This window comes from Brassica napus, chromosome C8 (genome assembly GCF_020379485.1).
Source record: "Brassica napus cultivar Da-Ae chromosome C8, Da-Ae, whole genome shotgun sequence".
Taxonomy (NCBI): domain Eukaryota; kingdom Viridiplantae; phylum Streptophyta; class Magnoliopsida; order Brassicales; family Brassicaceae; genus Brassica; species Brassica napus.
The window spans coordinates 37,010,744-37,072,504 of record NC_063451.1 but is presented as its reverse complement, the minus strand read 5'-3'; the positions used below and the strand labels follow the sequence as shown (position 1 = coordinate 37,072,504).

The 61,761-nt window shown below is 37.9% G+C and overlaps 6 protein-coding genes and 1 pseudogene across 8 annotated transcripts; 4 read left to right on the top strand and 3 right to left on the bottom strand.

Annotated features, from left to right (window-relative positions):
• The first annotated feature begins 4,051 nt into the window (after positions 1 to 4,051).
• Positions 4,052 to 5,236, top strand: LOC125591999. The gene is made up of 3 exons (XM_048766964.1): positions 4,052 to 4,116; positions 4,197 to 4,460; positions 4,621 to 5,236. The coding sequence occupies exons 1-3, from the start codon at positions 4,052 to 4,054 to the stop codon at positions 5,234 to 5,236; spliced, it is 945 nt and encodes a 314-aa protein (XP_048622921.1).
• A 2,239-nt stretch (positions 5,237 to 7,475) lies between these two features.
• Positions 7,476 to 9,512, top strand: LOC125591127 (extensin-2-like). Its single transcript, XM_048764636.1, has one exon. The coding sequence runs from the start codon at positions 7,543 to 7,545 to the stop codon at positions 9,376 to 9,378; it is 1,836 nt and encodes a 611-aa protein (XP_048620593.1). The 5' UTR covers positions 7,476 to 7,542; the 3' UTR covers positions 9,379 to 9,512.
• Positions 9,513 to 10,303: 791 nt separating this feature from the next.
• LOC111198630 lies at positions 10,304 to 11,845 on the top strand. Its single transcript, XM_022687419.2, has one exon. The coding sequence runs from the start codon at positions 10,385 to 10,387 to the stop codon at positions 11,843 to 11,845; it is 1,461 nt and encodes a 486-aa protein (XP_022543140.2). The 5' UTR covers positions 10,304 to 10,384.
• A 30,301-nt stretch (positions 11,846 to 42,146) lies between these two features.
• On the bottom strand, positions 42,147 to 44,593 carry LOC125591998. The gene is made up of 9 exons (XM_048766963.1): positions 44,263 to 44,593; positions 43,903 to 44,169; positions 43,595 to 43,709; positions 43,398 to 43,522; positions 43,169 to 43,250; positions 42,959 to 43,070; positions 42,706 to 42,869; positions 42,517 to 42,637; positions 42,147 to 42,437 (listed from the first exon to the last, which is right to left on the bottom strand). Exons 1-9 carry the CDS (start codon positions 44,591 to 44,593, stop codon positions 42,147 to 42,149), a joined length of 1,608 nt encoding a protein of 535 aa, XP_048622920.1.
• A 3,406-nt stretch (positions 44,594 to 47,999) lies between these two features.
• Positions 48,000 to 49,046, bottom strand: LOC106415078 (histone H2A variant 1). Of its 2 annotated transcripts, XM_013855693.3 has the most exons (3): positions 48,919 to 49,046; positions 48,656 to 48,803; positions 48,000 to 48,487 (listed from the first exon to the last, which is right to left on the bottom strand). In XM_013855693.3, the coding sequence occupies exons 2-3, from the start codon at positions 48,767 to 48,769 to the stop codon at positions 48,191 to 48,193; spliced, it is 411 nt and encodes a 136-aa protein (XP_013711147.1). In that variant the 5' UTR covers positions 48,770 to 48,803; positions 48,919 to 49,046; the 3' UTR covers positions 48,000 to 48,190. The 2 variants fall into 2 exon arrangements, with proteins under 2 accessions (XP_013711147.1, XP_022564141.1); XM_022708420.2 differs by lacking the exon at positions 48,919 to 49,046 and having other exon boundaries at positions 48,656 to 48,912.
• A 792-nt stretch (positions 49,047 to 49,838) lies between these two features.
• LOC106415077 (ABC transporter F family member 4) lies at positions 49,839 to 58,339 on the bottom strand. Of its 2 annotated transcripts, XM_048764634.1 has the most exons (3): positions 58,323 to 58,339; positions 52,615 to 52,695; positions 49,839 to 52,278 (listed from the first exon to the last, which is right to left on the bottom strand). In XM_048764634.1, exon 3 carries the CDS (start codon positions 52,267 to 52,269, stop codon positions 50,113 to 50,115), a length of 2,157 nt encoding a protein of 718 aa, XP_048620591.1. In that variant the 5' UTR covers positions 52,270 to 52,278; positions 52,615 to 52,695; positions 58,323 to 58,339; the 3' UTR covers positions 49,839 to 50,112. The 2 variants fall into 2 exon arrangements, with proteins under 2 accessions (XP_048620591.1, XP_048620590.1); XM_048764633.1 differs by lacking the exon at positions 58,323 to 58,339 and having other exon boundaries at positions 52,615 to 52,812.
• On the top strand, positions 58,313 to 59,804 carry LOC106415079 (annotated as a pseudogene).
• Positions 59,805 to 61,761: the final 1,957 nt, after the last annotated feature.

Sequence of the window (61,761 nt, the reverse complement as noted above, 5' to 3'; positions counted from 1 at the left end):
TCTCAGCTCTAGATAGCGCTCTCTCTCTCTCTCTCTCTATGGTCTGGTGCAGAAGGAGCTTTAGGTGTTTTGCATGTTCAAGGGATAACTCGATAAGTTTGAGTTATGTGTAAAATGTAATTTTCTTAGGTGAGTGATTTCATGGATAATGCTATCCTAAGTTTTTAATGTATTGATTTCATACTCTCTTTACGGGGACGATAATCCCTCTTTGCTCCACACTACTACTACTTTTACAATATTCGATAGTCGTCACAAGCAAAAAAATGTTTAGGCTTATACACTTGTTCTCGAAATTGTAGTTCTAATGCTTTTTTTTGTCGGCATTGTAGTTCTATTGCTAAAGTCACACATTTATATCATTATCATTACGAGATGAGAGTTTCTCTTCACTTTCTCTAAGGTGATAAAAACAAAGGATTGATTGTTGATTTGGTGCACCAAAAGTTTTAATGTCATTTAGTTACCTAGAAAATAATTAATTAACTATGCAGCCATTAAAATTATAAATTTAGACTAATCTTTGGAAACTAAATATAACAATTTATCTAACATAACTTTTTTTTTTGAAAATATTTATCTTTCGAACAAATTTTCCAAATGTAATTTTAAAATCAATATAAAATCACTTGCAAAAAGACAAGAAAAATCAACTTAATTAAGTTATAAAATTAACTAAATTCTTTAAATTAACATAAAATATTTTAATTAAGTTATTACAAATATAAATTCCATGAAAAATTGAAAGACAAAATTTTGGAAATCATGTAAATGTTCCAACTAACAGAACAAGATGATGTCTTAAAAAATAAAATCAATATCAAATAATACGTACTAAAAAACAATATAAGAAGTACGTAGAAGGATATGAACATTTAACTGAACATATAAAAAAGACTAGAGAAAACTTATTAATAGAAACAAAAAAATGAAGATAACAAAAACTAAGAAAATAAATATAATTAAGCATATATAAAAATGACTAAAAATATATAAATGGGAAATACATATCATAGAAGGAACAAACCAAAAATGAATGAAACTTTTTATTTTTATCATAGGTCCACATTTGAACAACTAACTATTTAAGATGAAAAATAGATACTTTCACCAAATTATTGAACATCAAATAGCGGAAAGAAAAATTATGTAGGTACAAACATTAATCTTAAAATATATACAGATGAAAAAACTACATTAACTAACTATATATGATATATTATAAAATTAATCGAAATGCATGAAAATTAACACTATCCATAATATTATTAATAAGATTTTACTTAACACTTCTATTAATCATTTGCAGCTTCAAATGATAATTAACAAAAAAATAAAATACAAAAACATCATACCACATATAAATTCAACAAATATATTACGACTGAGAATAAGAAAACAACATCAAAATAATTTATTCTACTCAATTCTAAGTTTCATGAATTATAAATCTATTTTATAATATCAAAAAAATATGTGATAAAAATAATATTTTTGACAAGTTATACTCTAAATTTATTAAAAATACAAAATTATGATAATTATTTAACAAATAAAAATCTATAAAAATACAAACTTAAACAAAACAACTTACCTAATATCAAAAACTATAAATTGATAAACTTAAAAGTATAAACCGCGTGTAGCGCGGTTAAAAACTCTAGTATTATTAATGTCTCAAATTCGGGTTAGATGCAAGGTGAACTTGTTTTTTTTAACTAGGAATGACAATGTTTAACTTAAAATAAATTAGTCTGTGTATACAGATCTAAAATTTTTGAGATATTTCAAAGGTTACATAGGTATGTTTGCATAATAAATAACAACTTTTCACTAGCACAAATGATTAGTGATATATTATTAATGTCTCAAACTCGGGTTAGATGCAAGGTGAACTTGTTTTTTTTTTTAACTAGGAATGACAATGTTTAACTTAAAAAAAAATTGACTTAACTATAAATTGATCCGCCTCAACATGTTATCGACACAATGTAAGTTCCATAGATATTTTTTTTTTATTAAATTTTATATTTATTAATCAAAGAGTGAAAGGGCATTTACAAATGAAAAGATAGAAAAATAAACTCTAATGTAATGTTTCTATTTGGATCATTTTAAAATCTCCAGCTCCTATTGTCGAATATATATTTCCACCCATCGACGGAACAAACCTTCCAACGTGTGTTGCCCAGTGTACTTCAGTGAAGAGATCCTGTTGCGGATTGCTTTATCAATCTGCCTAGTAAGCGCTTCCGTAGTTAACCAAGGACCCAAGTGTCTACAAAAGTTGCGCTCTTTCCAAACCAAATAAATGGTTGTATGGAAAACCATTCACAAAAGGATAGCATCCATCTTGTTTCTATTACGCCGTAACAGAGAAGTCACCGTAATCGTCCAGTCCGGAGAAGCAGTAGTGCCCAGCAGAGTAGCAGTTAGATTATACCAGACAGTAAACGTGAAGGGGCAGGCAAAAAACAGATGGTCCCTGCTTTCTTTAGGCTCTCCGCATAACATACAACCCTGTGTGATCCCCCATTGTCACATACGGACTCCTGTGGAGAGTCTATCCTTAAACGTCAACCAAACACTGAAAGCGTGATTTGGTACTCCTTGTGTAAACCACACTAGATGGTGTCAAGGTACTTCTGGCCCCCGATCTCTAATCTGATCCCATGTTCTAGCCTCTGAGAAATGGTCCTTGAAATCCTCCTCATTGTGTCTCCATAAAATAACATCACTTCCCCTCCTAGCGTCTGGCTTATGAGCATTCCCAATAGCAGTATACACATCACCAAACACTCTCCTACCTCGCCCCACATATTAAATTGTTTTATGTTAAATTTAGACTCTAACTTCAAAATTTTATTGAGTTTTGATATGTCCGAGTAGGGAAAATGACCAATTCCTCCATGAACTAACGACTCCCGGTTTTTTAACGCACGAACTTTAACGCCAAGCCGAAACCCACACGGACAACTTTATTTTTTGAGTTACATACACGAACTTTTGATTTTAACCTAATTACCACAAACCGTAAACGGTGTTATGTTAGCCGTCAACGGTTTAATGACATGTCTGATTTGGTTTAGTTTCTCATTTAATTCTGGTTAAGCCAAACAAAAAAAAATCACGTCGTTTTGGTCTTCTTCTTCATGGGGGATAAAATCAGAATTAGGTTTCACGACAAAAACAGAAAAGAGAGAGTGAAAAGACTTTCTCTAGAATGAGGGTGATTCTAATCTGTATTCTCATTAGCTAGAGACGTGTTTTCTGCAATTGGTGGATTGGCACCAAACAAAGCTCGAGAATGAGGTAAGTGAACTTTGTTTATCTCTGAAATTCTCAAAATCAGGTCATTTTACTCTCCTTTTGATGGCCTGCTGTTTATTTTTGCAGTAGCAACATATTTTTGGAGTGTGAAACAGAGAGAATGAAAGAGATGCAGAGAGATATGAGTATGAAAGAGATACTGAGAGAGATAGGTCTCCATGTTATGAAGAAGCAAGAGTTGAGAGAAATGTGAGGGATTTTGTAGATGAAGATGTTGATTTGTTTGCTACACCTGTCGGCTCAGATGATGATCAAGATGCTAATGAAGGAAATGGCTACTTCACATACAAGAAAGGCAGTGGTGAGCTTCAGTTAAAACAAGCCTTTGATAGTTTACAGGATTTCAAGCAAGCGATGGTAGATTATGTGTTAAAATATGGTTGGAATGTGAAGTATGTCCGTTGGGATAAAGACAAATCTGAACTCAAATGGGCTAGTGAAGCAGAAGAAGGAGAAGAAGCTTGTATGTGGAGGATATACTGCTCCTATGAAGCACCATTGCAAAAATGGATGGTTAAAGTGTATGTGAAGGATCATAGTTGCAGTAAAAGTGGGTACTCGAGGCTGATTACACAAGAAGTCATTGCCAAGTTGTTCAAAGATGATCTTAGAGACGACCCCAAGATTATGCCAAAGGAGATATTGGGTTTATATTCAGAAGCGTTGGGAATTGACGGTGACCATAGATCAGTGTAGAAATGCAAAGACAAGGGCTTTAGAAATGATCAAAGAGGAGAATGATCAGCATTTCTCAAGGCTTAGAGATTACCGGCTAGAGTTATTAGAGTAAGTGTTTCATGTTTTGTATTTATAAATGTCAGGTTTTGTCTTTATTTGAACTTAATATTTATTTGTTTTTTAACTAGGTCCAATGAGGATTCAACGGTAGAGCTCGAGACATTCAACGGAGATGATGGTTCAGATGTTTTCTATAGATTTTACGTTTGCTTTGCTGCATTGAAGAAGACTTGGTGTGCTCACTGTCGACCGATCTTTGGTCTTGATGCATGCTTCCTCAAGTGCACAACAAAGGGTCAGTTGTTAGTGGCTGTTGGCAGAGATGCAAATAACAAAATGTTTCCTATAGCGTGGGCTGTTGTTGACGTCGAGAGTGAAGACAATTGGGTTTGGTTTATTGAGAAATTGCAGACGGACCTGAATCTCCATGATGGTGAAGGCTTCACTATCATATCAGATAGACAAATGGTAATAATATTAAAGTTTTTCTTTATTTTTAGAGCTTATTTATGTTAGTATGAGGATAAAAATGAAGTTTTTATTTATTTTCAGGGGTATTAATGCAGTATCAAATATCTTGCCAATGGTTGAGCACATGATGTGTGCAAGACATATTTACGCAAACTTAAAGAAGAAACATCCGCATAGAGCTGACATGAAAGGCAAATTCCGGAAGGTCGCCAAGAGCTACAACATGGCGCAGTACAACAAGAGGGTGGATGAGGTGAAGGCATATGACATGAGTGTATATGATTCGATGATGATGAAGAATCCCAAAAATTGCAGCCTTGCCTTCTTTACTCCATCCTCGACTTGTGATGATGTAAGCAACAACATATCTGAGTCTTTTAATCATGCGGTTGACCCTGCTAGATCAATGCCACTCGTGGAAATGTTGGAAACAATACGCAGAAGAGCTATGTTGCGCATTGAGGCAAGGAAGATGAGAGCAATGAATCACAGAGGGAAGTTCAGTCTAAAAGCAATGGAAAAGGTCAGCGAGGAGAAACGTAAAATACGTCATTGCACTATATATCCTTGCGGATATGAGGTATTTGAAGTGAAAGAGAAAAACAGTTCATACAAAACGAAAATGGTTGATCGTACTTGCACTTGTCGAAAGTGGGAAGGATCAAATCAACCAACACAAAGTCAAGTGGTCGACTAACATACTTTATTGTTTCAGAATTAGGATGTATTTCAAATTGACTTATTATTTTGGATCGTTTTAAGGTTTTTTATGTGCTATCTTTTGGATTTTAATGTTTTTCTGGTATGATCTATTTTGTTTTGCGGCGATTATGTGTTGTGGTTTGTCTATGAATGGAAAATCTGAAGATAAACCATTCCCAAGCTCTCTTGTTGTAGAAACAGAGAAACCTGTGAGAGAGAAAGCTTTCGTGGAAGTTGAATATTTTTTTTTTTGAAGAAAGGGTTTTCATTAATAAGGTAACCAAACTATACAAAAGAAAAACAGAAACAGAGAAGCTAAAGAACAGAGGCAAAAACATTGTTTTCCTCTTTATTTAACCAGATTTAAATGAGAGATTAAAGCTGTTGACGGCTAACATAACACCGTTTACGGTTTGTGGCAATTAGGTTAAAATCAAAAGTTCGTGTACGTAATTCAAAAAATAAAGTTGTTTGTGTGGGTTTCGGCTTGGCATCAAAGTTTGTGTGTTAAAAAATCGGGAGTTGTTAGTTTATAGAGGAATTGACCATTTTCCCTGTCGAGTACAATCAAAAACTTTAGAAATCCATCAAATCAAAACGTGTAGTTGAAAAACTAATGGCCGTTTTTCCATGGTAACACCTGGAGCGTGAATGAGATGGGCCGGAGGCCCCATCCTAGAAAAATATCTCATTGCGATTTTTCTTTTCTCTACTGAATCATAATACGGCGCAGGGGTGGACGGGCAAGTACCTGCATTGTTTAAATATACTTGATACTTGGCTTAGAACGAGTAATGAATTTCTGGATTTGTACTTGTCGAAAACAGATACTTGTTATTTCAAATACTTTTCCAAAAATATGTTACTTAAGTTATTTGTCTCGTTCGAGTACTTACTACTTACAAGTACTTATAAATTATTTAGATATATTCTCAACTTTCTAAAAATTACTTGGTAGATAATATTCTATCAGAGAAAGTTATGAAAGTTTGTTTTGTTTACTCGACTTGGTAAAAACACCAGAGTTAATTCAAATAAAATATTTGCATCTAATATAAAAAAGAAAAATGAACAAAATACATATATTTCAATATGAAAGTATTGTTTACTTCTTACAACGAAGAAATATCTGTTTAGACTTCATTTTTTAGTCGTAAAACAAGTAACGAATAATTTTAAGGCGAATCATTAACTTTTTTGGTGATATTTTTACTTGCAAGTAACAAAACTCAACGACTTGATACTTGACTTGACAACGACCAGTATTTAAAAAAGTGAAGCGAGTACGGGTCAAGTAACATGTATAAGGCAAGTATCGAGTATTTGTGCCAAGTCCGAACGTCGGTTAGTTTTCCTTGTTTTGGTGTGTTGTAAGAAATGGGGTCATGTGAGAAAGGCTTTCCTCTAAAATTCAGCTCTACACTTTTCTTTTACCTGTTTAACTTGTTCTCCATCCAACAATTTAGTGTATGCATGTCTACACGATGCTACTATGAGACGTGCACGAACGTTAAGACTTAAGAGGATGTCAACAAGCCACTTTCCATTCTTAAATTATATGTTCAAGAAGAATTTTGTATATCATGGATGCATCATTTTGTTCATTGAGCTAGCATGTTTATTTTATACTTTTTACAACTCATTTATTTTGTACTTAGCTTGCTTTTTGAGAGATTGGACGCACTTAATTAAGAATTATCATTGGTTTCGTATGATTGATGATAAGTAACCCGCTTGTATGCTAGGTTCGTATCTCATTCGATACACATGTGCTTGACCATCTTTAAATAGCTTACGTCGTATGAAAATTCCAAGTTATATAAAGCCGATCAGTTTTAATTTCGGATTAAGAAGACTTCGAATTACATAAAATAATGTTAGTTTACCCGTCTTGTTCGCGGTTATAAAAAGCCAATTCCATGAGATCATGTCTTAATGGATACTATGCTCAGCATAAACATCTTGGTTGATATTCAAAAGGTTCGAGGGAGTTCATACGGTGGACCTAGAACAATGAATTAAATCATGCATCCATCTTGTAAAAAGCTCTTCGTGGACTTGTCATTAAAAAATTGGAAAGCGGGCTAGTTGACGTTCTCCAAACGTTCATGCACGTCTCATACTAGCAACGTTTAGACATGCTTCCACGATTTAGTTGGATGGAGTCCAAATTAAACAATTTGCAGAGCTGGATTTAGAGAAACACTTTGCTATATAAACTCATTACCCCATTCCTTACAACACAAACCAAAACAAGAAATACTAACCAACCTAAACGTTGGTAAGAAAAAAAAAATCAGAATGAGACCTTCCTCCAGGATGGGGCCTTCAGCCCATATCACTTATGCCCTAGGCGTTATCATCATGGCAACAATGGTTGCTGCGTATGAACCATACAGCTTGCCACCACTCCCGTCATATTCACCATCTCCAAAGGTAGAATACAACACTCCCCCCCTACCATATATCCACAGTTCTTCACCACCACCACCACTATACTATTCTCCATCACCAAAGGTTGACTACAAATCACCTCCTCCACCATATGTCTACAGTTCCCCACCACCTCCTTACTATTCCCCATCACCTAAAGTTGACTACAAATCTTCTCCACCACCATATGTCTACAGTTCTCCACCACCACCACCATATTACTCACCATCTCCTAAAGTCGAGTACAAGTCTCCCCCACCACCTCCGTACTACTCTCCATCACCAAAGGTAGATTACAAATCTCCTCCACCACCATATGTCTACAGTTCTCCACCACCACCATCATATTATTCACCATCTCCTAAGGTTGAGTACAAGTCTCCTCCACCACCGTATGTCTACAGCTCTCCACCACCACCTCCGTACTACTCTCCATCACCAAAGGTAGACTACAAATCTCCTCCACCACCGTATGTCTACAGTTCTCCACCACCACCACCATACTATTCACCATCTCCTAAGGTAGAATACAAGTCTCCTCCACCACCATATGTTTACAGCTCCCCACCACCACCACCATACTACTCACCATCTCCTAAAGTTGAGTACAAGTCTCCTCCACCACCATATGTATACAGTTCTCCACCACCACCATACTATTCACCATCTCCTAAGGTTGAATACAAGTCTCCTCCACCACCATATGTTTACAGCTCCCCACCACCACCATATTATTCCCCATCTCCTAAGGTTGTGTACAAGTCTCCTCCTCCACCTTATGTCTACAACTCACCACCACCACCATACTATTCTCCATCTCCCAAGGTAGATTACAAGTCTCCTCCACCACCATATGTTTACAGCTCCCCACCACCACCACCATACTACTCACCATCTCCTAAAGTTGAGTACAAGTCTCCTCCTCCACCGTATGTATACAGTTCTCCTCCACCACCATATTATTCTCCATCTCCTAAGGTTGTATACAAATCTCCTCCACCACCGTATGTCTACAGTTCTCCACCACCACCATATTATTCACCTTCTCCTAAGGTACACTACAAGTCTCCTCCACCACCGTATGTTTACAGTTCTCCACCACCACCATACTACTCTCCTTCTCCAAAGGTACATTACAAATCCCCTCCACCACCATATGTCTACAGCTCTCCACCACCACCATACTATTCACCATCCCCTAAAGTTCATTACAAATCTCCACCACACCCGCATGTATGTGTCTGCCCACCACCTCCTCCATGTTATGCTCCTTCACCAAAAGTAACATACAAATCTCCTCCACCACCATATGTTTACAGTTCTCCACCACCACCATACTACTCACCTTCGCCTAAGGTGTATTACAAGTCTCCTCCACCACCATATGTTTACAGCTCACCACCACCACCACCATACTACTCACCATCTCCTAAGGTTGAATACAAGTCTCCTCCACCACCATATGTTTACAGCTCACCACCACCACCATACTACTCACCTTCCCCTAAGGTGTACTACAAGTCTCCTCCACCACCATATGTCTACAACTCTCCACCCCCACCACCATACTACTCTCCATCCCCTAAAGTAGACTACAAGTCTCCTCCACCTCCATATGTCTACAGTTCTCCACCACCACCTTATTATTCTCCTTCTCCAAAAGTTGAGTACAAATCTCCACCACCACCAGCTACATATTACTGAAAACCAGTAAATGCGACTCTTAAATGAGCTATTGAATGTTATGTGATTTCATATTTCATTCCTTGTTATAACATGTATGCTATCAATTTTAATTTTCTTGGGAATGTCTTAATAAATTGGTTATAATTCCTTCATATGGTTTTGTGTGTTTTCTGTTATTAACTTTCTGCAAAGATTGCTTGTGGTCTATTTGTAGTCATTTGCAAATTGCGATTATGAATTGCTTATTCTTGACATGGTAGTTTTGAACAACTACGTAATCCTGGTTACATAAGTTTTGTATATGGATTGCAAAGATTTTTTGAAATTCTATTGTAGTCTTGTTCGGAAACATGATTATGCATGCAACAAAGTCTAGCGCCAGAAAACTAACAATAAATCTTCAGTTTGACTGAAAATATATTGACGTCGATAAAGTCATAAAACTACATGGCTTCATTGCGTCAAGCTCCCGAAAATGTAAACGTAGTGAATAGTGATACGGTAGATCTTTTAATCATCCACCATTTGTGTTGAGATACAATGACAAACGTAAATGTAAGACGTAAGCTTGTGGGAAGAGGCTGTTCTATACAGTAAATTAGACAATGATGAATGTATGGAGATAAACTACATATATCTTGAAGGCTTGAAGCTGTGAAATGGAAAGGAGAGAAGAGCCAGCAAGGTCCTTTTGGGCTAATGATGCTTACGAGCTGTGTATATGTTCTTTTACAGATATGCATGGTGAGGTATCAGAGCTTTGGAAAGACACATCGCATAATATGTAAGACAAGGCAGGTTCTTGAAGTTCCATTTCATAATTATCCCCAGACTCCTGAATCCTCCCTTGCATGATACTTCACAGGCCCTCATGATACCTCCATTGCATATGTGGGAAACAGAAAAATAAGCTTTGGAATTTTGACAAACTGATCGATTGACGTGGCAAGGGTGATTTTTTTGGCGACAAAAAGTGCGACTAGGGTTTTGTGGTTTCAAGCTCACGTAATTGACGGCCGGGCCGATGACGGCACCGGAATTAACTGATTTCCCGCCGCTGGTGGGCATGGTGAAGGAGAGTAATGTAGTGAAGGAAGGGAAGAAGGGATCTTGGGTAGCGGTGGCTCAATCGACCTCCACTTTGTCTGCACATGTGCTGACGTATGGATCGGAGGAAGGAAAAGAGTTTGTCGAAGTCCCGGATGGTGTGATCCAGGACACAGTCCCTCTATGGGATGATCTTGTCGAAGGAAAATTCATGGACACTGCTCCACATGTTGCGAAAATTCATGCAATTGTGAATAAAATTTGGCCTCTGGGAAACCAGGCTATACGGATTGAGGTATTTGAAGTGGATAAGACAACAGTTAAATTCAGGATCAGAGATGCTAATACGCGAGCACGTATTCTGCGACGAGGAATGTGGAATATTGCCAATATTCCGATGATAGTATCAAAGTGGTCACCGGAAGAGGAAGAGGAGGAGGAAGAGGAGATCAAAATGATACCTATGTGGGTAACACTAAAGAATGTTCCAAGAAGGATGTTTTCTTGGAAAGGTCTGGGTTTTATCGCCAGTGCTGTGGGGAAACCTAAGAGATTGCATCCAGATACAATACTTTGTAAGAGCTTTGAAGAGGCAAAGATTTTTGTTGAAGCAGATATGACAAAAGAACTACCAACATCTCACCATTTTAAATCAAAACTGGGTGTAGCTGCTGATGTCCAGTTTGAGTATCCTTGGTTGCCACCGAAGTGTTCGTTATGCTCTAGATGGGGTCATACGGGTCAAACGTGTGGAGGGAAAGGAAAGAATATTCGTATACTTAAAAGGAAGGACGTGGAGAAGGAAGTAGAGAAGAATCTCCATGAGGCGGTTGACGTAGATGCTGAATCGTCATCAAAGCAACAAGAGGCTCTTAACCCTGATTTGCTGATGAATGTAACAGCTGATTTAGCTGTGATACCAGAAGTAGATGAGGGGAGAAGCACTGGAAGTGAAGTGAGAAAGGAAATAGAGGAAAGTGGGGAGGCTCAGAACAACCCTCTAAACGATGGCATGAGTCGTGAAGGGGAGGAAAGTGAGGAAGTGGAGAAAGAATGGTCTGACGTCTCACCAACGAAACAGGCGAGATCCATCTCAAAAACAAATGATGATTCCCAAAGCATTAGTTCTCCCTCTCGATTTGCCATCTTGGGAGAGGAACAGGACGAGAGTGATACTGTTGCACACGAGGAAGCAGAGGAGAGTGAGGAAGGGGAGATCCTGGAAGAACAATCGCTTGACGTATCGGTGGTAGGAATATCAGATAATGCTAAGTGCAATGAACAACAGCAACAAGGGATGGTAGATGGAGTTAACACTCGCAGAATATCTACTAGAAACACCAAAGTCCAAGCCAAGAATGGTGCAGATACTAAGGCTCAGAGTACTAGCAATCTAGCAAGTGCTGTGGGGAAAAAGCGTACTGCTAAAAAAAATTAATTATGTCGGGTTTCTTCTGGAACATCCGTGGGTTTAATAAAAAAAAGAAGCATCAGGTTGTACAGAAGTGGGTCAGAGATAATGATTTCATGTTTGGAGGGTTGTTGGAAACAAGAGTAAAGGAGGGAAGAAGTGAGAAAATTATTTCGACAGTTTTTAAGGGTTGGAGTATGATCTCAAATTATGAGTTTAACACACTTGGGAGGATCTGGTTGGTGTGGAGACCAGAAGTTAGAGTAACCCCATTTTTCAAGAGTGGACAATTACTCACAGTTTCAATATGGATGGATGGAGAGGAGGAATTTTTCTACTCAATTATCTACGCCTTGAATACTACGGAAGAGAGAAAGGAGTTGTGGAAGGACTTAAAACTCCACCAGGACTCACCGATCATTCGCAACAAGCCTTGGTTGATTGCAGGTGATTTTAATGAGACACTTGACATAGAGGATCACTCGTCACATGGGGTTTCACCTGTGGTGACGCAAGGAATGCATGAGTTTGGCGAAGTGGTGCAATACTGCTCGTTGATGGACTTAGGTTCGCATGGTCCGCACTATACATGGTGCAATAAACGATCAGAGGGTATAATCTCGAAGAAGATTGATCGAGCTATGTTTAATGATCACTGGCTAGCGGCTTATCCTCAGTCGTATGCTGTTTTCGAGAGTGGGGGGTGTTCAGATCATCTTCGCTGCCGTATCCAACTTCACTCTGAGATTTCAAAGCCAAAAAGACCTTTCAAATTTGTAAACGCCATCACAGAGTTGGAAGAATTCTTGCCGAGTGTAGGTCAGTATTGGGAAACTACTGAACCAATTTTTTTGTCTACATCATCTCTGTTTAGATTTTCAAAGAAGCTAAAGAGTTTAAAGCCAATTATCAAGGAGCTAGGAAAGAAAAGGATGGGAAATCTTTCAGTTAAAGCTAAGGTTTCTTTTGAAGAGCTCTGTATTAAACAAGAAGAAACCATGACAAACCCATCGCAACAGAACATGGAAGCTGAAAATGAAGCATATAAGAGGTGGGATTTTGTCTCAGGGCTTGAGGAAAAGGTATTAAAGCAAAAATCTAAGATGCACTGGCTGGACGTGGGAGATAAGAATAACAAAGTTTTTCATCGAGGAGCAACAGCAAGGGAAGTAGTAAACTCAATCAAAGAGATAGAGTGTACGGATGGGGAGATAGTCAGAGCGCCTGAGCAAATCAAAGCCGAAGCAGAGAGACATTTTCGAGAATTTCTCCAGTATAAGCCTTCAAATTTCATGGGTATTGATGTGGCTGAGTTACAATCTCTCTTATCTTATCGGTGCTCTGAACCTGATAGGGAAAGTCTGATAAAAGAGGTCACTGCCGAGGAGATTACAAAAGTTTTGTTTGCTATGCCAAGTGAGAAGTCTCCTGGTCCAGACGGTTATACGGCTGAGTTCTATAAGGCAGCGTGGTCGATTATTGGTTCAGAGTTTGTTACTGCGATTCGAGCATTCTTTGAAAAGGGTTTCTTGCCGAAGGGGGTAAATACAACAATTCTGGCGCTAATACCTAAGGTAACAGGTGCAAAGAAAATGAAAGATTATCGTCCTATCTCTTGCTGTAATGTTCTATATAAAGTGATCTCAAAGATCATTGCGAACCGATTAAAGAAGCTTCTCCCAGATTTCATCAGTCTGAATCAGTCCGCATTTGTTAAAGATCGGTTACTGATAGAGAATCTCCTGCTGGCAACTGAACTGGTTAAGGATTACCATAAGACTACAGTCTCTCGTCGCTGTGCAATAAAGGTTGATATTTCGAAGGCATTTGACTCGGTGCAATGGCCTTTTCTCTTCAATACTTTGACAGCTCTGGGGCTTCCGGAGAAGTTCATTCACTGGATCTCTCTATGTGTAAAAACAGCTTCCTTTTCTGTTCAAGTCAATGGAGAGCTAGCTGGTTTCTTCAAGAGTGAAAGAGGGCTTCGGCAGGGATGTGCCCTTTCGCCATATTTATTTGTGATCAGCATGCATGTTCTATCAAAGATGTTGGATAAGTCAGCTGAGGAGCATAGGATAGGATACCATCCTAAATGTAAGAATTTGAGGCTCACACACTTGAGTTTTGCGGATGATATACTTGTCTTCTCGGATGGAAATTCTCGATCCATTGAAAGTATTATGGAGGTTTTTAAGCAGTTTGAAGGTTTTTCGGGCTTAATGATGAGTGTAGAAAAGTCTACCATTTACTGTGCTGGAATTCAAGAAAGTATAAGACAAGAACTGCAAGATCAATTCAGTATGGAGGTTGGTGTGCTTCCTGTTCGCTATTTAGGGCTCCCCCTCCTAACTAAGCGAATGGGAAAGACGGACTATCAACCACTCATTGAGAAAATAAAGAAACGCATCAGTCTGTGGACAAACCGGTTCTTATCTATGGCGGGACGGTTGCAACTTATTAAGTCAGTGCTGCTGAGCATAGTCAACTTTTGGATGTCTGCTTTCTGTCTACCGGGAGAGTGTCTGAAAGAGATTGACAGATTGTGTTGTGCTTTTCTCTGGTCTGGCCCAACTTTAAATGTGAAGCGAGCGAAGGTGGCTTGGGACACAGTCACGAAGTTGAGATCTGAAGGAGGGCTCGGTCTGCGGCCATTAAAAGAGACCAACGTCACATGTTGTATGAAGCTCATATGGAGAATCACATCCTCACAGTCCCTCTGGGCTCAATGGGTGAAGGTTTATTTGCTTAAAGGCGAAACTTTCTGGTCAGCTAAGAGTAATACAACGTTGGGTTCATGGATGTGGCGGAAACTCTTAAAATATAGAGACAAAGCAAAAGGTTTTCATCGAATGGAGGTGAGAAATGGTCAAGATTCCTCGTTTTGGTATGATGCTTGGTCAGATATGGGTCGTCTTCTGGATCTTACGGGAGTCCGGGGATGTGTAGACATGGGGATTTCATTGAGGGCAAGTGTGGCAACTGCTGTCTCTAGACGGCCTCGTCGGCATCGCTCAGACCTTTACACTATGATTGAGGAGGCTCTCCATAAGCAGCGTAACAAGATGACAATGGGAAAAGATGTACCAGTCTGGAAGTCTAATACAGACATTTTTAAACCAAAGTTCAGTACGCAAAATACATGGTCTCTTCTTCGAAGTCATGCGCCTACGGTGAGTTGGCACGCTAGCATCTGGTTTCCTTATGCAACACCAAAAATATGCATTCATGGCTTGGCTAGCAATGCATAACCGATTAACAACTGGAGACAGAATGCTCTTATGGAATGTTGGTATTGATGCGAGCTGTGTTTTGTGCCAACAACATCTGGAAACAAGAGATCATCTTTTTTTCAGTTGCAGATACTCTCGGGAGGTCTGGTCGGGGCTGGCGCAGGGACTACTTCTCTCACGTTTCACTGATCAATGGCAAGGAATTATGGTGATCCTTGCAGATAAAAATCTCTCGACGTTGAACCTCTACCTAGTACGCTACAGCTTCCAAGTGGCTTTGCATTCCATTTGGAGGGAAAGAAACAACCGTCGTCATGGATCTCAGCCGGTTCTAGCAGGACACCTGATTACAATCATCGACAGACAGATTCGTAATCAATGTCTAATAATGGACTCCAAGAGAATTCGGTCCTATGAGGGTGCTTTGCAACTATGGTTCTCCACAAGATAGTTTAAATTTTATTTTGTGAAGACAAACTTTTCTATCTAAAGTAGCTATGGCTGTAAAAACTACTTTTTCTGAATAAATTTTACATATTATTCAAAAAAAAAAAAAAAAAAATAAGCTTTGCAGGTTATTTCAACTTAGCCGTGAGGACATGTCTGGTCCAGAACATAATTAAGTTACTCAGTCCATCGATTCAAACGCCCAATATGAAAGAACATTTAAAACTTTCAGTCGATTTTTTTAATGTATGTATAAACAATTATTTTTGGCAAGTATAAAAGAAAATCAGTCACACCAAGTCGTATCCAGACCATCTCCAATGGTACACAATAATTCTATCTATATTCCACTCTAAAATAGAGTAACTCTATTATATAGTTAGATTTACTCCAATAGTTCACTCTATAATCGAGTGGAATATAGAGTAATATTGTTTTTCTACTCTATATTTGGAGTGAAAAAGCAACATTACTCTATATTTCACTATATTTTAGAGTAACTCTATTATAAAGTGAACCATTGGAGCAAATTCAACTATAAAATATAGTTACTCTATTATAGAGTAAAAAATAGAGAGAATTACTGCGTACCATTGGAGATGCCCTTAGAGCATCCACAATGAGAGCTCTTAAGGGAATCCTTAGAGGTTGTGGAGCCCACTTTCTTAGAGGTTGTGCAAAAAAGAATCCTTAAAATCCTTTGATAAAGATTGATCCTTACACTGTTCACGGGTCCCATTGACTACGTGGCGGCCCGTGAATGGTCATCTTTCTTTTTTTTTTTTTTAAATCCAAAAAATCCAAGATTAATCCAAAATGCCCTTGTGCTAAGGACTCCAATGAGTCTCACCATTGCGGATGGTCTTAGGTCCCTAATCCTGACAACTTGTCCAATCAAAGCAGAGATTGACAGGGAAAAGGGTCATTTTCGACCTCAACAATTTCCGTCGTGCCTTTTCATGCCCAAGCAAAATATAAACTAAAATCTAATTTGAATTGTAGACCTGAACTCTCAACTGTGTGCATAAAACTACCTTGACTAACATTACGTTAGTCAACCGTTATCTTAAACAAAACGACGCCGTTTTGTAATAGAGGAAATCTTGAAAAAATAGCACTTGCTGCGGATTGAACCTTGGTCCCGCGGATAACAAGCAAACTTACTTACCACGTTGTACTACGACAATTCTTTTGTTTGCTTATTAGATTTAAAATATATGTATATTAGGATCCGTATTTTCTAAAATAAAATTATTTTGGTTTACACATTTTATTTAATACAAATTATAATTGCATCAGTAATTTCTGTATTTTAAGTTTTTTACACTGTTATACATGTGATAAAATTTAAAATGATATTTTATAAATTATTCAATCTAATTTTAAAATGACATTTCTCAAATAGTTATCTAATTTCAAATATTTAAATTTAAAGAATCTATATATAAAGGTGGTTACAATTTTTTTTCTTAAAAAACAAAATTTAATTTTTAAAATAAACACTTTAAATAAATCTAAATAAAATTATATAAAACTTAAAATAGATTATAGATGTAATTTATAGAACTTAAAGTAAATCTATGTATTTTAAGTTTTATATGATTTTATTTAGATTTATTTACAGTGTTTATTTTAAAAATTAACTTTTGTTTTTTAAGAAAAAAATTGTAACCACTGTTATATGTAGATTCTTTAAATTTAAATATTTGAAATTTGATAACTATTTGAGAAATGTCATTTTAAAATTAGATTGAATAATTTATAAAATATCATTTTAAATTTTATCACATGTATAACAGTGTAAAAAACTTAAAATACAGAAATTACTGATGCAATTATAATTTGTATTAAATAAAATGTGTAAACAAAAATAATTTTTATTTTACAATATACGGATCCCAATCTACATATATTTTAAATCTAATATGCAAACAAAAGAATTGTCGTAGCACAGTGGTAATTAAGTTTGCTTGTTATCTGCGGAACCAAGGTTTGATCTGCAACAATTGCTATTTTTTCAAGATTTCCTCTGATACAAGACGGCGTCGTTTTGTTTAAGATAACGGTTGACTAACGTAATGTTAGTCAAGGTATTTTACGCACACGGTTGAGAATTCAGGTCTACAATTCAAATTAGATTTTAGTTTAGGTTGTATTTAGCACTTATATTTTGTTTGAATATGAAAAGTCATGACGGAAATTGTTTTTTGGTCGAAAATTGACCCTTTTCCCGAGATCGACAAGAAATTTCTAATAGCGAAAACAGTTACACTGTGAATAAAAAAGGTAAAAGATATTACTTTTTCATTTTTTTTGCTACAAAGAAAATTTTATATTACAGCTTTTTGTTGTTTTGTAGTTTTGTAAAACGATAGTAGACGGTTGTTTTGGCAAATTCGCAACATTAAATCACTATATGCTTTTCTCTAAACAAAATAAATAAATAAATAGCAACAAAATATTTACTCAAATATTTTTCTTTCTGTAAAATCAATGCAAACTAGTTTACTTAGAAAAAACACACCATGTTTCTAAATTTGAATCATCGTCTTGTCGGACCTAAAGGATCATTCATCACTAAAATTAGCAAGTTCTTACAAATCATTATTCCAAAAGGAGCGAAGCTCGACCTATTGCATTCCTGCTATAGTGCTATTGGTTAATTATATTATAAAATCATTTGCAAGTTTTTCGTAAATAAAGGGCACAAGAGGTGCCAATGGGCTGTTACAGGAATAAAAGAGAGAAGATAAGAAGGACAGTTGTCGAATAATGAGAGGAGGAAGAGAAGAGGCGGTTAGGATAGTCAACAGTATGGACGAGCCAACAGAAGAGTGACACGTGTTTTAATTCTATTGGTCATCGTCGTTTGTTCTGTTACGAGTATAAGCAGAGTAGTCATCGTTTTCGTTTAGATTCATTAAGAAAAGTTGTGATTGTAATCTCTCTAAACCTTGGATACAATTCTATAAGTCTTTTGCTCATCTTTGGGAAAGATCGTTCTTCGATCGGAATCTTTTGCAAGTGAGTATCGATTTGGTGTTTCTTGTGAACGGCGAATCGAATTATAACGGTAAACTGAGTTTATCGTTATCAGAGCTAATCCTTCCTCGGATTTGGTACAGATACGAGTCCGAAGATGACGGAAACAAGATCGCAAGCTTTGGCGAAGAGCACGACGGCGCGTGAGAGTGACGGTGCTACGGAAACACGCTTCGGTGCGATCGAACGGGCGTTGGAGATTCAGAACGAGAAAACATCGCAGATTGGCGAGAGTGTTCGTCAGATGACTGAGGCGATTAAGATGTTAACAAGCCAAAATCCACATCATGCGTCTGCAAGTGGTACGGCTCTTGATCGCGATGAGATCCATGTAGCGGCGGAGAACGAGATTCATCGACCTTACTATCACGGTCACCGTCGTAACCACAATGGTATGACGAGGATGGGAAAATTGATTTTCCCCGATTCGATGGAAATAAGCTAAAGGAGTGGCTTCCGAAGGTGGAACAATTTTTCTTGATTGATGATACACCAGAGGAATCAAAAGTTAGCTTAGCTTCAATGCATTTTGATGGTGAAGCATCAGCTTGGCATCAAGCGTTGGTGCAGGAGGATGAGGAAGCGTTGATATTAAGAAATTGGAGGGGTTATCGGAATAGGCTCAAAGAACGTTTTGAGGAAGTGCTTGATGATCCAATAGCTGAGCTTAAGGAATTAAAGGAGACAGAAGGTATTGCTGAGTATCACGCGAAGTTTGAACTCATTCGAGCTAGCTACGGATGCAGAAGAATACTTGCTGAGTGCGTATTTAGCTGGGTTGAGATTGGATACACAGATGCATGTGAGGATGTTTCATCCAACATCAACGCGGGAATGTTTGGTACTGGGGAGGCTTTATGAGAAGGCACATCCTCGAAGAGAAGGGAAGGGAACTTGGAATCAAGCTAAGCCAGGGTATAACCAACAAAAAGGGTTGCTTTCAGTTCGGAAAGAGGAGAGTGGTAACCAAAAAGAAGAATTGGGTAAACCGAAAGAGATGAATGGTAAGCTGAAACCATTTCTGACTCAAGCCGAAATGAGTGAAAGAAGAGCCAAGGGATTGTGTTACTACTGTGATGAAAAGTTTACACCTGATCATTATCTGAAGCATAAGAAAACACAATTGTATGCAATGGAGTGTGAGGAGGAAGAAATCTTTCATGAGGCATTGGGTTATGAGAGTGAGGAAGAGAAGTGCTATGCGGAGGAGCAGGCTCGTATTTCTATCAATGCCATATCTGGAATCACGGATTATACTACAATGAAGGTTCGTGGTACTCATGGAAAGAAACCAATCTATGTGTTGATTGATTCGGGGTCTACTCACAACTTCATGGATATTAAGACTGCTAAGAAGTTGGGTTGTCACATTAAAGAAGCGGGTAAGACAAGAGTTGCGGTGGCTGATGGTAATCGTATTGAAGTTACAGGAAAGATTGAGAATTTTCACTGGAGTTTCAAGGTCAACTATTTGTTTCTGACTTCATGGTCATAGCCTTGGGTGGTCATGACGTAGTTCTTGGAGTACAATGGTTGGCAAAGTTGGGTCTTATTACTTGGGACTTTGAGAAACTGGAGATGCGATTTAAATGGAGGAATCAGAAAGTTATGTTGACAGGAATTCAACCTGGTTCAGTCAGAGAAGTGAAGTTTAAGCAGAAACAACTAGCTCAGGATTCTGATATGCAGTTACACATGATCTATGCCTATGATGAATCTGAGTTGGAACCTTTGAGCTTAAATTTGTTTGGAGAAGCAACAGAGGAGGGCGAGAAGGATGAGAGAATCGAGGAATTGTTGGAAGAATTTGAGGATATTTTTCAAGAACCTCAGCAGTTACCTCCTTTCCGGATGAATCATAACCATAAGATTGTATTGAAAGAGGGTGCAGAGCCGGTAAATCAACGTCCTTATCGATATGCGGTCCATCAGAAGAATGAGATTGATAAGATGGTAAAAGAATTGCTGCACGCAGGCACAGTTCAACCTAGCTCTAGTCCGTATGCATCACCAGTGGTATTAGTCAAGAAGAAAGATACTACTTGGAGGTTGTGTGTAGATTACAGACGGTTGAATAACATGACTATCAAGGACAGTTTTCCTATTCCACTCATTGAGGATCTAATGGATGAGTTGGGTGGATCCGCAGTGTACTCAAAGATAGATCTGAGAGCAGGGTACCACCAGTTACGAATGGAGGAAAATGACGTGCACAAAACTGCTTTCAAGACTCACAGTGGCCACTATGAATACCTCGTTATGCCATTTGGCTTAACAAACGCACCTGCAACTTTCCAAGGATGGATGAATGATGTTTTCAGAGACTGCTTGAGGACGTTTGTTCTCATCTTCTTTGATGATATACTGGTTTACAGTCCTTGTATCGATGATCACATAAAACATCTTCGCACAGTCTTCCAACTGATGAGAGCTAATAAGATGTTTGCTAAGCGTAGCAAATGTGCGTTTGCAACATCTCGAGTGGAATATTTGGGCCATTTCATTCAAGCATCAGGAGTCTCTACGGATCCAAATAAGGTAAAGGCTGTAGCGGAATGGCCAATACCGACTAGCTTGAAGAAGTTGAGAGCGTTTTTGGGATTAGTTGGTTATTACAGGCGCTTTGTACGAGACTTTGGTATCATTGCTAGACCCTTGACATATTACAGGCGCTTTGTACGAGACTTTGGTATCATTGCTAGACCCTCGACAGCTCTGACAAAGAAAGATGCGTTAATGTGGACGGTAGAGGCTACAGGAGCATTGGAAACATTGAAAAAAGATTTGTGTGACGCCCCAGTCTTAGCTCTTCCGCGCTTTGACAAACCATTTATCGTCGAGACAGATGCCTGCAGTCACGGTATTGGTGCTGTTTTAATGCAAGAAGGACACCCAGTGGCATTCATAAGTCGTCACTTGAAAGGGAAGCAATTGTCTCTGTCTATATATGAAAAGGAATTACTGGCTGTGGTCTTTGCTGTTCAGAAGGCTAGACACTATCTCTTGCCTAACCATTTCATCATCAAGACTGACCAACGCAGTTTAAAATATCTGTTGGAGCAGCGTTTGAATACTCCGATACAGCAACAATGGTTACCAAAACTTCTAGAGTTCGACTATGAGATACAATACAGACAAGGGAAAGATAACGTCGTGGATGACGCCTTATCACGTGTTGATGGAGCTGACATTTTACACATGGCCATGACAGTTTTGGAGTGTGATTTGTTAAAACAGATACAAGAGGAGAATGAAAATGATGTGGCTTTACAGGAGATTATTACAGAGTTAAAGAAGAAACCGGGAAGTAAGAAGCATTTTTCTTGGTATCAGAATATATTGCGAAGGAAGAACAAGATTGTGGTTCCTAACCAACCTACACTTCGTGAATCGATCTTAAAATGGTTACACGGGTCTAGTCAAGCTGGTCATTCAGGAAGGGATGTTACAGTTCAACGTGTGAAGAGCTTGTTTTACTGGAAAGGGATGGCTAAAGACATTCGTGCTTGTGTTACTTGCCAGCAATGCAAGTATGATACTGCAGCTTCACCAGGATTGTTACAGCCATTACCTATACCAGAGGGAGTTTGGATGGATATTTCAATGGATTTTATAGATGGGTTACCTCGTTCAGGAGGATTTTCTGTGATCTTGGTGGTGGTGGATCGTCTGAGTAAGGCTGCTCATTTCATTGCCTTGAAACACCCGTATTCCGCAGCTTCAGTGGCTCAGGCATTCTTGGATAACGTTTTCAAATTACATGGTATGCCTCGATCAATTGTCAGTGATAGGGATGCGGTCTTTGTCAGAACATTTTGGCAGGAGTTGTTTAAGCTACAGGGTTGTGCTTTGAACCTTTCCACCGCTTACCACCCTCAAAGTGATGGTCAAACTGAGGTTGTTAACCACTGTCTCGAAACATATCTCAGATGCATGACGAGTGATAAACCTCAGTTATGGAGCCGTTGGTTGCCGCTAGCATAGTACTGGTATAACACCAGCTTCCACTCTGCAACTCAGGTCACTCCCTATGAGATTGTGTTTGGACAACCACCTCCAGTCCATCTTCCTTACTTACCGGGGGAAGCGAAGGTTGCGGTAGTAGCGAAGAGTTTACAGGAACGTGAGGACATGTTACTCATTTTAAAGTTTCATTTACTTCGTGCGCAGCACCGTATGAAACAAGTAGCTGACAGGCATCAAAGTGAGAGGTCGTTTGAGCTGGGTGATTGGGTGTTCGTGAAGCTTCAGCCTTATAGGCAGCAATCAGTAGCTCAACGTTCTTCACATAAAATTTCGCCGAAGTACTATGGCCCTTACAAAATCCTTGATAAGATAGGCGCTGTTGCTTACCATTTGCAACTACCGTCTACTTCTCAGGTGCATCCGGTCTTCCATGTTTCTCAGCTGAAGCGATTGGTGGGCTTGGCTAAGACAGCTAATCAACTACCGTCAGTGTTATACGATGTCACATTGAAAGAACCAGAGTTTTGCTTGGCTCGGAAGATGGTTCAGCGACAAGGTCAGGCAGCGACGATGGTATTGGTGCAATGGAAGAATCAATCTGAAGAAGAGGCTACGTGGGAGTATCTTTTTGATATGAAGAGGAAGTTTCCAACCTTTGAGTTCTAACCTTGTGGTCAAGGTTTTCGGAGGAGGGAAGGTTTGTTACAGGAATAAAAGAGAGAAGATAAGAAGGACAGGTGTCGAATAATGAGAGGAGGAAGAGAAGAGGCGGTTAGGATCGTCAACAGTATGGACGAGCCAACAGAAGAGTGACACGTGTTTTAATTCTATTGGTCATCGTCGTTTGTTCTGTTACGAGTATAAGCAGAGTAGTCATCGTTTTCGTTTAGATTCATTAAGAAAAGTTGTGATTGTAATCTCTCTAAACCTTGGATACTATTCTATAAGTCTTTTGCTCATCTTTGGGAAAGATCGTTCTTCGATCGGGATCTTTTGCAAGTGAGTATCGATTTGGTGTTTCTTGTGAACGGCGAATCGAATTATAACGGTAAACTGAGTTTATTGTTATCATGGGCACGTTTTCTTCATTATTACAATAAAATTGAAAAAAAAAACTTTCAAACTATAAAGTTTCATACTTTGTCAATACCCTCCGAAAAATGTAGAGAATTTCAAGAAATGTCACCAAGCGATTTAGAGGAACCATCAAGTTTCTTTAAGTCGTTCTCTAAACGTTCGTGCACGTCTCCTACTAGGATCGTGTAGACATGCCTCCAAGATTTATCTGGATGGAGTCAAAAACAGGGAAAAAGATATTGTAGAGCTGGATTTAGAGAAAAAAATTGCTATATAAACCCATGTGCTCCCTAACAACACAAAACCAAAACAAAAAAAATTAACCAACGTTGGTAGAGAAAAATAAATCACAAATATGAGATCTTCCTCTAGCATGCCTTCAGCCCATCTCATTTACGCTCTAAGCGTTACCATCATGGCGACACTGGTTGCTGCCTATGAACCATATACATATAGCTTGCCACCACTCCCATCATATTCACCATCTCCGAAGGTAGAATACAACACTCCTCCGCTACTGTTATATCCACAATTTTCTACTACCTCCGTACTATTTTCCATCACGAAAGATAGACTACAAATCTCCTCCAATACTATATATCTACAGTTTCTCACCAACACCACCATATTCCTTCCCATCAACAAAGATTAACTATACGTCTTCTCTAGCACTATATGTTTACGGCTCTTCACCGCCATCATACTACTTACTATCCCCCGAAGGTGGATTACAAGTTTCCTCTACCCCTGTACCGTTCCCCACTACTGTCACCTTATTTTTTCTTAATGTAAAGTACAATTTTTCATCACCACCTTCATATTACTGAAAACCAGTAATGTGATTCTTAAATAAGTTTTATTTGTTTTTTTTTTTCTTGATACAATATGTACGCAATCAGTTTCAATTTCCTTGTGAATGACGATTAATAATATGGGTACAATACCTTCATGTGGTTTCATGTATTTTCTATTATTCTGATACCTGCAAAGATTGCTTGTGGTCTATTCGTTGTCTTTTGTAAATTGCGATTATATATGAATTGCTAACTCTTGACATGCTAGCAAGGGATAACTATGTAATCTACGTAACATGAGTTTTGTATATGGATTGTATACCTAAATTCAAGTATTATATAAAGTTTAATTGTTGGGAGATCAAAATTAATCGACGACATTAATAAACAAAAAAATGCATAAGATCAAGAATAGTTTGGAAAGATTTAGAAGCATGTTTTAGTTGAAAATAATATTGATTTATCATATATTTTCATATTAATTTAGAAAATTTGGTTAAATGTAATGCCAGTTACAAAAAAAAAAAAAATTGGTTATATGAGTTTTATGTGAACGTATGTGTACTGTAACATTATTTATAAAAGTAATATAATTTCCCACAAACATCTTAGTGTTATTTACTTTTAATACTTTCTACTTTGAGTTATTTTCAAAAATAGACACTTTCTGACTTTTTATATCACAGTAGGTCACTTTCAGCTCCTAAGATATTTTTCCTTAACTTACTCTTTTCTTTCCTAACTAAAGCATAACTAAATACAACTACTAGTAGGACCCACCATTTATTCCATCTATTTCACCATTTAATCCAATTACTAAAGAAAACACGGAAAAAACATCGTCAAAATCCCTAAGCATTGATTTCATCTCCTAAACATTAATTTGAACTCTAAAATTTAAACAAAACCTCCTTTCCATCGCAATAACATCACGGTCGTCACCCCATGTCTATGTCTTCATCATTAGCCATTAAAGAATCACCTCCAAGCTTCATCCTTTGCTTCGTGCTCTGTAATTTATTTCCATCATCGCCATGCTTCATTTTCTCTGTCGCAACAAGGTCAGATCAACGCAATCCTCCTCGCCGTATCCTCCACCGAAGTCCTCTTCATCTCCGCCGCGATTCATCACCATTAGATCACCTGTCTGGAGCTGCAGAGATCTTCGTGGCCGGTTCGAGCTTCTCCGTTAGCGGCTCTCCTTGTCGCTAAAGCTCGATGAGTAACAATGGCCGATTTTGGTTTTATTGCATATCTGGCCCTAGACATTTGAATATATTCCTTTTGGCCCTAAAGGTTTCTGATTTTAAAATATACCCTTAAAAATTGACTCCACGCTTATTAATTATGTAGACCATACATTCCATAATTACACATACCTGTCCGAAAATTTTCAATTCCGCTATGAACTTTGAAAATTACAGAAATAACTTCCTAATTTAGTTCTAAACTTTCAATTGTGTAATTTAAACCCAGAAAAATGTAAATTGACATACAAATGCAATATATACACCTAATATGCAATATATATGATTAAAATGAATTAAAACAAGTGCTGAATTAGATGAATAATTAGATAAATATCTCTTAACAATAATCTAAATAGACATCATAATCAATATTTATGACATGTAGACATTAATCTTTAAAATAAGCAGATAAGTATTACTCTTAGAAATAATTAAATAGACTATATACTTTCATGTACATGTGGACATTTAACCGTGGATATCATTAATGTACATGTGGACATTTAACTGTGGATATCACTAAATTTAATGTACATGTGTACAACATGAGTTTATGGACATCGAAACAAGATGATTATACGATTTCTATGTTTTTTTTTACAAAATATAAATGTACATGCGCATAAGAATCTACGTGTATGTCTTTCTTTCTGAAATTAATCTTAACAAAAATGGAAAATACATTTTAACGAAGATGACGATGAATCAGTGTGTACACATATTTTTTATGTACAACGACGTTTCAGAAAAAAATCATATGCACACATGTTCAAATGTACATTGCAGTAGTAATGATATCCGATGATTTGAATGATTTAAAGTTTTTTTAGTTAATTTAGATTATTTTAAGTTTCATTTAGGTGTATATAGATATTAATCTTTAAAAATAATTAGATAAGTATTACTCTTAGAAATAATTAAATAGACTATACTTTCATGTGGACATTTAACTGTGGATGTCATTTAAATTTAATGTACATGTGTACAACCTGGCTTCCTTGACATCAAAACAAGATGATTATACGATTTCTATGTTTTTTTTACAAAATATAAATGTACACATGCATAAGAATCTACATGTATGCCTTTCTTTTAGAAATTAATCTTAACAAAAATGGACAATACATTTAAACGAAGATGACGATGAAACCGTATGTACACATATTTTTTACTGTCTACATGTACAATCACGTTTCAAAAAAAAGCTCATATACACATGTTCAAATGTACATTGTAGTAGTAATGATATCCAATGATTTGAATGATTTAGAGTTTTTTTAGTTAATTTAGAATATTTTAAGTTTCATTTAGGTGTATATATTGCATTGTTATGGTTTTACCATCTTAATTTAGTTCATTTTTGACAAATTTATTTGCTCCATATTAATAGTTTAAGTGATAGAAACCAATTGCAAAACGTTGTGAAGTGGTAAAGAAGAGGCTTTTAGACATAATATGTATCTTTAACAGCTACATAACAACAAAGAAACCACAGCAGTCCATTGGTTGCGTCTTATAATTGACCGATTGATCTAGGGTTCGAAAACCATTCAGCGTGTTTTCATTTGTTTTTTTTTAATTTTCTTTGGTGAAGGATATAAATGTAATTTCGACTTCGTCTTCTTCATTTAGAGCTTTTATTTCTGCAACTAAAAACAGAAGAGACGAAAGCAACGATATGGAGGATATAAATGTAATTTCGACTTCGTCTTCTTCATTTAGAGCTTTTATTTCTGCAACTAAAAACAGAAGAGACGAAAGCAACGAGATGGAGGAGACGAAGGCGGTGAGACATAGACGAGACGGAGGCAGGGGTTTCAGTTGATGAGATGGAGCCTGTAACATCCCGGGCCTGGCCCAAAAGGAAACTCAAGTGCAGGAGGCCCAAGTAGAAGAAACCCTAGACATAACCCCTCCCATTGCTTATAAAAGGAGAAGTTTCCCTAGGGTTCAGCCACAAGAGAGACAGCAAGCGAAGCCCTGCCTGAGCAGAACCCCGCCGCCGCCTCCGCCTCAAGCCGCCGCCGCTCCATCTCCGGCGAAGCCAGCCGCCAGCCGCCCGCGAAGCCCTAGCCGCCGTAACCGAGCTCCTAGCCGCCGCCTCCTTGATTCAGTTTCGTGCAAGCAACTGAGATCTGAACCCTAAAGGTAAAACTAAGATCTCTAGCTCTAAGTCATTGGAAAATGACAGATTCTAAACCCATCTCTCTCTTGTGTGAATCTGATTCTCAAATCAGATCTCGAGAAGTGACTGTTTCCCAAACCTAGATCCAGATCTACTTCTGCAAAAAGCTAAGGTGAGGACTTGGCTGTGAACTTGCCTCATGTTGAGTAACCAATGGGACTTAGTCCTTTGTTAATCAGTTCTAGATATTGTGTGTATGTGTGATGTGATATGTGATTGATCTTGTCTAGACGATAGTACGTGTTGAAGTGATAAGAACGTAGGCATGTTAGGGTGGTCAAGAATATGATGATAAGGTGTTGAGACGTGTTGTGAATGATAAGTGAAAGATGTAAGAATAAGTACGAATAAGGGATCATATAGAGAGTCTAAGGAAAGTATGTGGGGTAGTAGTCCACGCTAGGTATCCATAGGAGATGTGGCCAATCCACAAGAATATGGAAGCGCCCATAGGAGATGTGGCCAATCCACAAGAATATGGGGTAGAAGCCTAGTTGGGGCTACCCACTGATGAAAAGGACGAAAAGATGAAAAGGATGTGCATTGTAGGGTCTTTATTTCATGTCGGGTAGTATGGGTTTCTGTGTAATAGATCTTATTAGCTCATGACTTGTGATTGTTTGCTCTTCCTGAGTTGAGCTCGTGGGTTCCTAGAACCTACCCTCACTGAGTATTATGTACTCACCCCTCTTTTTACAGGTAGGGCCGAGAGGGAGCGGGAGTAGATGTCCGTATGGTGCAAGTGTTTTCTCGAGTCTTTCATTTATGACTCCTTTCTTTCAACCATTTCTTCTTAAGTTTTTATTCGACATTTCAGTTTTGTTGAGTTTGGTTTTATGTAAGACAATTTGAGTTTTAATAAGAGTTTTTGAACGAAAAGGTTTGGGGGTAAAGCATTTGATAAGGTTCATCGGGCCAAGGCCGTTACAATTGGTATCAGAGCAGGTTAAACCCACCCGGTGCTGTCCCGGGTGGGAAGGGCAGGGTCGGGAAGAAGTAGGAAAAAAAAAAAAAAAAGAAAAGGGGTTTCAAAAGGACTTCTTCCGAACGTTTTTCTAAGTGTTTCAAAAAGGAGTTTTAAAAAAAAAAAATGCACCACTCGGACGGAACTCCTAGCTCACTCGGTGGGCAATAGAATACGAGTAGAACCGTAGCTAATACTCCTTCACTTGTCAACAGAATGCCTCCCAAGAATGCCAGAGTTGCAAGGCCAGCTGCGGCCATCCCGAGAGCGACACGACGGGTCACCAGGTCTGCGTCTCAAGCCTCCAGCGAGGCAGAAAGCCGAAGAGAGGGCGCACCCGAGAATGGGAACCCAGTGGAAATGCCGAACGTGGTGAATGCAGCGCTCCTGGCAGAACTGCAAAGATACTGTGACGCCTATGGGGGTCAATTGCCCAATGGTGAAGCCGCCGCAGAGGCGGGGGACAACCCCATACCACCTGGGGCGGCCCAGAATCCGCCACCACCGCCACCACCCCCGGCAGCGCCTGCGGTGGTGCACGCCCCAGGCCCCAACTACTGGGACATGCTGAGACACATGAAGAGTATGCAGACGGAGTTTTTCAATGGAAAGGCCGACGCAATTATCGCGGATAACTGGAGACGTCAACTCGAGAGGAACTTCGCTTCTGCAAGGTGCCCACCGGAGTTGCGTAGGGACCTGGCTGCTCACTATCTTAAGGACGACGCACTAGTGTGGTGGGACGAAGTGGTCGAAAGGTCACACGGGATACGACTGACCTGGGATGATTTCCTGGAAGCATTCATTGGGAAGTACTTCCCCTTAGAAGCCATGGACGCGATGGAAAGCAAGTTTCAGGACATCCGTCAGGGGTCAAGGAATGTACGAGACTACGGAGACGAGTTCAACCGACTTCGGAGATTTGCGGGTCACTACCTGAGTGATCACGACTTAATCCGCCGTTTCCTCAAAGGCATGAGAGTGGAACTGAGGAATAATTGCAATGTGAGGGAATATCGTGATGTCCATGAGCTGATTGAGAAAGCTGCAGAACAGGAATCAGGGCTCGAGGAAGAACGAAAACAGAACCCAGAACCGCACCGGTTTCCAGGGCCCCCTACCGTTTGGCGCCTGCAGAGATGGCCGAACTGAAGAAACAACTGGAAGAACTAGTGGAAAAGGGATTCATACGTCCGAGTAGCTCGCCTTGGGGGGCGCCGGTACTCTTTGTAAAGAAGAAGGATGGGAGCCTTCGACTGTGCATCGACTACCGGGGATTGAACAAGGTGACCGTTAAAAATAAGTACCCCCTACCCCGTATAGACGAACTTATGGATCAGCTGGAGGGAGCCACCTGGTTCTCAAAGATCGACCTTGCTTCAGGTTATCACCAAATCCCTATTCACGAAGGAGATATTAGGAAGACAGCTTTTCGTACCCGGTACGGACACTACGAATTCCTAGTAATGCCTTTTGGGCTGACGAACGCGCCGGCAGCTTTCATGGGGCTAATGAATGACATTTTCAGAGATTATCTGGACCAGTGTGTGATTGTCTTCATCGACGATATCTTAATTTACTCCAAGAGCCGGGAGGACCACAGACGCCATTTGAGTATCGTGCTGGACAAGTTAAGGGAGCAGGGGTTATATGCTAAGCTTAGCAAGTGTAGTTTCTGGCAACGTAAGATTGGGTTCCTAGGACATGTGATCTCCGAAGCAGGGATAGCGGTGGACCCCGAGAAGATCACCGCGATCACAAAATGGCCAACACCAAGTAACGCAACAGAAGTACGAAGTTTCCTCGGGTTGGTAGGATACTACCGTAAGTACGTTTTAGGGTTCGCCACAATAGCCAGGCCACTCACCCGCCTTACGGGCAAGGAGGTTAGGTTCGAATGGACAGAGGCGTGCGAGGAGGGATTCAAACAACTAAAGGACATGCTGACTAGAGCCCCAGTACTAGTCCTACCTAGACCGGGGGTGCCATTTGTGGTTTACACCGACGCCTCCGGGGTCGGAGTGGGGTGCGTACTCATGCAGGAAGGAAGAGTGATCGCCTACGCGTCCAGACAACTGCGGAAACACGAGTCTAATTACCCGACACATGATTTAGAGTTAGCAGCAGTGGTATTCGCATTAAAAATCTGGAGATCGTATCTATACGGAGAAAAGGTGCAAATTTTCACGGACCACCAGAGTTTGAAATATGTGTTCACTCAAGGAGACTTGAACCTACGGCAGCGCAGGTGGATGGAACTGCTAGCAGATTACGACCTGGTCATCGATTACCACCCCGGGAAGGCAAACCTGGTGGCAGATGCCTTAAGCCGAAGGAAATCAGACATCTCCGGAGCAAAGGAAACTCAGGAACTCACCACGGCCTTAACGAAACTACACCTCTGTGCGACGACCGTGAACGAGGAGGGCGCCGGGTTAAAGGTTGTGGAACAAGCTGACCTACTGAGTCGAATCAGTAAGGCCCATGAAACGGACTCCACACTCCAAGGGATGGTCGACAAGGAGGTGAGCGGGTACCGTACGGCTGGGAATGGTACTATCCTATTTAAAGGCCGAGTGTGCGTACCACAGGGAGGGAACTTGAGGGACGAATTACTGGCACAGGCTCATCAATCACGGTTCGCAATTCACCCGGGACGGACAAAAATGTACCAAGATCTGAAACGGTACTATCACTGGGAAGGAATGAAGAGAGATGTCGCCTTGTGGATAGCCCGGTGTCAGACCTGTCAGCTGGTTAAGGCGGAGCGCGGAGTTCCAGGAGGACTGCTGCAGGAGTTACCCTTACCACAATGGAAATGGGATATGGTGACAATGGATTTCGTCACGGGGCTACCACGTACCACGAGAAACAAGGACGCTATATGGGTGATAGTAGACCGCCTGACAAAGACGGCTCATTTCCTACCTATACGAACCACCGATAAGACTGAGGACTTAGCTCGAGAGTACATGAACACCATAGTGAAGTTGCATGGGGTACCGGTAAGCACAGTATCCGACCGGGACCCAAAGTTTACCTCAACTTTCTGGCAGGCGTTTCAAAGAGCATTGGGAACCAAGGTTCGCCTTAGCACCACGTATCACCCACAGACGGATGGACAATCCGAGAGGACCATCCAAACACTTGAAGATATGTTGAGGGCGAGTGTTTTGGAATGGGGAGGTAAATGGAGTGAATATCTACCATTGGTGGAGTTCTCATATAACAACAGCTACCATGCGAGCATTGAAATGTCCCCGTATGAAGCATTGTATGGGCGACCCTGTAGGACCCCCTTATGTTGTACCGAAGTGGGGGAGGAACGAGATATGACCCCCGAACTAGTTGGAGAAACGATCAAGCAAGTAGAGCTTCTCAGAGACAGATTGAAAACAGCGCACGATCGCCAGAAGAGTTACGCCGACAAACACCGGAAGAAACTAGAGTTTGCAGTAGGGGATGAGGTGTACTTGAAAATGAGAACCTCTCGAGGGAATGACCCAAACCGAAAGTTGAAAAAGTTGAGACCCAGGTACATGGGCCCATACGTGATAAAGGAGAGGATTGGTGCAGTCGCGTATCGGCTGGTCCTACCGCCGGAACTATCAGATTTCCATGACGTGTTTCACATCTCCGTGCTACGGAAGGTTGTAAGGGAGCCTGAGCTGATCTTGCCGCACCCGCCTATGGATGCGCAATGTAACTTGACCTTGGTTAGCAAACCCATAAAGATTGTGGAGGAAAAGGAAGTAAATAACCGGGGACGAAAGGAAAAGATGGTTCTCGTACGTTGGGAGAGGGATGGAATCCACGAGGGTGTGTGGGAACATGAGTCGCATTTGAAGGTTAACTACCCCGGGATTTTTGGAAACGCGGAACGGGACCAGGAGGAGGTCCAGAATTCGGGGACGAATCCTTTTCTAGTGGGGAAAAATTGTAACATCCCGGGCCCGGCCCAAAAGGAAACTCAAGTGCAGGAGGCCCAAGGAGAAGAAACCCTAGACATAACCCCTCCCATTGCTTATAAAAGGAGAAGTTTCCCTAGGGTTCAGCCACAAGAGAGACAGCAAGCGAAGCCCTGCCCGAGCAGAACCCCGCCGCCGCCTCCGCCTCAAGCCGCCGCCGCTCCATCTCCGGCGAAGCCAGCCGCCAGCTGCCCGTGAAGCCCTAGCCGCCGTAACTGAGCTCCTAGTCGTCGCCTCCTTGATTCAGTTTCGTGCAAGCAACTGAGATCTGAACCCTAAAGGTAAAACTAAGATCTCTAGCTCTAAGTCATTGGAAAATGACAGATTCTAAACCCATCTCTCTCTTGTGTGAATCTGATTCTCAAATCAGATCTCGAGAAGTGATTGTTTCCCAAACCTAGATCCAGATCTACTTCTGCAAAAAGCTAAGGTGAGGACTTGGCTGTGAACTTGCCTCATGTTGAATAACCAATGGGACTTAGTCCTTTGTTAATCAGTTCTAGATATTGTGTGTATGTGTGATGTGATATGTGATTGATCTTGTCTAGAATATAGTACGTGTTGAAGTGATAAGAACGTAGGCATGTTAGGGTGGTCAAGAATATGATGATAAGGTGTTGAGACGTGTTGTGAATGATAAGTGAAAGATGTAAGAATAAGTACGAATAAGGGATCATATAGAGAGTCTAAGGAAAGTATGTGGGGTAGTAGTCCACGCTAGGTATCCATAGGAGATGTGGCCAATCCACAAGAATATGGAAGCACCCATAGGAGATGTGGCCAATCCACAAGAATATGGGGTAGAAGCCTAGTTGGGGCTACCCACTGATGAAAAGGACGAAAAGATGAAAAGGATGTGCATTGTAGGGTCTTTAGTTCATGTCGGGTAGTATGGGTTTCTGTGTAATAGATCTTATTAGCTCATGACTTGTGATTGTTTGCTCTTCCTGAGTTGAGCTCGTGGGTTCCTAGAACCTACCCTCACTGAGCATTATGTACTCACCCCTTTTTTTACAGATAGGGCCGAGAGGGAGCGGGAGTAGATGTCCATTTGGTGCAAGTGTTTTCTCGAGTCTTTCATCTATGACTCCTTTCTTTCAACCATTTCTTCTTAAGTTTTTATTCGACATTTCACTACAAGAAAACATCGGTATTCTGACGGACATTCCGACGGAAAATGAAATCCTCGGAATTTCCCGAGGAATTTCCGAGGAAACATCAATCCGTCGGAATATTCCGAGGAAATTCCGACGAACTAGTGATTGATCGATGTGTTTTTGGACATATACCCATCGATCGATCACATTGTTACGCTTTGGTCCATCATAGTGATTGATCGATGCGTTTTTGGACATAAATACATCGATCGATCCGTTTAAAAAAAAACATTCGAGATTTTGAAACCCCAAACACTAGTTCCTCAGAATTTCCTCGGAATATTTCGAGGAAATTCCGAGGAACACTTGATATCCTTGATCGATCGATGGGATAATCTCATCGATCGATCACATTGTTACGCTTTGGTCCATCTTAGTGATCGATCGATGCGTTTTTGGACATAAATACATCGATCGATCCGTTTATAAAAAAACATTCGAGATTTTCAAACCCCAAACACTAGTTCCTCAGAATTTCCTCGGAATATTCCGAGGAAATTCCGAGGAACACTTGATATCCTTGATCGATCGATGGGATAATCTCATCGATCGATCACATTGTTACGCTTTGGTCCATCTTAGTGATCGATCGATGCGTTTTTGGACATAAATACATCGATCGATCCGTTTTAAAAAAAATTGACGTTTTGAAACCCCAAACACTAGTTCCTCGGAATTTCCTCGGAATATTTCGACGGAATTCTGAGGAAGAAAAGGGTTTCCTCGGAATTCCCTCGGAATATTCCGAGGAAATAGGGTTTTTAAACCAAAAACAACGTTTTGCGGTTTGAATAACACCTATATAACCCTTATTAAGTGTCTTACGTTCATTATGAAGTCAAAAATTTGTTCATTACCCTATAATAAACACTTTTCCGATTGTATGAACGAAATCCCCACAACATAAGAGAAACACTTATACACTTTAATGAACGGTAAAGGGAATACTTACAATTCGTTTTGAAATTTGTTATTTCATGGTTTATGCTCATCTATACAAAGAATCTTCAATGGTATGCATTACAATTGTATAAGAAATGTAATACGGCAAAAAAATTGATGTTTTGAAACCCCAAACACTAGTTCCTCGGTATTTCTTCGGAATATTCCGAGGAAATTCCGAGGAACAATATAAATTAATAGAAATACATGCACAGGATATTCTTTTTCCTCGAATTAATGAAAATATTCCGAGGAAATTCCGTCGGATATTTAAGTGGCCGTCGGAATTTCCTCGGAATATTTTCATTTAACCGGGCAAACAAGCCGCCAAATATTTCGCGAAAATTTAAATTGAAAATACTGAGGGAATTCCGACGGAAAATATCCGTCAGACCCAAGGTTTTATAAACTCGAACCGCATCTTCTTCCCCATTTCTCTCTTCTTCCCCATTTCTCTCTTCTTCCTCTCCGGCGATCTCTCTCTCCTTCCGGCGTTCTCCACCTTCTCTCGCGACGATCTCTCCGGCGAATCCTTTCCATTCCTTTACAAATCACGTAAGGACCTTATCCCACTCTCTTAGGTCCTATTTGTTAGGTTTTTAAGTAGATTTGATGATTTTAGAAGTTTTTTGATAGATTTTTGTTAGGGTGATTGGGTAGGATTGTGATTTGTTGTGTAATAGGTTTAGAATTGTGATTTGGTTGTGTTGAATTGATTTAGAACTTTTTTTTTATAAATTGTTTATTATTTTTGTATTTACAAAACGTTTATTTAAATTCGATTTTACAAAACGTTTTTGTATATAAATTCGATTTTTGGATTTATAAAAGATGATTTCATATTTATAAAAATATTTATATTTATTAAAACTAATTTTGTATTTATAAAACATTTTTTTGATTTATAAACACTATTTTTTATTTTTGTATTTATAAAAACTATTTTTAAATATACAAAAAGTTCTTTGTATATAAATTTGTTTTTTGGATTTATAAAAGATGATTTCATATTTTAAAATTAATTTTGTATTTATAAAACATTTTTTTATTTATAAACACTATTTTATTATTTTTTTGTATTTATAAATACTATTTTGTATTTATAAAAAGATGATTTCATATCTATAAAAATATTTATATTTATTAAAACTAATTTTGTATTTATAAAACATTTTTTTTATTTATAAACACTATTTTATTATTTTTTGTATTTATAAAAACTATTTTGTATTTATAAAAAGATGATTTCATATTTATAAAAATATTTATATTTATTAAAACTAATTTTGTATTTATAAAACATTTTTTTATTTATAAAAACTATTTTATTATTTTTTGTGTTTTAAATATGTTTTCTATTTCAATTTCAATTTTATATTTTTGAATTTCAATTTAAAAAAATAAATTTATAATTTTTTTTTTGAATTTTGGAAATATTCCGAGGAATTGTATCCCTCGGAATATTCCGACGACATATTCCTCGGAATATTCCGAGGAATTTTCTACGAAAAAAGTCCTCGGAATTCCGTCGGAAATTTCCGAGGGATTTCCTAGGAAAGATGAATTTCCGAGGAGTTATTTCCGTGGACTTTTTTCGTCGGTATGTCGTCGGAATAGCGTTATTCCGACGACATACCGACGATTTTTTCCCTCAGTATGCCGCTGTTTTCTTGTAGTGTTTCAGTTTTGTTGAGTTTGGTTTTATGTAAGAAAATTTGAGTTTTAATAAGAGTTTTTGAACGAAAAGATTTGGGGTAAAGCATTTGATAAGGTTCATCGGGCCAAGGCCGTTACAACTAAAAACAGAAGAGACGAAAGCAACGATATGGAGGATATAAATGTAATTTTGACTTCGTCTTCTTCATTTAGAGCTTTTATTTCTGCAACTAAAAACAGAAGAGACGAAAGCAACGAGATGGAGGAGACGAAGGCGGTGAGACATAGACGAGACGGAGGCAGGGGTTTCAGTTGACGAGATGGAGACGAAGGCGGTTACAGGAGGCGGAGACAAAGGCGGTTACAGGAGGGGGAGACAAAGGCGCTGAGAAGGCTCCAGAGCTTCGCGAAGGTGGATAGATTGCGACGACGACTCCGGATGAAGCTTGAGACGAGACGAAGGCGGTGATTAACGACGATGAAGTAGCAACAAGGAGATCACATGGTGGAGGAACTCGTCCTGGGAGCTTGACGCAGATGTGGATTGTGGAGGAGAAAAGTCGGGGGCGAGAAGATGGTCACGGCGGAGATTAGCTTACACGGCCAGGAAGATGATGTTGAGATCCGAGAGATTTTTTTTAGATTCAATTTTATGCTATAAATTAAAAAAAGAAAAAAGAAAAGAAAAAGAATTAGGTAAATATTCAGCTAGTCCACTTTATGGTTGAAGTTGAACTGAAAATGTTAAGACCCAACTGATCTTTAAAGAAAAGTACTCTAGCAGAAGAAAGTGTTCTAGAGTGAAAATAAGAAGTCATAAAGTGACTCTAAATGTAAATCTTTCTAATACTTTTCCACAAACATGATCCACGTGGTAGACTTGGCGGACATGGTCGCCTTGGCTAAGTCAATTGTGTTAACCATGGATACTAACTAAACCTTTTCATCTTTTGTCTTTTCATCTTTTAAGACGCAAGTTCGTGTGTTTTGCTCTACTTGCTTTTGAAAGCATTTCTTATATTTTGTAAAACTATAATATTAAAATTTTGAATTAAAAAATGATCCGAATTTAAAAAATTAAATTAATTTTAAAAATATATATATTAGGATCTAAAACTTTAAAACTTTATATATGTTTATAAATTTAAGGCATGTTTCAAAAAAAAAAACTATTAGACATATATAAATGGAGTTATTAACTTTTAAATCTACATCATTAATTCGTTAAATATACAATTATTATATTTTTGAACATAGCCTATAAATAGTTTGATCACAAGTTCAAACTCACACTTATAAAAAAATCGGTGAAATCAATTGATTACCTTTACTAATGGAAAAACGAAGTACACTCATGTAACATGGTCAAACAGTAACCCAGATTTTCAAAACAGCATATCAAAAATGTTCACGTCGTACTTTTTTTGTTTAATCAAAACTAAAAATAGAAAAATCAATAAACATAAATTAAAGGAGATAAGGTCAACAAAAATAATAAAATGAATTGATTCTATCAAGATTGGGAATGAAACCTCTGATACATGACAAATGTTACAATGTGCATATATATATATATAGAGATTAATATAATCTCATTTCCTAACACGAAAATAATAAATAATAGATACATATTTAGTATTAGATATATTCCTGTAGGTCTTTTCCATATCTTTTTGATCATTTGAGTTTTACAAATACTAGAGACTTCGTCTGCGCTACGCGCGGAAAATAGACTATTTCAAATTTGTGTTGATTTGAATATTGTATTACTATTAATTATTTTTATATTAAGAAATATGGGATATCTCAAATTTGTGTTGATTTGAATATTGTATTACTATTAGTAATTTTTTTATTAAAAAATATGGGTTATTTCAATTTTGTGTTTGATTTGAAATGTTATATTACTATTAATAATTTTTATGAAATATTTGTAAAATGAGAACAATTTATTCCGAAGATTATTATGTTCTGTTTGGAATAATATAAATTCATATTTTGTTTCATATTAGTCAAATGGTATCAGTTGAAGAGTTGAAAAAGGGAAAAATGGTTATATAAGTCTTTTAGTAATCATACTTTAATATTTGTTAGTAATTAAAATGCTCTGCTTTTGCTGAAGTTTAAATTTTTATGTGCTCATATGTATATCATTTTTAAATAAATAGGCTGGATATTATGAAACGCGGTACTGTAACTTTTTCTTGCAGGTGGTACTTTTTTCAACTTGACAACCCATTTTACTTCTATCTTCTCTTTCTCACCAAACGTTTTGAGTTGAGGTTGGGGTTTAACTGAGCGACATTAGAAAGAGAATATACACTGAAGAAGCTTGAAACTGGTTACGGAGGAAGAGAGAAACGGTAGACTGATGTGTGAAGCAGGAAGCGTTAATTATCCGAATGAAATATTTTAATACTATCATTTTTAATAGTTCGGTTATAATCAATTATAATAAATGATGTCAATGTATATGAATTACAAAAAATGATGTTACTATTTATATATGTTCTCCCTTCTCGTTCGATGCCATTAAAACTGAGCAGCATACTCGTGAAAGGCTTTTGCAGTCATGTCGGACTCATGCACCTTAACTTTCATCCCTCCATTCACAAAAACTTAGTAAGCGCGAACCTAATTTTTGCAAAACAAAATCAACTTAAACACAATTCTTCATTCCCCTTTTCGTACAAAATCAAGCCAAAAAGATTGCATCTCTTAATAAGTTGACCTTATCCGAAAGTATATCCACCTCCTATGTGACAGCTTGATCTTATATAATATTGATCTCAAAAAAATTTTAAAACCATAGGAAAGCAAAAGAAAAATAAAAGGTGCAACATAAGAGAGAATCCCATTGCATACGTCAATTTTACATCTTCAGTACTCTGATCCAGACTACAGAGTATCTACTTCTACACTATAATTTTCGTATAAGAAGTAACTTACAGTGATTGGGGAAGCAGCAAGGCCAGACCTTTCTCTAGGATCTCTGCGGTAATAGTTCCCGAGATAAAAAAAAACGTAGCGTAGTACCACACATGTGGGGAGACAAAGATAATAAGAAATCAGCATTGGTCTTAGACTCATAAGTAAACGGAATAAAAAAGAGAGTACATAAGCTACTCACCAGCCGAGTCCACAACCAAAGCAAAAAAGAGATTTGTCAAATACTCCAGTTCCCATGTCGTCTGCGTCTTTGATAGCTGTATATCTCCTCTTTCCACAACACATCGCTTCTATTAAAAACAGAGACGCATGATCTCTTCTTAGATCATGGTCAGAATATGTTGAAATCTTATAATTATCCAATTTAGTCAAGCACTTGTAAGCAACTAAAACAGCTACTTTATACCCAAGCGTTGAAATAAATATTTTGACTACATATCTGACTCCATACTTATAATACCATACCAAAATATTACTTTCTTTTACACTACAACAGTCTATTAGAGGATTTAGAGCGATGTGATTCTACAAAAAGGTCATATATTTGTCACATTTGTGAAATGAGTGATGGAGCTAACAAAAAATTCTATGGCTGCTTAGCTAATACAGCCTTCGACGTCCTCTTGCTCCAGTTATGTCATCTGCAAACCCATAGATAGGGAGACCTCTTCCTATAGGTTCTTCATCTCCTGGTAGGAAAGGAACATCCTTCTGAAGCATCAAGAGTTGGTAGATGAGGTTTGGGAAAATCAGGTTTGTGTCCCAGTCTGTTTTGCTGGTCACCTCGATCACTTGGTCATACACAAGATGACCAAAGTCAATTGGCTTGCGTTTCGATACAGCATATAGAAGACGGAGTCGGTTTTTCATCATTGAGTCAGAGTCGGGACCTGGAAGCCAATTCAGTTCACAAACGCGGTATAGAACTTGGAAAGGACTGAGTAGAGAGATGAGACTGAATCCCGTCCATCCAGAGCATTGGCCTCCGGTAAGGTATGAGATGGCTTGTTTCAGAACAACTTCTCTCCACCCAAAAGAGTGATTAACAGATGGTGTCATCATCAACTGATTGATCACAAAAGGGGTAAATTGGAACACATGTCCCCGAATGTGAGCACCTTCATCATTGAAGGGTTTGTTTGAGATAAACTCTCGCACGACCCTGGGGCAGAACGGATGCACATGCATCACAGTGTAAGACCATCCTATGCTATCGATAACCCTAAACGCATCGTCTAAAGAAGGGTCCTTAGGATCTAAAGAACCCTGAAGCGTAAAGCCTCGGAGAGAAAGATAGAGGTACCCATTAGCGGCTTCGTCATTATGATAACGGCGAGAAGAACCTCCGATGGACGGAGCAGCACCGGAGAATAATCGTCGGCTTATTTGGAGCCGCTCATCGAACGATTTGAACGGGATTCGAGGTCGGTACTGATAGCTTTCTCCGAATGAGGAATCGATCTCACTAAACCTCCGACGTCTTGATTGAAGAGTAGAGGAAGGTATCGGTTCTGTCATGGCGGTGAGATTATCGCAGTCGAGAGATGGAAGACGACGGGTCCCGACTTTCCAATTGAAGCACTCAACTTTTTAATTGAAATTGTTGCCATTTGGGCCGTTTTCATGTAAAATTACATCTGGGCTTGGCCCGATAATTAGATGGGTGTTGGATTATTATGGTATTGCTAATTAGATGGTCCATTTTGGGTTGCTAAAATTGAACCGAACTAAACAAACATCTAAATACAAATTAAATATTCCGTTTGGTTTAAACTCATTAAGATCAGAATCAGATGTTTGATACCAACATACATGAACCCTTGTGGCTTACATAATCTTAATACACATTGGGAATGAATCATATTCCGTTTGTTTAGCAATGGGATTAAATATATTTTAGGAGTTTTCAAGGCTCATAAAACAAATGATGAAAGACAAAGATAAAATTATTTAGCAAAGTTTTTAGCAAAGTTTGAAAGACAGAAGTTGAGTTTTAGGTTTTACAGAGAAGTAGATATTAAAAAAAAAAACAAAGATAAAATTATTTAAAATTCAAATAAATCTAGATATAATGTTGTGTGGGAAAGAGAATAATAATCCGAATGATCAATCAATAAAAACATATGTAATCCGGAGTTGGTTTGTTGCATCTATTCCTCAGTATTTTTTTTATTTAGTCTATACTTCTTCTTTATATAGTTTTACAGCCAATATTTGGTAAATAAAGGCTTTGTTTAACGTTTTGATTCAAAAAAATTACACAAACTAATATGTACAGTCTCAAAATAAGTATACATGCATTTTGTCTCTAATATCTTACACAACAATCATAATTCATAGCATATTATGATGGTTCATATATTTCAGTTTACATCAGTTATAATACAAAATAGTCTATAAGTTTTTTACAAAGCTAGTAATTATTATGAATTCCAATGATGCCAACAACTCAAGTCATTATCAAACTGAATGCAAATATCTAACAAAAGCAAAATTTTAAACAAAGAAAAAACAAAGTCTTCACTCAAACATGAAATAAATAATACGACCACTCAACATGCATGAAGTGAGTGGAGTAGTCACTAATGAACCAAAGTCTGATAATTGAAACGAAAGAAAGCATAGTCTTTAGGTAAACATAAAAATAGAAATTAAACGCAGCAATAACGATCACTGCATGAGAAAATAGTCTGAAGCTGATTTAGCCACTCTTGGGGCGCTTGGCTTCTCCGGACTCAAGACGCTCAGATGCTTTCCTAACCATATCACCCGCAGCATCTTCGAAGCCTCTTGAAGGATTAGCCTTTTCTTCCAAGTGTTCTATGGGCTGTGGAGCTTCTGGCGGGAGTATCTTGGTGACAGTCAGGGTTTGAGTCTTGCCTGTCAAGTTATGGTCGGAAACCTTCACAACGAATCTGCGCTTCTGCCCTATTGCATCAAGTAGAGCTTGCGGCACCGGCACGCAATGGTCAGCATCCACACCAGCATTGGACTAACGTTAAAAAAAATCAAAATCAAATAGGTATTACTTCAAATAATATCACGCTATGAATAGTCAGGTATGAAATTACCTCAAAGTAACTGACAACTAATGCTGACGCATGCTTCCCGGTCAACTCTTTGCCAGCATCACCAAGTACAACAAAAACTGCTTGCTCACTCTCATCATAAACAGAGATCTTTGTGAGGTACCTGCAATGAAAGAAGATTAACTATTAGTACTGACAAAACGAAAAAGAAAATTTGTATACAACACTTACTGAGCAACGCCGGTAACTTCCCTTTTCCCACACTTCTTGCTGTTACAAGTCAGAGAGGTAGGCCCTTTTACTGCCTTACTATTACATCCTCCGCAAGAAATGTAATACCAGGCAGAACCCTGGACAACATCATCGATAGTTGCTGTGCATTCAAACCAAGCAACCTTCATGGTATAAAAAAAACAATCTTCATCAATAATCAGGAGCATGGAAATGAATGTTTAAAAAAAAAAACAGAACAACTCTTATATACCTTAGAACCTTCCTGCTTGATGTAAGAGAATATCTCCCCTAGAGTCACTGTCTCAGGCTTGGTAACGACCTCAGCAGCAACCCTATTAGCAATGTCTGAGTTAGAGCTCAACCTGAGGGAAAACGGAAGCCAAAATTATGTTAGAAATGAAATCGTGTAAAATGACAAAGCAAAATTTGCATGAAAATAACTGAGCTCTCAAATGAATACCATTCAAGGTAATCTTTGCTAGGCTGGACATCAGCATCCATGAACACTCGAGATGATGACATTGTAGTGAGAGCGAGTGTTCCTGCTAAAAAGTATGAATAAAGATGACTATCTGTAATATAATTTCTGTCTCAGCTAATAAAAATAAAAAGACCTAATACAGTTAAATTTGTGATACGACAGCTAAGTTATGGATGTGAGCATGATGTTTTATAAGTGATATTCTAACCTCCAAGGTGTTTGGGGTTCACAGTGGTGACTAACAGAACGATTGGGGTGCCTCCATAAGATTTGAATTTCTGGCAGAAGTCGGATGCAGCCTTGTCCCATATGTAGAGCTTCATCACTGGTCCACTACATAAAATGAAACAATCACATATTAAGGACAACTCACAATGAAAACATCTAACAAATGGACAAACTTACTCATGTGTCTGAACATGAACACATATATGCCACTTCTCTGAGATGTCAACCTCGTCAAGAACAATATGGTCAGAGATAGTCTGCCCATTCACCAGCTTCATATGGCCAACATAATCTGTTATAAAATCAAAGAAATCCGCATACATCAAACTTCTAAATCAAACGTAACTATAAAGTGCTCATCAGTTGTTCAAATATTTCAATTACTCTAATTAACGAACAAAACTCAATGGACTAATACTCGTTTGAGGTGATCAAATATATCTAAAGATTTAAGCAAAAAATCATCAGTAATCCAACAGACTTACCATAAAGGTCACCCTTAGAGTCGCAGTTGGCCCTAAACTCCTCATAGCCGTGGAACCTGAACCTATCCTCTGGAAATGGGACCGGAGGGTTATCAAGAACCGCTAAATCAGAATTCCAGGTGAATGAGACGGTGGCGATATGATCAGCAACTCGATATTGAACTTTGCTTCTGGACCCGAAGAAGTTGTTCAGCTTATACACGACCCCATCTGTCAGATCAAAGGTCCCGACCCGTCCGGCTGGAACAAAACCTTGAATAGCAGTCCCTAATAGATAATATCAAAGCATCGATTAATATAGATACCATCTCAATCGAGCAGTATTAAACCTATAGAAAAAAATAAAATAAAAATTGAGACTGACCTCTTCATCGATAAGAAGCATCTCTTGTCCGATGAGTGTTTTCGTGAGTGGATTTCGAGCCTCCCAGAAGTGAATCAGACGAAACCTCAACTCCGCTTCGCGTGGGCCGAATGAGACATCTCGGAATAACATGACTTGGTCTGCATGCACGGAGGAGAGATCGGTAGCAACGTTTGGTTTCACCGGAACAGGAGATGAAACATCAGTCTTCGCAATCGCGGAGGAAGAGATGGACTTCCCATTTGGTTTCACAGTAGCAGAGGAGGCGACGATCTTCTTGCCGGTCTTGCGGTCACTGGAGTCGGGGGAGTTGCCGGTGGGTTCCATCGGTTGAGTGTCTTGAGTTTTTTTTTTCTGAGAGAATAATTTCGATGGAGACATCCCCTATATATTAATTGAGGAACATTTGAAAAGATGTAACCTCAATTTTGTATTAATTAAAATAGGCTCCAATGCATAGGTGGCACTCAATTAGGTAGTCAATTACATTCAATTGAAAAATAAGTAGGTCCACATTCGATTTTTATATGTTGTTAGATACATAAGTTGGTCAAACTATATGATATAATGATATGATATGTTATTTTCTTTCCTTAAATCAAACCTACGGAATTACCATAAATGACTAATATATATATGACAATTAATGATTTTAATAATAAAGATTTGATAACAATTTATATCTCTTCCATCATTTTCTGTTTAATTTTATATTATTAAAATAAATTAAACAATCAAATTAGCTATAAAAGTAAAATTTAGATTTTTTCGTATATGTTATATTTTGAATTTTTAAAAACGACAATAAATGACTAAAACTATTAAAATTATTATGTTAAAAATTAATGATCAATAGTTTAACATTTTTATTATAAGAAGATACACATGATTTTAAAACCATATGAGTAAAAAATATCATTTAATAATAAAATAAATATATATATATAGATTAAACACTATATACCATAGGATTACATAAATATTTTAATATTAAAAGTTTCAATGAATTTTCAAGAACATTTATAAATTATAAACTTATTAAAGATTTCAAATTGAAAATTTTGTTATCGATGATTTAAATATTTTGTTATAAAATGATATGAATGATCATAGAACCGTATGATTATAAATTCTTATTTAATAAATAACTATATAAAATATACTATTCTTAGAAAAATAGGTTGGTCCATCTTAACTTATATTACACTTTTTATTAAACTAACTATCGAATTGATAAATAACGTACCAAAAAATGTTTTGCACTTTCCTTAAATAAAAGCTACGAAATTACCTAATATGATTAACATATATGTGAAAATTAATTATTATGAATAATAAATATTTGATAACAATTTTTGTATCTTAGTTCTTTTTAAAATTTTTATATTATTAAAAGATATTAAAAATCACATTAAATATATAATAAAAAACATTTATATTTTTTTATATGTTATATTTTGAATTTTTCAAACGTCTATAAATTATTAGAAATTTGAAGATCACCACTCTTAAAATTTTGTGATCAATAGATTATTTTTTTGTCATAATAAGTTACAAATGATCATAAAATTGTATTAATATGAACTTTTATTTAATATTATAAGAAGATACACATGATTTTAAAACCATATGAGTAAAAAATATCATTTAATAATAAAACATATATATATATATAGATTAAACTATATACCATAAGATTACATAAATATTTTAATATTAAAACTTTCAATGAATTTTCAAAAACATTTATAAATTATAAACTTATTAAAGATTTCACATTGAAAATTTTGTTATCGATGATTTAAATATTCAGTTATAAAACGATATGAATGATCATAGAAGTGTATGATTATAAATTCTCATTTAATAAATGACTATATAAAATATACTATTCTTAAAAAAAATAGGTTGGTCCATCTTGACTTACATTATATTTTTTATTAAACTAACTATCGAATATTCAAATTGATAAATAATCTACCAAATATTGTTTTTGCACTTTCCTTAATTAGAAGCTACGAAATTACCTAATATGATTAACGTATATATGAAAATTAATTATTATGAATAATAAATATTTGATAACAATTTTGGTATCTTAGTTCTTTTTTTAATTTTATATTATTAAAAGATATTAAAAAATCACATTAAATATATAATAAAAACATTTATATTTTTTCTTATATGTTATATTTTGAATTTTTCAAAACGTCTATATATTATTAAAAATTTGAAGATTCTCACTCTGAAAATTTTGTGATCAATAGATTATTTTTTTTTGTTATAATAAGTTACAAATGATCATAAAATATAACGCATATGAATTTTTATTTAATAAATATTCAAACTAAATAATATATATATATATATATACTAATGATTTAAAGCAACAAGATTGGCTAATCAATTTAGTTGTCCAGTTGAAATCTTTCAAAAGTACGTGAAAGACTAAAGTCAAAGTAAATATGGATTTAGAATAGTAGTTATATTTTACTAACTAAAATACGGAAAAAAAAAACGAACCGAATCGAAACCAACCCGATATCTGGATTGAACACCCCTAATCCAAATGAAACCAAACTATTGTTTCATTCTCCAAAATATAATAAAAATAATAACTTAATTCCGCGCAAGGCGCGGGTCTTATCCTAGTAAGATAAGAAAAGAGATCTATAAATAGAAAATTGAAAGGAAAGTGAAAAGAAGCCATTGAAAGAGTTGAAAAAAAGTCTTGATTAGATCAATTAGTGATGAAGTAATCATCTAAACGGATTTGCAGAGGAGGGGAAAGGAAGAGGTGGAAGTCGAAAGGTAGGGGAAGAAGGAGTTGGGTTACACCGTCTCTGCGTCTCCGTAACAACACAATACAGGTGGGCCAAAATAAACAAAAGCCCGAACTTAGTGGGTCGAAAAATACACCTGAAGCCCAACTTGAACCAAGTCGTTGCTGACATGGCTGAACGCTTATTTTTTACTGGATGAATTTCCAGTCCTACGTGGACCATCTCAGAAGGCTTAGTATTTGCCTTTTAGTATAGTTAGATTTCTTGATATTCATGTTTCCACAATATCGATGTGGGCGGTCCTTATATTTGAGGGATTTTAGAGATAAAAAATTATTTGTAAAGAGATAAAAAAATTGGAGATCCAATTATAATAAATTAAAAAATTGGAAGTCTATTTGTTAATAATTTTTTTGCTGAATTTGTTTTTAAAAAAGGGGTTCCTAGGCGATCGTTTCATCTGGTTCCCCTCAGGGCCGCCCCTGGATGTGGGTCAATCTTCATGATCTCCAAAAACTAGAATATTAACATCAAATCTTCAATTTGACTCCGAAAAATTCATTGACACAACGTTAAATGTATGTATACACGTTTTAAAAAAAAAGGTTTTCATTAGTTAACAGAATGTTTAACATAAAAGTACACCTTTTAATCGTCCACCATTCTGAATTGAGATACATTATGTAAATGTGAAAACGTAAGCTTGTGTAAGAGGTTGCTGTCTCCCTCTATACAGTAATTAGACAATGACGAAGGTATCTGATACACACTATATATATCTTGAAGCTGAACCAGCAATTTTATATGGGCCTATAACATCTTTATTACTTATAGTTTTGATGGATTGTGGTTGGTTTATATGGGCCTATATGCATGGCTAATTAGTTGTATCTTAAATCTAAGCGCCTAGACTAACAATCAATTCTCAAATTGAGTTATCTCATCGGTCGTTTAGCAGCAAAGACAACATTTGCTCAAACGAGAAGCCTAAGAGTTCAGATTACACTAATGTACGTACACCTGATGATGTTCAAAAGAGCGCAACACACTGACAGAGAAACTAGGAGAAAGAAAAGCAGTCCAAGACTAAACAAACACAAACATTAACACCATAAGCTACTAACTAGCAGACCACACAACCTCACTCCTTGATGGCCTTGTTGATGAGAGACTTGTGGATGTGAGGAATCACACCTCCTCCAGCAATAGTCCCTTTGATGAGGGTGTCAAGCTCCTCATCTCCTCTGATAGCCAGCTGCAAATGCCTTGGAGTGATCCTCTTCACTTTCAGATCTTTGCTCGCGTTTCCAGCCAACTCAAGAACCTCCGCGGTCAGGTACTCCAGGATCGAAGCCGTGTAAACAGCAGCAGTGGCACCGACCCTTCCGTGCGCTGAAACTCTCGTCTTGAGTTGCCTATGGATACGACCCACCGGAAACTTAAACAATAAAAAAAAAAAGAAAAAAGGTTTCATACATTACAAGACCGATCTATACATAACATACATAAAAGGAAGTCACATAAGATGAGAGAGCAAATGAGAAAAAAGCTTCTGACTTTAGAATCACAAGTCCTTTTACAGTTGACCCATCAATAAAAAGTCAACCTGGATACCAGCACGAGCAGAGCGAGTGATGGGTTTCTTCTTGTCCTTGTCTTTGTCCTTGTTACCAGCCATCGTCTTTGTAGCGATGAGACCTTTACCTCCCTTGCCTGCCATGTTCGCTCGCAATTGATACTGCTCACTTCTAGATCTAAAACCAAAACAAGATGATGTGCCAGATCTATAGAGTTCGAAAATATTTAAGAAGACTACACCGAAGAGCAAGAGATCTCAAGAGTTTGGTCGATGAGAGAGATAAAGAGTACCTGAGAGACGATGAGATGGAGAGACGGAGAGAGAGTAATAAACGAAATCTGGTAGAAGTGAATGGGATGAGAGTTTTAAAATTGGAAGTTTGGTGGGAGTTTTTAAAATATTTTAAAGTTTCTGGGAGGGAAATTTTTTGACATGGCGGTTAAAGTTTTTGGTTGGAGCCTTTTTTTTTTTTTTTTTTGTAGAAGTTTTTCACAGTTTGCTATTATACCCTCTATTTCTTAGCAAACTTTCTAATGCGCTTTATAATTTAAAATTATCCAAAAAATTCCAATGTTAAATAGCTACCAAGAAGCAGAAACCATGATGAACACATGATATAATCAGCAGCAACGGTACGGAATATATGTTTTTGTTGGCTTTTAGTCTTCACTCTCTCATCTGCATGTGCATTTTGTATTGAAAATTATATCTTGAAGAAAGATGGAGTTATGTAACTACTTATATATATATTAAGAATGTTAGATTCTGTAATTCAGTATGGTAAGAGTAAGTTTTAAAAGATTCATGTAGATAAAACTCTGTGATGTTGCTTCATGATGAATAAGTTGTTAGAAGGACCAATATATTTGACTCCAATACATATAAATCCAAATTGGATATCTTACCAATATGTTAATCAGCTTTGATGATATCTTCAGGTTACAACTTGAATTACTAATGAGACTACACATTTTAAAATTGTTAAATTACGAAGACCATCTATTTTTACTTCAAAACGTATGAATAAAATCTTGGTACATTTTAATCTAGTTGACTCTGACCATCTAGTTTCCCACCATCAACAACAGACAAACTCAAACACTTAACAGATTACGCTTATTGATTTCTGTAGAGAACAATGACTGTGAAGTGTGAACAATGAACGAATAGAGGCTATTAAGAGAAGATATTAACTTTTAGACAACAAAACTAAGGGAACTCGTTTATTATGCTCAATGAAACACACTCATGAAATTAAAAACGAAAGACATCTTCTCCTTGCTTCCCCCAAAAAACATAATACTACACTTGGCTATGTAACATGGGGAAAACGTATATGGTTGCATGCCATTAGCATATATATGATAGAAAAACACACACAATGTCTAAGAATAAACTGTAGTCCAAAACTTTCCAAGTCTATGAATATAAAAGGAGCTTTTCAGTTTTACCTTTAGAAGCAAACAACACAAACAAGACCATCATCACTCATCAACCTCTGCTCTGATCTCTCTTTGGAGATCTTCCTTGTACTCTTCAAACGTGCCATCGAAGAAAGACACAGTTCCGTCTTCCACAACCCAAATCTGACTCTTCTCATCATCCTCACAGACACGTGATATGAGCCTAGAGTCGTGACTCACCAGCACAACTCCTCCACTGAACTCCTCTAGCGCATCAGCCAACGCATCTATGCTCTGCATGTCTAAGTGATTCGTAGGCTCGTCGAGAAGCAAAATGTGTGGCTTCGACATGGAGATCGAAGTGAACACAACTCTAGCTTTTTGTCCACCAGACAGTTTCGCAATCGGAGTCAAGTGGTTGTGACTTGGTAGCCCAAACTTTCCTAGCTTAGCACGCACCGCTTCTTGTTTGCTGAATCCCTCTTGGTCAGGATGAAGGCGGAGAAGATACTGAACCGGTGTTTCCCCCATTGTTAACAGGTCAACAAAGTGCTGAGAATATCTCCCAATCCTCAGCTTCTGGCTTCTCCTCACTTCACCTTCGCTTGGAACTAAATCTCCAGCGAGAAGGTTCAAAAGAGTGGACTTTCCAGCTCCATTAGGCCCAACTATAGCAACCCTTGTACCCATATCGATACCCACATCAACATCCGAGAGCCTGAAGTCTGGTCTATTCGGGTAGCAGAAGCTAACCTCAATCAACTGCAGAAGAGGAGGAGTGAGCTCGGTGGGTTCTGGAAAATGAAACTCAACGCTATAATCTCTCCACTTTCTCGGAGCTTCAGGTGCTGGACCATCCTCATCCACCGCCTTACCTTTTCCCTTGCTCTTGGATGCTTCTTTCGCTGCGGTAAACTTGGCCTTGTCCTTGACCTTCTCCTGTTGAGCACGGTTTCCAGATCTCTTAGCTGCTTTCACCTGTTTATCGTAAATCTCAAACTTCTTGTTCATCTCCTTGCGTCTCTGCTCATATCCAGTTTCGAAACCATCGAAGTTACCACGGTAGAAGTGGAGATTCTGGTCATGCAAGTGAATTATATCCGTGCAGACAGTGTTGAGGAAGTCCCGGTCGTGGGAAACAACAACCAACGTCTTCTTCCAGCGGCATAGATACTCCTCTAGCCAGAGAACAGCTCTCAGGTCAAGATGGTTTGTAGGTTCATCTAACAACAGAAGAGTAGGCTGCACAAAGAGAGCTCTAGCTAACGATATTCTCATCCTCCACCCACCACTGAATGACTTGGTCGGACGCACTTGCATGTCTTTTGTGAAACCCAACCCAGCGAGAATCTTAGACGCCTGTGATTCAGCCGCATCTGACCCTAAGATCTGTAGCCTCTCATACAACTCAGCAAGCTTTTCTCCAGAATCATCTTCATCGTCACCTTCACAAGACGAATTCTGAAGAGCTGCAGCTTCTTCCCGTAGCTTAACCAACTCCTCATTGGCGGAAACAACTGCTAGCAAAGCGCTCTTGTCATCACCAACCACCTCTTGCTCAACGAGAAGAACATCGATATTCTTCGGAACTGGAATCTTCCTCCACGCTAAAAGCTTCAACAAAGTAGACTTCCCCATTCCATTAGGCCCAACCAGTCCATACCTCTTCCCATGCGATATCTTAACAGAAGCATTCTTCAAAAGCTCCTTACCCCTAGCAGAGACTGAAAAAGACTCAATCGTGATATCCTTGACATTCGCATCAGCCGTGTCTTCCCCTTCAAGCACAGACGTCTTGCTTCCAATAACAACAGTGAAGGCATCATGGTCATCCCTCAAAGCCTCCCTCTTCGCAAGCTCAATAGCCTGAAGAGCCGCTCTCTCTTTCATCTCTCGCTTCTTCTGCTCCTTATCAGTCACGGAGATATCGAGATGCCTCTGTTCGCTCTTCAGCTTCCTCCTCGCTTCCGCCTGTCTCTGCTCCTCATCAGAATCTCCTTCGTCTTCATCGTCAGAAGAAGGAAGGTCCATGTCACCGTAGGGAGAATCCTTCTTAGGAGCAGGCCTGGCTCTGGATGATGAAGAAGAACCTTTCTTGGGTTTATCCTCTTTCTGATCCATGCTTGCAAGCATCGCAGAGACTGAAAGCTTCTCCTTTTTGGGTTCTTTAGATGAATCTTTCCCACTTGGCTTCCCCTTCGTGGGAGGGGCACTCTCGTCTGACTTCTTCTTACCCATCTCAAGCCTCTGCAGTAATTAAAAAAATCTTGTAAAAAATTGGACTTTTATTTTTCTTAGCTTTAGTTACAAACCTATCTATCAATCATATTATTATCTAACAAGCTAATTTGCAAAACCTAGAGCTGATTCTGAACATAGCCCTCAAATTAGGGTTTCTACTTAATCCAGATCGAAAAAGGATTCAATTACTACTGGGTTTCGTTTACCTAATATCATAACTCTAGAAAATCGAAATCTCTATAGGATTATACAAAATCTAGGTTAAGGTTTCTACGAGCTGTGAAATAGAAAATTAAGAGCTACCAATCTTAAATTAATTTTCGCTGAGATTTGGGGACAAACCTGAGAGATGCGAAAGCAGAAAGATTGAATATGGGAATTAACGGAACTCGGTGTGGAGGAAATCGATCGAGAGTTTTTTTTTTTTTCTTTTTTGAGAGAGAGAGAGAGAACGCGGCGCAGGAGTAATTGAAGATTGATCTTGTGGTATCGAAGATGACGAAGAAGAAGAATCACAATTATAAGTAAAATCGAAGAGAATGGGTTTTCGTAACCCTTCGGCCCAAATTCACATAAAACAATCCTTAACCGGACCCTGTAGCACAAAATTTCAATTGTAAGAAAAATACTGAACCGAACCGAACCGAACCGACATATTAAAAGGTCAAAATCTCTGGTTTCGTTGGGTTCAAAACTCGAGTTCTTCGGTTCTAAACATACTACTGTTAATTTAAGACCAAGCTAGAATTGCAATCTTTTGATACGATTTCAATATTTATTGATTTCAATTAAATATCTTTTTCTTTTCAAATATAGATTTTGTAATAATATGTTCTCATAAGCTGAAATGGATTATTCAGTTTCATTCATTTTCAAAGGTTCAAAACTTGTTCACTAAAATCAACAATCATACTCATGACAAACAAGGTTCACAAAGTTATATTATATCAATTTCACATGTTTTACAAGTTTTATACTTGAAGGAAGATAAAACCTCACAACAACCTGCTGAAATGAATATAACATCTTTCGGTTTAATAAAAAGATTGGTAACTATCACATACAATTTTGATTTATACTTCTCATCGGTATACCTGAACACATGATGACATATTGCGGATCATGTAATTGGAGGACCGCTTGAAGCTTGAACGGGTGATCCATCTAACACCATGACCTACATTCAATGAATTTAATCATTCAGTTTCACGATTCAAAATTGTGTTCACTGAAATCAACAATTATATTCAAAACTGAAATCAACAATCATATTCACAACAAACAAGGTTCATTTCAATCATTTAGTTTCAGGATTCAAAACTATGTTCATGGAAATAAACAAATCATATTCATAACAAACAAGGTTCATTCAGTCATTCAGTTTCACGATTTAAAACTATATTCACTGAAATCAACAACAATAAATAAGGTTCACAACTTTGAGTCAAGATGTATTATATCAATTTCACATGTTTAACAGACTTCATACCTTCTCGCGGAGATGAAGAGGACAATATGGCCTCACAACAACCCGGAAGAAAATGAATCATTAAGTTCAAGGAAAAGATCTGACAACTATCACAAACAATTTCGATATATATAATCATTCTGATCTTTCATTTTTTCTATTATTCTTAATTATTTCATTAATTATATTTACCATAATAATTCAGCAACATTTATTTTACATGTTAACCAAAATAATTTTAGAAGTTTGAATGAAATTGATTCATGGCAAAAATTTAACCGGTTAATAACTTTTTTTATTTGTTTACAGAATCAGTTAGACATGAGCATCTAGGGGGAAAATGCGTATTTCAACTCCAACAATTTTGGTTGTGTTTTTTCATACCCAAATAAAAAATAAATGTGAAATTGTATCTAAACTATATATTAATTTGAATTGTATACCTGAACTTTACGATGTAACACAAAAACCTACTTTGACTGACCAAACGTTAGTCAATCGTTAAATATGTCAAAGCCAAAACAACGTCGTTTTAATAAAAAATAAAAAATCTTTAGATTTTTGCAACTTATGGATTGAACTCTGGCAAGAATGTGTCCTCAGCCTACTGGAAAGACCACTCGGCTAAAGCTTATTTCAATAATAATTCTCCATTCAAAACCTGAGATCTTGGTCTCCACAAAATCTCCTTCGTCCATCAGCATGTGATTGATGTACTTAAGAACATGACAGCTATCCAGCCATATTGACAGAGAAAATGGTTTTGAATCTCGGGTTCTCTGAAGTTAAGGAAGAAATTGTTGATAAAATCAAGATTGTTTCTGGGTTTGCCGCAAGATTTCAGATCCATAGTCGAATCTGAAACCATAATTGAAGATTTAAAGAAGAGCATACATGGTTCGAAACAGATGGAGAAGAAAAGAGTTTCAACATCTGTATATAATTTACTATTTTGTATTATAAGTACTGATATCTGGTTTTTCACAGTGGTTAACGTATGTTTTTTTAGGCACATTAATATCCAAAAGCTCATTTATGACAATAATAAGCTATAAGAGACTTTTCCTCGTTAATTCTCTTGAAATCAATGGTTTCTTGACTTAGGTCATCATCGTACTGCTCTTTGTTTTCTGCTTTCAGCTGCAGTATCATCTTTTCTTGTGCCAAGCTCTTAGAACAGAGAGCATTTTGGAAGACAGAAGAGAAACTGAAAAAGGATACAGAGAAAAGATGAGCCGTCTACGAGAAAAATATGAGTGCATAGGTGAGAAACAAGATGCAGAAAAGAAATATATACTCGACTTGAATAAAAATTTCAGGCCGAGGCATAAAACTACTTCACAAAGAAGAGGCATACATGCATTCTTTACCAGATATAAGCAGCCAAATCATTCTCGAATAAATTCTAACATTTTTTTCATTGCCTCTTCCCCTCATCGGCTCTGAACAGAGAGATTCTAACTTAACAGCCAACCATATATATCACCAGAGTACACTTAAAACACCTCTGGGATTAGGATGCAATATTTGATTCTGCTTTGCTCATGCTGACTTTTCTCTCTTTCATATAATCATTAAAGTCCACATACCACCTTTTAGTTCAATTGATTCATTTTTACAAATATATTCAGTTCATCTCCCAACTGGATCTTTGAAAGGAATCTTGATCACTGTGAATACAATGTCACTCCAGAACAATCACCGCTGTGAATGCAATGTTACCAACCACCCCAAGGGGTTCTAAGTTCTTACAAACAATTAACCATACTATCAAATAAACTTAAGACAGTCAAATTAATTTATTTGTTGTATCTGATACAACCATAAATTGTAACTTTGAGACTTATATTAAAAAGAGAAAATTGGAAAATAAAGACATTTTATACTTCGATTTGTCAGAATATGACTTTTTGAAAATTCTTTAGGTAAGTAGGATTTATAATTTTTTAAATACCATATTGCCCTCAAATTAGCATAGTTAAGATTTATATAATTAATATTAATATTTCGAAATATATTTAACCACTTTTAAAAAAACAAAAAAACAAACAGTAAAAACAGAAAGTAAAAACAGAAAGTAAAAATAAAGGAAAAACAATAAAAAAAGTAGAAACAAAAGTCGATTTACCCTAGAGATTAACGAACCTCTCTCATCTTCTCCGCCGAAAGCTTGAAGCTCCTCCAATGGCGATTTAGGGTAAGAACAAAGCCAAATCGTTTCTTCATTCCCATCATTCTTCATTCTCTGAATCAGCAACTCCAAATGCAATTGGATACAAGTTGGAGTTACCATCTACAGCTGTAGCAACAAGTAGAACTCCTTTATATTTATTTTTCAGAAAAGTTCCATCAACAACAATCACCCTACGCATATGACTGTGAAATCCTCTAACTGATTGCCCAAACGACATAAATAGATACATGAATCTACCATCCTTCTTAGTTTCATAGTGAGTGTGTGTACCAGGATTAGCTTCTTTAATCATATGCAAATATTTTGGTATCTTTGCATAACTTTCGTCTGGTATACCTCTAACAGCTGCAATTGCATACTCACGAGCTTTCCAAGCGTGCCAATAAGTAATTTCGCAGCTATGTTCTAGCCTCATAAACTGAATGATGTCGTTTGCTTTGGGGCCATCATTGGCATCATCAAATCGATGTTGTATCAGCTTTCCAATAGTTCTTACCGACGCCGTTTTTCCGAAGTTGTTTTTCTTTGAAGGAGCACATGAGTGTATACCCACACACTTATTAATCATGAAATATGTAGACCCATCAACACATTCCGCACGCACAGTCTAGTTGCATGTATTATCCTTACATCGTATAGACCACCACTTTTTCGTTGATTTGGTAACAAGGAAATCGTAATTATTCTTCATCGCCCAAATTTCCATTGTTGCCTTTAGGACACGTTTACTTCGGAAAAGTTGATCTTTCTTCACGAAATCTGTGTTCCCAGCTCGGCTTTCCTTTTCACTATCGCCATACTTTTCACTCTTTGAACCAGCATGACCGGAGCCATCCTCAACGACATGATTCTTCCTTTTATCACAACACTTTGTTGATGGTTCTGCAAAATCTCCCAGATTTATGTCAGGAACTTCACCTTCCTCAACATTACTTGAATCACACGGTTTCTTATTCAGATCGATATTGACTCGTTCCTTTTCCTTTACACCAGTACCAGTACCAGAGAACGTGACACACAAGGTTGTAGAGGAACCCTTCTTTGCGTAGCCCACAAAGTTACACACTTGTCGATCATTACTGATACTAATGGGAGGATTTCCTCTTTGATTGACCATCTCATAACTGAACTTGACATTAACCAAATTAGGGTCGACCCCATAATCTTCACACACCATGATCTTGAGTTCCTCCAGTAAAGTAGTAGTTTCTAATGTCACCATTCGACCACGCCTTTGTTTGTCTGCCAAGAAACTCCACTCGTCACTGAAACTTGACATCCATACACCAGATTTAACGTAGATTAGAACCATCTTGTGTTGGTTGATAGAAGAGATTTTTGTCGATGAAGAAGAGAGAGGAACAAGGAACGAGGGAGATAGAGATCGTGTGAAGAGAAAAGGGAGAAAATCGTGGGGGGGGGGGGAGATATTTAGGAAATATTTAGTTAGGATATATTTAGGAAAGATATGATCACGAAATTTGGAAGTTTCCTTTTTTACTTTATTTGGCAAAAATATACATCATACGTAAGGCAGAAATATGTAGAGAGAATGGAAACTACATTCTGCCTTAGGCTATTATATAGTAAAAGGCAGAACAAGGTATGACTTGTAAAAAAGAAAAGGTATTTCACTGACTTTAGGATAGAACATGTAAAAAAGCCGTAGGTAGACTGAAGATATCAAGATAGAATATTACGACAAAAAATCTAGCTAAGGTAAACTATTGAAGAAAGTTTAGTTTATATTTTCTATCCAAGGTAAACCTATGTACAATACTTTATATTCGATTTGTAGACTACGTAGATGGCTAGAATAAGTATTCTGTTATAGCTTTGATATTAAATAAAACATAGTTCCACAATTTTTAAAAATTAAATTTAAACATAAAAGTATATATACTTTGGTTTCTAATGATTCTACATTTTTTATATTTTTTTACCTAAGTTTACTATTTTTTCCACAACACAAGGGCAAAACCAGTCCAAAACGACCAAAGTCTTATTTTGACAAACAAACTTCGAAAGTGTCTTCTTTTTCCAATTCTCCCTATTAAAAAACCATGTTGACCAAACATAGCTCTTCAGTGGTGTGGCTTTGGTCAACCTATGACTTCTTCTCCTTTCATCATCGCATTGAAATTCAATAGTATGCCAAATATTTCTTTGTATTCTATGCCCAAATCTTTTTAGAAGGACATCATCTTACCGCTAGGGAGCAGAGAAAGATGCCTAAAAATATTATTAAACAAAAGAATATGTAGAAGGTTTCTTCAGGGAGGAACCATTGACTTCCTTGGCGTGGGGTGCACGAGTTTGGATAAATCAATTGTGATAGGTTGCTTCATTCAAACTATATGATTTTCTCTTCATATAAGAACAGAGAGAGAGAGAGAGAGAGAGAGAGAGCAATGCTTTCAACAAAAATATACTAGAAAATTTGAAAATTCTTGACTTCATTGGCATGGAAGCCTCTATTCTGCTCAAGGATATCAACAATATATCTAACTCTATTGGCACTAGAGGTGGAGGCAACGACAACGAAGATGGTTTAGGGGAACATTACCGCGACAAGGTGTCACCCTGCGCAGACTCAGTTGTCCATATGTCAGTTTCCGAAGCCGAGAAGCGACTGAAAAAGCTGGAGAGGGATTATCAACACACCTACAAGAGTTACCTAGAAACCCGAGTAAGCATCTAAAAATATAACGAAATTATGATTACTTGTAATGTTTTTACTAAGCTAAAAAGATTAGTTATACAACATTCTTTTCTTTTTCTGAAACACTAGTTATACAACAAGATAATGAATTTTTTGGACAGTCAAACAGGTATAGCTCCTACATTAAAAGAAGACATTCTAATTATAACAGTGGCCAAGCTGGAAACTGTATCATATACTTCAAGAATCTGCGAGAGAAACTGCAGAATGATCTTGAAAAACTGAATAAAGCAGAAGAAACGCAGAAAAGAACAGACAAGCCTGATTACGTAAATCCTTATAACCAATAATATCATTTTTGTTTTCTCATTAATGTATAAACAATAGTACTTGAGATAAATAAAAAGAGAAGAATCAGCCTCTATCCTTACATGATCAAACGATAATTTTTCTGTTAACTATGGAAATAGTATTATATATCTGTCATGTCTTTGGGTGCACTATAGTGCAAGCAATTCTTGATGTTGCATGGTTAGCTTGGCCCAAGAAAAGAGGATACTACACCAGGTAGGTGAAACACAACAGCAGCAGCAGAAACAACAACCCCGGGAAAATAATGACATGAGTCATAAAAGAATTTATTTCAAACAAAGAAACTGGGAGGTGCACAACCTTTTTTTTTTTTTTATATTCTTCGTTCATATCACAAGATTGGCATTTATACTTACTTTGAAATCTTACAAATCATTCAGTTCAGCTACACTCAAAGTATAGTTCCAAAAAGTAGCAGCAGCAAAGGAATACATGATCTGCTGAGGAGCCTTAAAGACACAAAGAAGTTGAGGAACAAAGGTACTGCCAGTGGTGAACTTGTTGACAACCAAACAAGTCAGGACAGTTTAAAAACTTCTATAAAAGTAATCAAAATCGGACCCTTTCCCCATTTATTTCTTACGACTTGTATTTTTTTTTTTAAATTACTACTACTTTCTTTAGAATTTAAATACTAATCAGCTAAATGATCTTTGTTTTTTCAACAGATTCTGACAATAGTAATAAAAAAGCTCGGAAAAGAAACAGGGAGAGACAAAATGATTGTTAATGGTTACGAGGAAAAGATCAAGCATGTGGAGAAAAAATGTGAATGGATATGCGGGCAATGGGATGAACAAAAGAAGTGTATCGTCGAGTTGAGTAAAAATACATGAAGATGGGTTGTAGTAAAGCTTGTACTATGTCACAGATGATATAAACTTCAGATTTGGAGGAAAGATAAATCCATAAATCAAAATATAGCTAACATGTATGTTTTCTGTTTATTCATCTGACAAATAATAACGCCCCAAGAGTTTGCTTGTAGAGAAGCTTAAAAATCCCACAACATCCCATCCACTCATGGTCGTCCTTCAAAGCCTCCCTCTCTATAGTCTGTAGAGCTGCTCTCTCTTTCATCTCTGCTTCTTCTGTTCCTTATTAGTCGCAGATACATCAACATGCTTTGCTCCCTCGTCAGCCTTCTCCTTGCTTGTTGGACATGGACTTTGTCCCCAACAAGGCTTATAAGATAATGGGCTCAGTCCATTTAAAAGGGAGGTCACTAGGAAACCCTAGACCTCTCCTTTCTATAAATAAAGAGTCAACTTCCTTTGAGAGGACTCTTGGCTCTTGGACTCTCTTTTGGTCTCTCATTCATCTCTCTATACTTCTAGAGAGAGAAACATCTCTCCACATGCTTTCACCTAAGCACTTGTAATTCTTTGTTGTAGAACTACGATTGGCTTGATCCCTTTTCGGGGTACGTAGGCAACCCTTCACCGGGTCCAGCTATAATCATTAAACACCTTTTTCTTATCTCTTCGAGTCCTCGTCTCGTTCATTCAAGCGCAGATCGTTCTCTCGTCACTTGACCGACGAGTCCTCACTCGACTGTTATGTCGTCACTTCGACCGACGAGTCCTCACTCGACCGACGAGTCCTCACTCGACCGACGAGTCCTCACTCGACCGACGAGTCTTCACTCGACCGAAGAGTCGTCACTCGACCGAAGAGTCGTCACTTGACCGTTCTCTTCGAGTCGTCTCCATCCGGTTCAAGCTCAGCATGAAGACTTCTCCTAACCCCACTGACGAGTCCTCGTCTCGTTTATTCACTAGTTTGTTGACAGTTCTCGGTTCAAACAGTTGGCGCCCACCGTGGGGCCTGGGGAAGTATCTTCGAGGAAGATTGAACTGGAGTCCGTTCTGTTGTCACTCGACCTACGAGTCCTCACTCGACCGTTCTGTCCTCACTCAATCGACGAGTCCTCACTCGACCGACGAGTCCTCACTCGACCGACGAGTCCTCACTCGACCGACGAGTCCTCACTCGACCGACGAGTCCTCACTCGACCGACGAGTCCTCACTCGACCGTTCTCTCGTCACTTCGATCGACGAGTCCTCACTCGACCGACGAGTCCTCACTCGACCGACGAATCCTCACTCGACCGACGAGTCCTCACTCGACCGTTCTGTCGTCACTCGGCGTAGAGCATTCTCTCGCCTCGATCTGCGCAGTCGCTTGGCTCGATCTCTCGCGGTCACTCGACTCGCTCCCTTGCGGTCACTCGACTCGCTCCCTTGCGGTCACTCGACTCGCTCCCTCGCGGTCACTCGACTCACTCTCTCGCAGTCACTCGGCTCGGATCGCTCTCTCGCAGTCACTCGGCTCGGATCGCTCTCTCGCAGTCACTCGGCTCGGATCGCTCTCTCGCAGTCACTCGGCTCGGATCGCTCTCTCGCAGTCACTCAGATTGCTCGCAAGTCTCGAGCATGACGTGATACCGCGAAGACACGTCCACCCGTGACGATTTGATTGTGATGGTTTGCTCGTGGCGGTACGTTCATAGATGATGTCTATGGCGACTTGTCTTTGGCAGTTTGTCGATTGACACTTCATCCATGACAACTTGCTCCGGTGGTTCAGAACACTGTCCTCACAGATCGTTCGCGCAACCATCCCGGAGTAAGAAGTCTGATCAGAATCAGAAGTATGTCAATGACAACTCGCCCGAGACGGTCCGTCTATGACACTTCATCTATGGCAACCTAACCATGACGGCCATTTCATGATAATCGTCTGCGACATGGGTAAAGCACTGAGTCCATTCTCTTATAAACCCTCATCGT

Bases quoted from the DNA above. Each gene is read 5' to 3' on its own strand.
- LOC106415077 (XM_048764634.1), bottom strand. From the start codon at position 52,269: ATGGGTAAGAAGAAGTCAGACGAGAGTGCCCCTCCCACGAAGGGGAAG.
- LOC125591998 (XM_048766963.1), bottom strand. From the start codon at position 44,593: ATGGAACCCACCGGCAACTCCCCCGACTCCAGTGACCGCAAGACCGGC. The intron at 43,523-43,594 runs GTAAGTTTGTCC...CATTTTATGTAG, and splicing joins GTTCATGTTCAGACACATGA to TGGACCAGTGATGAAGCTCT. The intron at 42,638-42,705 runs GTAAGTGTTGTA...CTTTCATTGCAG, and splicing joins GAAGTTACCGGCGTTGCTCA to GTACCTCACAAAGATCTCTG.
- LOC106415078 (XM_013855693.3), bottom strand. From the start codon at position 48,769: ATGGCAGGCAAGGGAGGTAAAGGTCTCATCGCTACAAAGACGATGGCT. The intron at 48,488-48,655 runs GTTGACTTTTTA...TTATTGTTTAAG, and splicing joins CTGCTCGTGCTGGTATCCAG to TTTCCGGTGGGTCGTATCCA.
- LOC125591999 (XM_048766964.1), top strand. From the start codon at position 4,052: ATGATCAAAGAGGAGAATGATCAGCATTTCTCAAGGCTTAGAGATTAC. The intron at 4,117-4,196 runs GTAAGTGTTTCA...TTTTTTAACTAG, and splicing joins TACCGGCTAGAGTTATTAGA to GTCCAATGAGGATTCAACGG. The intron at 4,461-4,620 runs GTTTATTGAGAA...ATTTATTTTCAG, and splicing joins AGTGAAGACAATTGGGTTTG to GGGTATTAATGCAGTATCAA.
- LOC125591127 (XM_048764636.1), top strand. From the start codon at position 7,543: ATGAGACCTTCCTCCAGGATGGGGCCTTCAGCCCATATCACTTATGCC.
- LOC111198630 (XM_022687419.2), top strand. From the start codon at position 10,385: ATGACGGCACCGGAATTAACTGATTTCCCGCCGCTGGTGGGCATGGTG.